Consider the following 72,089-nt stretch of genomic DNA (forward strand, 5'->3'; position numbering starts at 1 on the left):
GTCATTGCCATACTCTTGAATGTGGTAGAAGAACTAGCAAATCGGGTGATGGCCATTGAACAAAATTCTCGCCAAGAGATTAATGAAGAACTCAATGCTTCTGAGCCCCAGGAAAAACGGACCATTGAAGAATACACACTAATAGAAATGACTTACAATGAAGCTTTTGAATGTCTTCACGATCAAGGTCAAGACCCTCCACCTGAAAAACGTTTTCCCAATTCGGATCCAAATTCCTATTGTCGATACCATGGAGGTCGCGGTCACAATACTGAAAAGTGTCTCGCCCTCAAGGATCGCGTTCAAGACTTCATTGATTCAAATCTCCTTCATGTTCCTCTGCGCGACAAGAAGGCCAAGATTAGTAACAATAGTAACAGTGGCTGTAAAGGGAAGAAGAACGACTATCCTTCTTCTTCCGGAAAATCCTACTCTAGTAATAATGTTGGTACTTTCGACCTTAGTGAGATCCTAGCCATGGGTAATCGAAAGCAATCGAAAAGGGAATTTACCTCTATTGGAATTAGCTACGATGATGCTTTCGATCGACTCCATGCCAAGGGAATAACTACTCCCATTGGACCTATTCATGATCCCCCACTTAAGAAAAGATTGCCTAGTTGGAATCCAAACAAACATTACAAGTACCATCAAGGTAGGGGTCATGCTACTTAGAGCTGTTGGAAGCTAAAGGAGGATATCCAACATTTGATTGATAATAAAAAGCTTCCCATACCTCCAGTTTACAAGAAGGGCGAGTGATGATAAAGCAAACAAGACAAGAGACGAGATTCAATGACAAGATTTCGTGACCTCTTGTTCTATTTCTTTTTTATTTACCCTCTCCCCAATAAGTCTAGCATCGGCACCTTTTATTCTCCTTAGATTTATTTTGTAGAATCATTATTTATTTTCTTTTAATAAAATGAGTATTTATTCTCTTACATATGATCATTTCATTGCACTGCAAAAAAAAAATATAAAAAAAAATAAAAAAAACAAAAAAAAAACCATGTCAAAATAGGCACAAGGTATACCAATGATTTGAGGAACCCCTTGTAGCCACATCATATCTCCTTTCACCTTTCAAATTTACAATCCTTTCTTAAGAAACCACTTTGAGCCTCGTCTAACGATAGACCTTTCTTTTTTCAACCTACATCAACCTAACCTTGGGATGAGATGTTGTGTAACTTATGCAATTGTAAAAAAGAACAAAAGCTTGAGTGATTCAAAAGACTAAAATAGGAAAGATAAGCAAAAGCAAACAAATAAATAAGAGTGTACAAAAGGGAAAGTGTTCCAATGTCTTTGATATGAAAATATCTTTGATAAGTACACGTCTTAGATTGCGTCTCTTATCGAGTGCTCGGTACCGTGCCTGAAAAACATGAATGCCAAGTGAGTGATAGACTGCATGATCGGGATTTCCCACACTTATTAAAAATAAAATAAATAAAGAAAAAAAAATAGAGCTAAAAAAAAGAGTAGAAACCTCAAGCTTGAAAATATAAAGATTCAAAAGCGAGGTTGCACACCTTGGGGGCTTATCTAGGGTCTTGAGCCTTTATCCCCTTCTTCTTCAAACCTTTAGCCTTACCACATTACAACCCTTAAAAAGACCTTTTTGAGGTATACACACACTTGTGCGAGGTTCGGCTAGAGCTACGTTTGGCCTGATTCCTAATGGATACGTAGGCAACCTCACATCGAGGTGCGGCCGTAATAAACATGCATTCATATTCAAAATCTCAGACTTACACCATGATCATATCAAGGGATATCCTATGCTCATCCCTATTCATGTAGAGCTAGACTTGGGGGCTTGATCCCTACATCATTAGCTTACCTAGCCTAAGAGTTACCATCATCTCACTCTTCTAAAAATAATATCTTTCCACATACTTAGCTCTTGCGGCCTAGCTTTAGTGTCTCACTTTCACACACCTTACAGATACATGACTAAATATACTTTCCCTTTAGGAACCCTTTGTCATGAAATCTAAACACGACGCTGAAGCATGCCTTGTCATATCAACATCACTCATCACTCATATTTGTCATTGCACATTGAAGTATGAAGTGCTTAGCCTCCGTGCCTAATTTACCTAAATGCTTTCATCATTGAGTCAACAGTTGAGATATCCTAGGATGGATTAATCCTTGCACCTTGAGAGATAGTATAAAAAAATATTTGACTAAGCTCATTCAACATGCACCTTCAAAACTTTCGATTCTTTTTTTCGCGTCCTTCTTTTTCGGGAGAAAGTCGGTACCCTCCACAAAAATGACGGAAAATTTTTGCTTTTTTTCATTTTTCGAGTCGCACGATCACACATGAGTCATGTACACATTGAGTCATGTCATCATATCACTTTGATTTGACTCTAACACGAGTCATTTCACTTCGAGTCTAGTCAACCTCGAGTCAGTCAATCACAGCGAGTCAAGATTATGCCTTGAGTCGTGTCAAGACGTTGAGTCAAGCAACATTAAACGTTAGGTCAACACTAAGATGATTAAAGAAGTTGGCAAAGTTCTATAGTCGAAAATAAATACATGTGCAACAGAGTAGGGAAGACCCTATCACAGCTTTCGGCGACAGAGTCAATTCTTGGCGCTAGAGATATTTCAGCAGCGACAGAGCTCGAAGCTTCTCAGAAAGGTGATTTCGTCCTCATACAGCAATTTCGGGTTCCTTGATACGCAAGTTAGCCCCTACAAGCAATTTGACATGATTAAGTAGTCAGTTTGATTACAATCACAATAAGTGGTCGACCTGATGAAAGATCGTCTCACTTAGCTTAAAGCGCCTATGAATTGGCTCATCACGGAAACACCGACATATTGGTTTTAGCGGAAGAAAAGTTCAGGCGATCTTTAGAGATCGACAAACGTTGGACTTCGGAAGTTTTTCTTCGGAATTTTATCGCAACAAACGTTCAAGTACCGAAGCTCTATTGTTCAGAGACGCGTGAACATTTCCATCAAGCTTCTTTGTTCAGAGACGCGTGGACATATCATCAAAGCTCTTTGCTCCAGAGACGCGTGGACATATCATCAAAGCTCTTTGCTCCAGAGACGCGTGGGAATATTATTTAAAGGTCTTTTGTTCAAAGACGCGTGGACATTTCCTACAAGATCTTTCGCTCAGAGACGCGTGGGCATACTATTATCAAGATCTTCGTTCAGAGACGCGTGGACACATCATTCAGAAGATCATATCAAAAAGAAGCTCTTTGTTCAGAGACGCGTTAACATATCAAAAAGAAGCTATTTGTTAAGAGACGAGTGAACATCAAAACAACAAGGTGGCATTCCATAGATTGTGGAGAGTTGTCACAAACAACTGAGGATTGTATCAAGAGAAGCAATCTTCGATAGTATTCCCTTGGACGTGAAATATTATCATAGCGAAGGAGGATCGTTTCAGGCGAAGCAACCTTCTAATTTGGAAGCAGTTACAAGCGTAGCGGTTTTCAAGCGGGATGACATTCTGTAGCTTGCAAGAGGTCATCAAATCAAGGATACAGTACCAAATCGGTTACTTTCAGAGACGTGTTTGCAGGTATCGGTTACATTCTGTAGCTTGCAAGAGGTCATCAAATCAAAGATAGTGCAAGATACACGTTTCTTAACTCTTTTATCTATTTAACTAACGCTAGTTTGCAGGTATCGGCATTACAAGAGTGATTTAGGGTCCAATAGTAGTGTAGTTGGATAGGGCTTGACAAGAGCTTTCCAACGATATATTATAAGCCCATTTCCGATGAATATTGAGGAAGTTATGGCTAATTCACCAAACTGGGCCCGGTTTGAGCCTTATATGCGGCCCAATGATATAGGGGAGGGCCTAATATAGATTTATCATTCCTAATGCAATTAGGAATGGTTTTAGTCTTCTAGATTCTTCGAGAAGGTTCTTTTCATTTCTAATTCAATTAGCATTGATAAATTGACTTTTGTTGACTTTTCAGAGTTTTAATTAAAATCAAAGAACATTTTTGAGGAAAAGATATGATTTTATCCTCCTGTACAGCAAAATTTGTCAGATATTAGAAAACGCATCAAAAACAGGGTTAGCGCCTAACGCCAGGCATTGGCGCCTGGCGCTAAGCTTGGCGCCTGGCGCCAGCTTTGTTTCAGCTACGCCAATGCTCTGTTTTGTTAATTTTATCTTTTTGGCTGATTTTCTCTATAAATAACTTATTAAAAACTCCATTTTCATTCACCAATTCTCATTAACAACCAGTTTTCAATTATATTAACCCACAACCAGTTTTCTTCGCAATCATCAATTCTCGCATTCTCTCTTTCTCTCTCCTTTTTTCTAAACTTGCTTTTCACATACAAAATTCCGCATTCATTAGATCTAGAAACACCTAGCCATATTCGAAGTTGCCTTCGTCCTAGACATGAAAGGTTTAATTTCTGAGGGTTTGGTCCCAAATCTCTCTTTCAATTATTTAATTTAATTGTTGTTTATTAAATTCCTTGAAGTTACTAACGTGTGTATTTTGTTATTAGAAAGAGGTACGAGGCATCAAAGTAAGTGCTTTAATGGTTTTATTGATGTTATGATCATGCTTAGATTGTTATTTTCATTCCTAGTATCATGTCTAGGGTAATTTTAATATCAATTATGATTGTTATGATGCCTTTTATGTTATTTTTTATATTTATTCATGTTAGTATCATGTTAGGGTTAAAGATTTGATTTTTATTGCTTAGTGACATGCTAGGATTTGTTATTAATCTTATTAGTATCATGCCTAGGATCTTGCTATTTTTATTGTGCTTTAACATGAACATGATTATGATTATAATGATTATAATTTAGGATGATTATAAATATTATGAATATTATTATTTTGATGGTGATTATTTTATTTACGATAATTATTTTAATTATTATTAATATGATGATTATTTTATTTATGATTATTACTATGATGATTATAATTATTATTTGTTTTTATGATGATTATTATTATGTTGCTTGATATTTATTGTTATTGCTTGATCACACCTTTTATGCATGTTTAAAGGGAATTGGTACTTGTAATCACGCTTAATAAGATAATTAATAATCTTGTTTAGGGTTAATTTGATTAAAATTGTAGTGATCGCCAATAATAGATTTATTTGTGCATTAATATTCAACCAACATAGATAAACATGTTTAGGGTAAACCTATTGATTGCATGATAGTCAGAAAGCGCACATGAATACGATCTGAATAAAGTTGAGGCCTATTATTAGGGCAGGTTCAATCTCTTTTAGGTTGGATTTGTACCTTCATCCCCGATCCCTTATTTGGTTCAATACCTTATGGAGTTGACGATCTCTTGGATCGTTAAAGGGTGTAACATTAACCCTGTGAACGGTTTACAAGTTCCTAAAACTTGTTGGCGACTCTTTTGCTCTATCTTCTTCCCTTTTGGACACCACCGTACTTTAGTGTATGATCATAGTGGGGTTCAAGCTAGGGGTTAACGCTTGAAATTTATTCCCCACAGTATGCATATACGTTTCCACATTTGTTAGTTTTCTACTTAAAAACTTATTTGCAATCGATGGGTCTTTCACCCTTCATGAAAATTAATCAAGTATCAAACATGATTTTCAAACATGGGGTCTATTTCGGATTTTCATGGCCTCTAACCATTATTCAAAATTTGGATTTTTCGTAGCTATCTTATAATACAATATTCCTTTACATTCTAATAGTTAATTGTATGCTTGTAAGTCTTAGGTTTATTTAACTTAATAGAAATTTATAGGATTCAATCCAAGCCTTTGGTGAATTCTATACCTATACGGGAAATTGCATTAACCACTGAGATTCAAGGCGCTTCCAAAGCCCTTTTGATATGTTGATCTTACTCCAACATTTCTGATGTTTTGTGAGTAATGAGTTATCTTTTAAGGCACTTGTAAAGTCCTTTTGAGTATTCTTGATCAAGCATTCTCACGAAGTCCTTTTAAGGTCTTACTCCCATGGTCTCAATTCTAGTTTGTTGCTAAGCTCGATGGTCACCGAGTTCATTTTCCTCCCACTTGTTGTTTTGGAAACATGCTAATTTCCAAAAAGACACCACTTAGAGCAACAAACACTATGTTCTCAATTAGGTTGTGGAGGTAATGCCTATGGTCTCACTTGAATGCTAACAAAGAGACATGTATATTGTCTTTGGGTAAAAGTTCGTTGTAAAGCAAACAGTTAGCTCCCATTTGAGCTATGTTAGCGTTTAATGAGCTAATAAGCTCCTACTAAACAACCTTGCTCTTGCTAAGCCAGTGAGCTTCCACTGAGTCACTTAGCTCCCACTGAGCCAATGAACTTAGACTGTGACTAAGAGTTTTAGACATATACTTGAAAAGACATTTAGAAGATAATTCTACCCATAACTGAATATGTCGTCCTTTCTTAGCTTTTTTTTTTAGTGTAACATTAGTCCTTCGTGCAAATCTTAATAACTTTTATAGGAAGGGATGTGATCCATCATTGTTGGAGTCATTTTTAAGTGGCATCGAGGTCTCCATGAAGTTACACTATGTTCGTGGTGGAGTTATTTATGAAAATTTCAATTTCATAACTTTGTGATGGTCACGCTTAGCTCAAGCAAACATCTCTCGAACTAATCTAGACATTTAGATATCTTGCCAAGTCGATTCTGTACTTCACTGAACTCTTGAACTATTTAAGGTCAACTTTGTTAAAGTTTGATGAATATAGCCATATTCATGCAAATTCTTTGTGAAACGTTGAAGTAAATGTTTCCTCTTTAGCTTTCGGAGTCAATTATCTATACCAAGAAAAATAGCTCCGTACTTTATCGGTTTCAACCAGTAAGACATGCTTGTCTTAGAATGATTCCGAATAGATCAACTATTAAGAGCCTATCTAGTAGAGCCTTGAGTACGTTCTTGTCAATGTGACATTGCTAATGATGTTCGGAACGCAAATCATGCCCATGAATTTGAGATTTTTCTTGTTTATCATATTAAGAAAATGTTTGTTTATAATCAAGTATTCTTGACTTATCATTTAGACAGCCATGCCATTCAAATAAATTTGCAACTATTGCTCATTGCTTTGAATGTGAGTCTTTCTGTGTGTAAACGGATCAATCGCTGATAATGGAAAACAATAACCAGTTATTTGTTCCAGCCTTAGCTTAAAGGTCTTTAAACAAAGCATATGACCTTACAACTGATGTAGCACCACTTGCTTCACTTTCAAATTGGAACACTCAAGCCCGATACTTGTGAAGATAATGAATTGCTAAGTTAACTACAATAACATGAACTCATGGGTTGAAATGGAACTTATTCCTTTTCTTCGTTCCTCATTTCCTATATTTCTTATCATACTTCATCTAATAATCTTTTAAGAACCATTTCTTTAATAGTCTTTGACTTTTATACTTTGTTAGGCATAATTAAGCATCTAATGCGCCGTAAAACAAAGTTCCATCTTTTCCTTTAATTCACGCCTGAATTACTACATCAATGAGTCCTACTCATCTATGTATTAAGAGAAAAGATATGTTGGTTGTTAATATTTACAATTTGAGTTTGCAACTGAATACTTCATGTTTTATAAAAACTACCTAGTGTTTTGAATACACAATGTCCAACCGTCCTTAAACGTCATTTATGAGAATTGTATTTTAGAAATGCTTTACTTTTCTTTGAGAACCATTCTCAATGATTTCCTTTACCAATCATGGAAACAATATTATTTGATTAAGAATACTATAAATATTAGTGAAAAGTATAATTTTTTATCAAGTAAATACATAATAAGTTTGAAAATTAAAAGGTATTCACGAAAATCTTCAATCTTATTAAATGTCTTATCCACGCATTAAAATTTTCCCCATTTAGCGAGAATAAGTCGGTTCCTAGATCCAAAGAAACAAAGAGTGGTTAAGCATGCTTTGGCTTGTCTCAACACTCAATCTATTAAGGTAAGCAACTCTTTGCTGATGGATCCAACCCACTCTTGGTTAAATAAATCATCGCATCTAATGCTCTCTTAACAATTTATTCACTTTTCCACGACATGTTAGGACTCCATCACTAATATTGTTGAGTACAACCAAAACCAACTTGCATATCCGCTATGCCTTACGTTCCTTGGAGAAGTAGTGATGCCTCGCTTTGGCGTAGCCTACCACTACCCTCGTTCGGTTGGTAAGTGTTGTTTTGGAATGGTAAGTTTATTCAATATTTAGGGACCTAGGGGTTTCTGTGTTGGTTGATTTAAGTGAACTTTATTAATCATCACAACATTCGAAATCCTAAACATGCATCTAACATATAATTCATATACATGAACATATATATATATATATATATATATATATATATATATATCGAAAAACGTAAATAGAGATGCATTTGGCAACTAGCATGACCCCTTGAGATCTTCAAATCTTCAAAAGGTCTTCATTTGCAACTTCATTGCTTCATCTTCCAAGACTTGACCAAAATAAATGCAACTACTAGTATCTACGATTAGGACTAATCTAAATATTAAGGTACAAAAATACTCAACGGTACATAGACCGTATTTAGATTTACAAAAATACATCACGGATCGCAGTCCATATTTTCTATCCTAATCGGGCCCCACTAGTTGCCATTTCATAAAACCTGTGAGAGAATATACATTCCATTCATCCATTCACTATTGTGGATAGCCCATGCATTTTACAACGATAAACAAGTAACAATGCATAAAACAAATGCCCGCACTAGTAACTCATCTAGGTGAATAATCCGATTAACATGCCTAATTAAAACTAGTCAAAGTTGTTTTAACCGATTAGGTAAAAAAGCGCAATTAATAATTAAAGCTCCCACTAAATTCTGCATCAAACTCAATTAATCCAATTAATTAAGACGGTAAAACAAAATTATTTGCCAAATTTTTTTTTTTTTTTTTTAAATGCCGCTCATAAAAATCGAGGCCTAGCCTCCATCAATTTATTAAAATAATTAAAACCAAATTAGATTAATAAAATAATTAAAACGGAAAATAAGCAAAACTTTACGTAATCCAAAATATCCAAGTGCCTAGCACTAAGATTTGGTGTGCTCACAACTCGCACACAACTCGCATGATCTCATTGCACCACATTGCTTCACAAGCAATGTCTACACATATTCCCCTTAATGATGTACCAAGCTATGCACAAAAAACAATCCTCAAGTAAGCTCAAATGCAATCACCCTAGGCGGCTTACCTACAACAAGCCACAAGGCTGCCATGGTGCGCCAAGGGTTGCACGAGCAACATCCACCACGCTCATGTGCACCATTTTGCGGCGCCTAGTAGCCTCGGCAGCCCCATGTGGGTTGCGTTTGCAACCCGGCTGGCCCACAGCATGCTTGGGGCTCTTAAGCCTCGATTTGGTGCTCATGCTTCAGAAAAAATCCCGACTTCGTGTGAAATATTTAATCAATTGCTAAATTAATTTTAGTACAGTTAATTTTGAGGAAAAATGAAAATTATAACAAGTCCAACTTAAATAAATTTATCCAAGTGCATAGAACAAAATTTATTCCAAGAACCATTCATTAATAAAATTGGTTTAACTTGGTGCAACAAAAATAAGAAGGAAATTACTCACTATCAATTTTATTAATTTTAATTAATCTTGAATTTTTGACAGAATAAAAGGGAGTTGGAAAAATGAACATAAGTTCAATTAAGATTCCAACTTTAATACTTGTGAAACCTTAGAAAAAATAAAATTTTATGTTACAATATGAAGATAAACAAATTTCTATCACAAGTTTCAAACTTTATGATTCCAATCAACTAAAAAATGATTAAATCAACAAAGTTTAACAAAAATTCATGGAATTTAGTAACTCAAAGTTTCAATCACTTAACATAATTAAAGATTGAATCTTTAGTACTTAGAAGCCTCAAAGAACAACAATTTCACACTCAATGCAATTAATTTGCAATTATGTAAAAAATAAAACCAAGCTTTTAACCATAAATTACAACCAACTAATTATGCCTAAATATGCAATTAATTGCATATAAAATATGTATTGAACCAATTACATAACCACCATAAATATGCAATTAATTTTCAAGGTTAGAAAGACTTAAAAGTTTTCGTAAAACCGAAAAACCCCTCGAAAAATGCATTTATGGTCGTTTTTTGGCTAAAAACCGAGTCCTGAAAGGGTAAAATCATTTCCAGAATGCCATTTCCACCCAAAATTTACTTTTTCTGGGTCGAAATCTGGGTTTGGGAGCTAAAGTCAGCTATGACACGAGGTTAAAATGGATAAAACGATCTACTAATCTAAATAGCAACTTATAACCAGAAAAATTAAGCCATAAAAATACCTTGAAAAATATTATGATTTTAAAAATAAACGAGCGAGGCTCCGATACCGCTGTTGAGGTTTGGTGAGTCCAACTCATCGTGCAAACAAACCCAAAAAACAAGAAAGCACTCGCAATTACTAAAACCATAAACATAATTAGATTAATCACAAGATTAAGATAAAACCATTACCTTTGGAGCGTGCTTCGCCCGATCGGAAGGGGCTCTTACTTCGAAAGCAAGCCTCAAAATTACGGCCTCCAGGGATAGTCCACCCACAGCTCGACCACCGAAAACGGTTCAATGCCTTAGGTTAGCAAGGCCCGACCAAAACCCGAGTAATTAATGAGTTTAAAGGTTTTCACAGTGTTGATGCCTTTTTCAACTCTTACTCATGTGCTTTTTCCAATACCCCAACTTAGGTATTTATAGGGAAATGCATGAGTGTGAAAAGCTCTCCCATCAATATGGGAGAATTCGATTTTCCCATTTATTTTAAATCTAAAATAAAATTAATAATCAACTAGTAATAAATAAACAAGTGGCAAGCATATAAGGAAGAGTAGGTGAGGACCACTTGGAGGAGGGGGACCAAACTTTTCCCCCACTCATGCCCCTATAACCGGCCACCTCCCTTTCTGCCCCTCCATTTGAGTTGCGCCACATGACAACTTACTTGGGCACCCATGGTTGCCTTGTGGGATGCCATGCAGTGGTTGTGAGGCTTCGGCCCAACTCACTTGCGCCCAAAAGCGTGGGCTGTTAGCTGCCACGGCCTAGCAAGCCACACACCAAGTGTGCGGGCTGCTAGCTCCCACATGCTAGCATTTCCACGCACACTTGGTGCGGGTTGCTAGCTTTTTGCCGCGCCCCTACTAGCACTCGGTTTTACCGATGCTAGGGGTATTTCGGTCATTGTTGATTTATTATTTTTTTTCACGTCTCGTCTTTTACTATTTTTGACTCGACTTTCGACGCTCTAAGCTCGAATTTCCGACGTCTAAATATTAATTACTCGGTCGACCTATTAATTCATTCCTAATTAATTCGTCGCTTCGGTTCGTTAGTTGCTTGGGTGTGAACCGAAGGGTTCAGTCCAGATTACGCTGTAATATTAATTATGCCGCATTAAAATTACTGATAGGAAGCGGCCTCCACCCAGGCATTCCGATCACCTGACCTTACTGAATATATTAGCTTTCTAATAATTCTTAACCCACTAACGGAATAGTACACTTGTTCGTAGGACACCATTCCTTTCAGGATCCCTTAATGGCCTTTTGAGGCATGAACCATACATCGAATTGGGCTAGGTTATTTATCCATCTTGATATTCACCCATTAAGTGTAGATTTCTTGAATAGATACTTAAGTTGATCCATTCAAGATACTACAAAGACTGTATGAACAAGCATGTAATGTCTTAACTTGGTTGTTGCCTACACCAATGCGAGACACAATTTCTCAACTGGTGTATAGCGTATTTTATAACCGAGCATATTCTTAGTTAGGTAGTAGATGGAATTTTCCTTTCCTTCTACTTCTTGTGCGAGCATAGCCCCCATTGTCTCCTTAGTGACTGTTAAATACAACCTAAGAGGGATTCCTAGGAGCGCTGGTGGTAATACAGGAGGGTTAGTGAGATAGGCTTTGATCTTCTCAAGGAGTTTTGACAATCATCGTCCCATTTTACCGGCAAATTCTTTTTTTACTTCTTGAATATTGGTTCACATATTATTGTCAACTTTGATATGAACATACTTATGCATTGCAACCGGCCAATGAATCCCCGAATATGCTTCTCGGTTTTAGGCGGTGGAATTGACATGATTGCTTTGGTCTTGGTTGGGTCTATCTCTATACCTCTAGAACTAATAACTTATGCCAAGATTTTTCCTAAGGTAACCGCAAAAGCACACTTGGATGGGTTCAACCTCATTTTATATTTTCTTAATATTTCAAGGAATTTTTTTAGGACTACCAAATGTCCGGGTCGATCCTTTGATTTCACAATCATGTCATCTACATAAACATTGAATTCCTCGTTCATCATGTCATAGACATTGGTAAGTGGCACCAGCGTTTTTCAATCCAAATGGTATCACCGTGTAGCAGTAAGTGCCCCAAGGTGCTGTGAAAGTTGTCTTCTCCATGTCTTATTTTTCCATGATGATCTAATTGTACCCTGCTTGAGAGAAGTGCGTGATTCACTGTATTATCTACTAATTTATCGATGTGTGGTAAAGGGAAGTCGTCCTTTGGACTTGGCTTATTTAGATCTCGATAGTCGACACACATTCGTACCCTTCCATCCTTCTTCGGAATTGGGACTACGTTCGCAACCCATTCGGGGTATTTGGATACCCTGATAAAACATGTTGTTATTTATTTTTGTACTTCTTCTTTTACCTTAAGAGCTACGTCGGGTTTCATAAATGAATCTTTTAATAGATTAAAAAAATCGGTTCTCTCATCTTTATTAAGTGTAAGTCCGATTTTAACTTCTCATTTAATGGTTGGATCTTTTGAGATGTCAACCGTTTCAGTATCCTCAATTATTGGTGTTTTATTTTAAAGTGTTTCAATTTCTTTAAATATTTCTTTGTCTCTTTCATTGTTGGTTAAGCAATGTTCATCATCTTGAGTTAGATAATGGCACGAGGAGTAAGCAGAAGAGGACATATTATTGAATTTTGAAATCATTACATCAAATAAAGATACGTCCGTTAAGACTTGATTATTGACTAACCTAAGGGAAGACACTAAACAAAAAGAGTTGGGGGATGGTGCTACAACTAAGGACTTAGAAGAGTCGAAAGGGGAAGACTCTAACTTAGACTCCAAGTCAGACGATTTATCAAACATTGACCCTTGTCAGGTTATTATAGAGATCTTTCTTCCGCTTGAGTGGTCACTTTCACAGTCTTTTTCCATCCTTGAACTAGACCCTCTGCTGGAGTGATAAGTTAGGAGGGATCAAAGTTATCACATCTGTAATACTGTTTGAATGAGCAAGGAGTTGTTTTCGATACGTGTTGGGTCATTCTTTTCTTACCCAAAGAGAAGTCCCATGACATTAAAGTCAAAGCATTGGGGTGCCTTTTCCTTTTGAATGGGAGTTGGGAAATCACCTATGAAGTTGCAATCCTGATATATTTCGAACCCGGGTTGTCTTATCCCATTTTTTACAAATGGTTTAGGGAATTCATAGCATGGATAATTCTCTCCCTCTTTTATGAATTGTCCATTTAGAGTAAGAGGGTAACAATCCATTAGGATTGCTTTCTTTTGAGTACGAGTGTTCCTATGTGCGTTTGGTTTTTCCTAGGCTCGCTTAAGATCTTCATGAGTCGCTTCAAAACAAAGTCCACAAGTGTCAAATTTAGGGAGGCCAGGTAGTCCCATTTTTTTGCTATTCCTTTCTTCCTTCCGAGGGTCATTCCAGGGAAGTTCCTTGTTTCTTAAGGATAGTGCTTACTTTCATGTTTGAGTGGAAGTCATAGTGATGAGGGGTCCTTTCATCTTCCTTGATCAAGGAGATCTCTTCATTAAACCCCCACAAGTCCTCATCATCTACATCGTGCTCCACGTTAATTGTGGGATTCTCAATGGCTATCATCGTCATTGGTGAAGCATCAATTGTGATAGGGATTCCTCCACCTATAGCTTTCACTTGCTGATGAAGGGGTGAACAGACGACCTTTCGGTCGTGAAGCCAAGGGCGTCCCAACAATAGGTTGAAAGAGGCTTTAATGTGTACCACTTGAAACGTAGTGGCATGTTCTATGACTCCTGCCGTCACATTAATAGTGACGGTCCCAAGAGCTTGGTAGCGAGTGTTGTCATAGGATCTTATTCCCTGTGTATACTGGAACAAGTCTTGACCTTTTATCCTTAACATTCTCGCGCTTCGGAGTGGACATACATTAATCGCTGACCCATTATTTACAAGAGTCATTGGGACATTCGTTCTTTTGAAGATTACCGTGAGATTTAATGCTTTATTATGTTTATCACCCTTTGGAGGTAAATCTTTGTTAGAAAAGGTGATTAAATCTATAGGACTAGGGAGATAGCTCATGAGAAAGTTAGCTAAACCCTTAGGAGTGGTTTTAGAATCTATTCATATCTTGTCCAAATCATTCATTAATGCCAACCTATGTTGATGGGATTTAGATAGAGTTTCCATATATTCATATAACCTTTAGTCTTCTTTAATTTCCTAACAACATTGTTGTCTTCTATGATAGGTATGGGAACTTGCTGAGTTGTAGGGATAGGTTGTTGCGCAGTAATGGGAGGTTGCATTCTCCCGGACCTTGTGAGGACATCTATAGGTGAATCCTCTTCATCCAAAATGCTGTCTACCGGATATATTGTGGAGAGTGGGGTCTCTTCCAAATCTTTGACGTAGACATCCTCATCATTACTGTGCCAAACTCCATTAATGGTAGCATCTTTTTCTTGTGGAATTTGGACTATCTTTTTGTTATCAATCAATTTCTAAATTAAATCTTTAAATTTAAATGAATGTTCTATTGTATGCCCTCCTGATTGGTGATAAGGACAGTAGAACCTATCCGTCCACTTCAACGATTTAAATGGTCTTAGTTCGAGAGGTTTAACCTTGCCACCCTCGGAGAGCATTTTGAGGTATTTCAACTACTTGAACAGAGAATGGTTTCTTCGTAGTTGGTACTACCTCTTTGTTGACATGTTTATTTTGTTCTTTTTCAGTGCGCTCAAGAATCTTTCTACACATGCCTACGAATTTTTATACTAAATATATAAGGAGCAATATATCTTCCTTAGTGGGAGGTTGTTGCATTGGGGACGGTTCACTCATGGCTTTGAAGAATACTTCTTCTTCTTCTTCAAGGGCATGACTTTCTTAAAGTGGTTTAATTAAAGATGAGGGATCAACAGAGCTTTCCTCATTAGAGATGGCCAAGGAATTAGATAATGGTGCACTGTTGATACTTGGCTTCTTACTAGCAGGATGCACTGGGATTTTATTGTTGTCTATTAAGTCCTAGATAGCTTCCTTTAGCTTCTAGTAATTCTCAATAAGATGGACCCTGCCTTGATGGTGTTTGTAGTGTGCATTGGGGTTCCAATTAGGTGATCTCTTTTCGACTAGTGGATCCCCAAATGGTCTAATGGGAGTTATATGACCCTTTGCATGAAGACGGTCAAATGTAGTGTCATAACACATACAAATAGGAGTAAAGTTCCTCCTAAATGGTATATTTTGTCCCTGATTGTTAATACCAAGGACTTCATTCAAATTAAAGGTGCTAACATTATTTGAGTGGGTAGTTTTTAAATAAGAAGGATTGTCGTTCTTCTTTCCTTTCCAACCACTGTTGGAGTAAGTATTAGCAGCTTTTTTTTTTTTTTTGCAAGGTCGTCTTCAATATTAATTCCAATGTCGTAGACAACTTTAAAGGTGTTCAAGTTGGTTTGGTATTTGAGATGCTTGGAGTATTTTTCCTGGAGATTCTTGACGAACATTCTCACATAATCTTTTGTAGGAGGGACCTCAATTATCTAAGTAGAGGTTTCCCTCCACTTATTAAAGAAAGAAGTAAACTCTTTATTTCTTTTTGTTTGAGTATCTCAAGTTCCCTATGATCAATTTCAATTTGAATATTTCACTTGTATATATCAACAAAAGTATTTATAATGGTATCCCAAGTTCAGGTTTTCTCTTTGTCAAGGGAAAAGAATCATTGCTGATAGAGAGTTTCTAGTGATAAAGAAAACAATGTATGAAAAATTTTCTTATCTATTCCTTTAATATTCAGTATTGTTTCAAATGCACTTAAATGGAAGTAGGGATTGTCTGTTGCCTTGAACTTAGGGATGTTAGTGACACTGAACTTCTGCGGAAGAAGTTCCTTGTCCACTAAGACCCCTTGTGAGCTGATGCCTTGGAGCCTATAATCATTGGATATCTTGCTCAAACTTTCTTGCATGAGCTCCATTTGCTACTGCCTTACAGGATCATTAACTTGAACTGCTATGTTCTTCATCAAGTCAGTTAGGCTGACTACATCCTTCTTGAGTTCATTAACTTCTTCTTGAGTGGCCATGATTTTCTTAGCTTTCCTTTTCTGTGTAATGGGTTTGTCAAAAACGAGTATCTGAGCGAAAGTGTTGTCTTTGATTGGCACCCTTATTTTCTTGACCAAGAGCTGTAAATTAAAGCCTTTATTTATTTTAATTACTTGACTCGAATTTGGCTTTGACTTTATTAATTTTTGAAAAAAAAACAAAAAAAGAAAAAATTGGGATGTATTTTTTATGACCAAGTAAGGTTTAAAAAAATATGGTTTTAATGGAGGATTAATATCCTATTTACCCCCTAAAAGAATGATGGAAAAACGCGCATAGAAGACTCTCTAGACATGGTCAAAATGTGACATGTTATGTGTGTGCTTTAAAGGTGAATGTGAGTGACATACTTTGACACTTTTGTGAGACCATGGGACTATGTGCCTAGACTTGATTAAGGATTGAATATAATTACTGTCTTTAATAAACTGATTAATTTATATTAGCAAATTGATTAAACTTACACATCGTGAAGACTCGAGCAAAATTACAGGTTGTGGTTAGACGACAGTACCGTTGCCACACACTGGCAGCCAACTCCTGACGACGAGATTGTCGCCTGGCGTCGGATACTAACGTGTGGCGCCACAGTCCAAGTCTTTGTGCCATTATGGAACATCAACCTAGGACTATTTCCAGTATTCTTCTCTAAAGGGATTAGCCTAAAAGTCGTACAAAGTCTAGTTTGATCAATTTATTATAATTTAATTATTATTAATGAATTAATCAATTAATTTAGAAAAGTAATTTTAGTCATTATTTTTATTTATGTAACTCATACACATGTCAAACAAATGGTTAGGAAAAGCACATACAGTATGCACAGCAAATAATGCACAAGTAGTCAAGTAGTCACGATATGATAGAATAAGTTTGCAACTGAACCATGGCTCTAGTTCTCTAAATTTCAGGATATGGGTTAGTAAAAGAAAGGGTCCATGGTTATGAGTCCGGATGCACCCCGCGGAAGCCTTACCTTTGGAAGGGTTAGCGCATGTGGATGGGAACCTGCGAGTTAAACTCGCTTCCATAGTTTGGTGAATTCAACACCCTTCATTGCTAGGAGCGTTCGATTGGATTGATGGAGCATGAATTCCCAGAGGGTTATGTCCATATGTAGAACACATATGGGTTTCAAAAAAAAGGAAAAACTCAAAATCAAGAAGTAAAATCGAGCAAACGTTACTAGAAAACTAGTCAAAACAAGAAGGTAGATTTCTTGCTCGTAGTTGAAGAATTTGGTGCAAGAAAAAAGCGTCGTCGCCAGACTGGCACCGCCGCTAGGCGCTGACGCTATTTTCTAAATGCTAATTCCTACATGCCTCAGCATCTTTCTGTTCTTAAATTTTCTAGTTTTTTTTTTGTACCATTATTTCGCCTTTAGTTGTGAAAGATATATCCCTAGATTCCTACGTGTAAAAATCCTATGTTTTTTACTCATTACGGATGATCTTTCCGATGAGAACCTTTTTATGCTTATGCCATTAATGTCAATCAAAATTACGCACATGAAATACTAGAATTTTTCAAGTCTCATCCAATCATTCTAAATCATTGCTTAAATAAATTTTAGGAATTAAAATAGAAATCCTCCCTAGTGGAGTCGCTAAAAAACTGTAGGGAAAATTTCAAGCTATCCCACACTTGAGCCCCATTGTGATCATACAGTTAAGCATGGTGGCGTCCAAAGGGAAGGAAGTTAGAGTAAAAGAGTCACCAACAAGTTTTATGAACTTGTAAACAGTTCACTAGGTGAAGGTTACACCCCTTAACGATCCAGATGATCATTAACACCAATAGGTCTGGAACCATGACTGGAAGATCGGTGATGAAGGTACAAATCCAACATAAAAGAGACTGAATCTACGCTAATAATAGGCCTCTACTTTATTCTTCTCGTATTCATGTGCTATTTCTTACTAACATGCAATAAATAGGATTACCCCTTAAACCTATTTATCTATGTTGGTTGAATATTAATGCAAAAATAAAACTATTTATTGGCGATCACTTGAATTATAATCAAATTATCCTAAACTAGATATATTTTTAACTATCTTATTAAGCGTGATTACAAGTACAAATTCCCTTTAAACATGCATAAAAGGTGTGATCAAGCAATAACAGTAATAATATATCAAGCAACATAATAACGATCATTATAAATCATAATCATGTTAAAACATAATATTATTAGCAAGATCCTAGGCATGATACTAACAAGATTAATAACAAACCCTAGTATGTCACTAAACAATAAAAATCAAAAGTTTAGCCCTAACATGATACTAACATGATATTAGAAAAAAAAGAAGCATCATTATAATCATAATTGATATTAGAAATATTAATTATTACCCTAAACATGATACTACGAAGGAATCAAATATCCTAACATGATACTAGAAATCAATAAAATAATCTAAGCATGATTTCTATATCGAAATAATAAATGAGTTATTAAATTACTTACTTCGATGCCTCGTACCTCTTTCTAATAACAAAATACACGCGTTAGTAACTTCGAGGAAAATAATAAACAAACGATTAAATTAAATAATTAAAATAGAGATTTAGGACCAAACCCTCAGAAATATCAAACTTTTCACGTCTAGGGCGAAGGCAACTTCGAACTTGGCTAGGTGTTTCTAAACCTAGCGAATGAGGAATTTTGAGAGAAGGAAGTTTAGAAAAAGAAGTGAGAGAAGGAAAGCTTCTAGCTTTTAGAGAGAGAGATAAGATGTAGATTGTGGATGTAGATGATTTTAAAATAGGGAGAAAAGACCCCTATTTAAAAGAAAAATAGCACGGGATCGACGAAATATTTAGTTTCAAACTTGGACATATTTGGGATTTAGCACCTAAAATACTCTCTTTCCTAGTTGTTAGAGGTTTTATGGCACTCATTTGGTTCTTTTTAAGGTGAATATCATGCTATTCTATAGCTCTTTTACTTAGCTTTTCCTTAATTTTACTCTTTATTTCTTTTAGTTTGCATTTTCTTAGTTGAATTTCTTTCTTTATGATTTTCTTTGTTTATTTTGTTATTTTCTCTTTTATTTGCTTGATTTTCCTTTATTTTTCAGGTTAAGGTCGTTATCAAAGTTTCACGAGGCCTCTTCCCAAGTTTTGCATTGATTAGGATGTCTAATGTTATCCATTTGAAGCTCAAGCATGAAGAAGTGCAAGTTCCTAAAGTCCTTAGGTTGTGCATTCAAGCCGTGGGGGCATGATTTCTCCTGTTGAACCCACAAACATAGAGTTTAGAAACTGCATTCAGTGGAACGCACGAGGAGCATCGACATGATAGTGAAGAGGGTTGCCCTGTTCCCAGAAGCAGGCGCGCCTTTTTGGGTCTCTGTTCCGTACCCAGATTTGTGCGGCCGCGCTCTCCCTTGTAGTTGGCCGCGCCTGTACGGGTTTATTTGGGGACGATCTAACTAATTTCTTCTAGTTAGTTTGACGATATATAGATTTACATTCTATTTTTAGAGCGTGGAATTTTTCTGAAATTAGAGTAGAATTAGAATTAGAATTTTAGAGAGGGAAACTCTAGATTGTAGAGAGAGAAGTTCTTGATTGATGATTGAAGATTGGTAATTCTAGCATATTCTCCATTGAATTGAAGCAAGTTTGTAAGGATTTCTTTTACTTTAATGCAATATTTAGCTTATCATTTCAATTGTTTTGTAGATTGTTCAAGTTTGAATTGAATTTGTGACTGAATTAGTTTTATTGATATGATAATGAAATTGTTGATTAGCTTAGTTTTGATCTTGTTTTCAATGGATTGTGAGTAGTTCTATTGCTAGGGGAATGGTGAAGCATATATGAGTAATGGATTGATTCTAATTGAGGGAAATTGATGGCGTTGATGTTGTGATTAAATTGGTTGATTGATTAAGTGCATGTGTGTGATTAATTGAAGAGTAGCTAACTTTGATTGTTACACTAGAATTCATTGTAAGCTCGCATTGATACGGTAAATTGATTTGTGGATTGCTTTTGTCAATTCAGTAGGTTTGCAAGGTTCCTTGTTAGAGTCTCTCATAGTTGATGCTAGCTTGACCTCTAGGAGAATTAGCCTACCTTACTCTCTTGATTTCTTAATTGATTTTCCCTCGCAACTCTACTTAGTCAACTCCAATCCCGATTAGCTATATCCATTCCGAGTACATGCGGATCCTAAACCTAGTGCTTGATAAATTTTATTTTATTTTAATTGTTTAGAATATACACACCTCACTTCATTGCTTCAAAATAGCTTAGCTTAAACATTAGCATTCACCTCCCATTCCTAGTGGTTCGACCCTCGACTTACTCTACGCATGGTATAAGGTTGTGTTGAGAGATTACAACTTTTGTTTTGACCGGGGGTAGATTAGTTTTCAATGACCTAGTCTCTGCCATAGATAAAAAATGGCGTCGTTGCCGGGGAATGGCGTAGTTGTTTGCTATTGTTGTTTAGTCTATTTCACTTAATATCAAAAATACAAAAAGATTTTTCTCAGGCTACATTTGTAGCCGTGCTATTGATATTTTCTTTGAGTTTTTTTGTATGCGTAGGATTAAAGGAAGGACTTTAGTGCCATTTAATCCAGAAATCAAGAGAATAATAACGAGGATAAGGGTTGCTAATCGTTGTTTGAGTCCAAGCTCTCTAAGAGAGGAAATTCACCTAGAAAGAGAAGAGAAGGATCAAGTAAGCATGGGAGATAATCCAAGAGTTACTTTGAAGGAGTCGGGAACTCCCAATGCTTATAGGTTTGAGAGTGGCATAGTTCCACAAACAACTCCCACCAATTACTTTGAGATAAGGCCGGCAATGATAACAATGATTGAACGAAGGCAACTTAGTAGAGCGAAGCATGAAAGCCCACTAAACCATCTTAAAGAGTTCGAGAAGTATTGTAATACCATCAAGGTAAATGAGGTTTCTAAAGAGTTCATAAGGCTCAAGCTATTTTTGTTTCCTTTAATCGAAAGGGATTTGGATAGGTTGGACAAGGAAGTGAAACCTAATTCCTTGGGAACATGAGATGAGGTTACTAAGGAGTTTCTTTATTGCTTCTATCCTCAAAAGAAGACCGCCGAGGCAAGAACTCTAATCCAAAGTTTCAAGCAAAAGCCTTGAGAGTTTGTATAAGGCTTGGGAAAGATACAAGGAGTATCAACAAGAATGTCCTCATTATGGGATTCCAACCTATCAAATAATCCAAATTTTCTATGAAGGATTGAGCCCCCAAGGGAAGTAGTGTCTTGATTCTGGAGCCGGAGGCCCAATTATGAACAAGATCAAGAAGAGGTTGTAGATATAATTGAGGATGTAGTTCGTCACTACATGGATTGGCTAGAGGGAGAGAGAGAGTCCATAAGAAAGAGTGGCTCAACGGTTTATTTGGTTGATCATCTTAATGGAATTAATAACTTGTATTCCCAAATCTCAAACTTGGGAAAGGAGATGACATTGATTAAAGCCATGCTAGAGAGTGCCTCTTCGTTTGCACCAAGTATTCCCCCCAACATAAAAGGGAGAGGTACACCTTCTAACTCTACTCCTCCTTCTAATTCGAGTAATATGCCAAGTGGTTGTGTCTTTTGTGATGTTTGTGGGTCTTATGACCATGATTCTTCAAATTGTCCAAATGCTTTTGAGAATTATGATGATGTTGAAAACAATGATTGTGAGCAAGTGAATTTTGTTTCTAATAATAAAAATGGACAAAGATTTGATGGTCCAAGGAATTTTGGTAATAGGAATTCTCACCAACAAGGTAATTTAGATAACTATAACAATGGTGGTTATAGGAACAAAGGAAATCAAGGTTTTCGAGGTTACTATAATAACCAAGGTTATAGTAATAAAAAACAAAGCCAATGGTATGGAAATTAAGGCCAATCTCATGGCTTTGGTGGCCAATACCAAAATTTTGGTAACAATATGGGCCGAGGTAATTAGAACAATTAAAGTAGGGGAAATTTTAAAAACAACAACCAAAGGGTACCCCCACCCGGATTTTCTCCAGGACCATAAGGAAATGGTGATAATTCTTATGCTAGACCCCCATCTTCCAAGACTACCTTAGAGGATATCATTGAGAACTAAACCAAGATTTTGAACACCTACACGTCGGTGAGTGATAAGAAGTTCAATGAGATGATGTCACATAACAAGATTCTTGAAACCCAAATCACTCAACTAGCCAACACTTTAAAATATTGTGCTAGCCCTTCTTCACTACCCTCTCAAGGAGTTGTTCCTAACAAACCCGTTTATTCTATCACCACAAGGAGTGGAAAAGTTCTTGAAGAGAGAGTTTCTAAGATTAGTGAGGAGGATGAGAGGAAGAGTGATTGTGACTCAAGTGAAGAAAAAGAGAAAGATGTGTCAAATAGTGTGAGCAAGGAGGAAGTCCTTGAGAAAAAGAAGAGTGCAAGAGGAAGTGAGAAAACCCAACCTTCCATATCCCCAAAAGTTTATAAGGAACAAGTTAGATAAACAATTTGGGAGATTTCTTGACATGTTGAAGGAGGTCCATCTTTCTATCCCTCTCACCGAAGCTATGACCCAAATGCCTAGATATTCCAACTTATTTAAGGATATTTTGAGTGGCAAGAGAGAGTACAATGAGGTAGATTCGGTACAGCTTGGTAAGTGTTGTAGTGCTTTGATTCACAATGACTCACCAAAGAAGATGAAAGATCTGGGCAATTTCTCTATTCCTTGCAAGATTAAGAGTAAGTTGTTTAAAAATGTTTTGTGTGACTTAGGTGCTAGTGTTAGCATTATGCCTTACTCAGTGTTCAAGATGCTTAATCTAGGAGAACTTTTTCCTACGAACGTGACCGTACAATTGGCCGATAGATCTATTAAGTTCCTAAAAGGAAGAGTTGAAGATGTTCCCCTTAGGATTTGTGGTTTCACATTTCCAGTAGATTCTATTGTGCTAGAAATTAGGAAGGATGACCACATTCCTATTATTCTAGGGAGACCATTTTTAGCTACTTCGGGTGCTTTAATAGATGTTAAGGGCGGTTGTATCACTTTGAGAGTTGGTAATGAAAAAGAGAGTTTTAAGCTAAAACTAATGAATCAATCCTTGTCTTTTGTGAATGGAGTCATACATGATAATTCCCTTCGTTCATTGGATAATGTGTGTGTGATTAATACTTCAAATAACCATGTTCATGAGATTTTGATGATGTGCTTATGAAGTTTTATAGAGTGAAAGTTAGTGAAGACGAAAAGCTTTCAAAGACCAAGGACGAAGAGGTAATAGATATTCCACATTGGTTTGAGCTTGGTCCTCAAGAGGAGGAGGATGGTTCCAAGGAAGTGGATGGTTTAACCCATCTACAAGAAGGAACAAGGATAAGAAAAAGGCAAGGGCTTCTAGGAAGAAGCGGATGAGATTGAAGTTGAAGAATGAAAAAGTTGTTTTTGAAGTTCAAGCAAACAAGGTTTCATCAAGCAACAACGAGGAGTTGCTAAAAATTGAAGAGAAGTTTTTACCTTCCGCCACTTTGAATAAGGTGGTGTCCTTTGACCCTCCATGATTTGGGCGAAGGGTCGAGCTTAGGACCTTAAGCAAGCGCTTCCCGGGAGGCAACCCGAAGATTTCTAGCCTTTCATTTTGTTTTCTATTTTAATTATTTTATTTCTTTTATTTTCTTTTCTTTCACTTGTTTTTCTTTAAGAATTATAGGGTAATTCATGGAGATGGATTAATTCTAATGAGCACGAGCATTGGATAGGAGTTTTTGCGGTTTTTGTTGTGATGTATGTTTGATTTTATCGAATTTTTGAGGCAACGAGGGTAAGAAATATTAGTGAGGCAAGATAGGGAAATTATGCTAAAGTTTGAAGGAAATTTGAAATTGGTGAGTTCATTGTGGTGATACCATTAATTTAGGGATGGTGAACCCACATTCTTCATGTTTAGAAATTGGTCATTACGATGGGTTCAAAAATCTCGGGATGATATGGAACGATAAGCCCACAGATGAACACACCAAAGAAGCTAAAGGCCGGGCTAGCTGATTGGCGCATGCGCTTTAGGGGAGGGCGCGGCCGCGCGCGACATGGGCGCGGGCAGGCAGCCTGGCCGCGCGGGCGCATACCCCTGCAGGTCGAGCCTTATTTTTCTTCTTTTCCTCATTTCTTCTTCTTCCCTATCTCATTTAAATGCACACTCTTGTCATATTACTCTTGAAATCGCTTAAACCTTAACCCCATTCATCAAATTTCATAAAAAATCAGCAAATCTTCAATCAAAAATTGTTAAATCTTTCCACATTTTCATCCTTTTCAACAAAAACTACACTATTTTCATCTATTTCAAGCTTCAATTTCTCTTATCCATTGTTGAAGAAATTTAGGCTTTTTTGTTAGTGAGGGAATTGGTGGCCAAAGCTTGTTCAATCTTGCATCTTTTATGGTATAAACATCCTTTTTTACTCTTAAATGCATAATTATATCATATATTTTCAAGTATTGGATTATTAATAGTTGTGAATAGTAGTAGTATGAATTTTTGTAATTTTGATGATTGATGTTGAATTTGGTTGATTATATGTGTTGTTGTTGATTGTTATTGCCTCGCATTGTGTTGTTTGATGTGTGGGTAGCTAAATTGATCGTAATTGTTGAGAATTGTTGAGGTCGGATTATTGGTAATGCTACATAGATATTGTTGAGCATTGGTTCTTGGCTCATTTGTGATTTGTGTATGATTGAAATGCATTTGTTGCCTTGAATTGGTGGTCATTGTATAATCTGGGATTGTTTGATTTTGGTAGTGAGTTGTTGCTTGACGATATTAGTAAAGGATTTTGATTGAGGCATTATAAATTGTTGTTTGGAGTTTCTTGTGGTGATTGTGGTGTATTGTTATTGGATTGTTGAGTTACTATCTTCGAGAATTCACCATGTATAAACACATCAAAAACCTCCTCAAGAAACAAAAAAACAATGTAACCATTAAAGAACCCGCTCCTTCCCCCTCTACCTCACAACCTCGTCAACCTACCCCTATCCCCAAACTACGCATTACCGACCCCATTCAAAAGGCTAGATACAAAAAACTCAAAGAAAATCGTTCCTTTAAACCTTCCAAATACTACTTCCAACCGGACATGATTAAGTTAAGAATTAATGAAGATTTAAGGGAATTGCTCAACAACTTTCGTATGGGATCATTTGTGAGCCGGAGCTTCCGTACCTATGTTCAACCCACTTTGGAGTTCTTGGCCACGGTTGATCTTGTGGTGGCCGAGGGAGGTTACTACCGTGTTCGATTTCAGCTCTTCAACATTCAATTTGATCAATCTCTTGAAGAGTTCAATGCGGCTCTAGGCTTCGATCTAAAATCGGATATTTTGGATCCCGAGCTCTTTTTCAATGATAATATGATCAAAATTCATGGTGGGAAGACTAATCTAGGTGTGGTGACTTTGTGACCCGGTATGCCAATATTAGTAAGGTTTACCAGCCATGTCTCAGGGTTTTTCATCGACTTTTTAGGTTTTCGGTGTTTCCGAAGCAAGAGTTGGGAAAAATGAGTCAGTTGGAGCTTCGGATTGTTTGGGTGGCTACTTGTGGGAATTACCGAGGTCGCCTAAATTTGGGGTACACTTTTGTCAAGTATTGCCAAGGATTGCAAGATAAGGATCCTAGCGAGATCCCTTGTGGGAGCATGGTCACAAGGCTAGTGACCAACCTTGAGCTCGGGCACTATTTGCCGTCTTGCACTCCAGTGGGGGATGTTTATTCTCTCTACCTGGACGTCCGGCAATTGAAGCAAATCTAGTTCTTAGCGAAGAATGAGGACGACGTGGTGTTTGATTGGCTAAGGGATAACGCGCATTAGTGCTATCTCCCTAACCCCTCCTTGACATCTCTCCACCGAAAGAATGTGGCAAACATTTGGCATATCTCCAAAAACCACCGCCCTCCGTACTATAATGATGATGAGGAGATGGGTGAAGAAGTGGAAGATGAGCCGCAACAACAACAATAACAACAACAACAACAACAACAACAACAAGAGCAACATCACCAATTTGCTAACTCCGAGTTGGATGCCCTTAGTGCTCAAATGAAGGGCATACAAATCCGGTTTGAGGGCATATATGATCAAGACATTGAGGCCCTCTATTCTAATATGAGAGGGATTTCGGAGATGCAACAAGGTATGTTTCTCCAACAACAACATTTATATGATGCGGGTGTTAACCGGGGAGACATCACTCCCCCGGTTAACTACCCTTACTTTCCACCCCAATATGGTCCTATACCATCTTTTGGAGGTGATGGGGTACCTACGTACCCCATATTGGCAAGGACCCTTGGGGTCCAACACCGAGACTCGCTCATTCCTCGATGAGCATGGTAACTATGATTACTGTGTTCCCTGCGGGAGCGACTTTAGAGGTGATCCTAACTACCCCTATGTACACCCGAAGCACCCACTACCACTCGCCTTACTCGAGCAATTTACTCCCCTTGCCCCTTGGCAACAAGATAACTTTAGGGGGCATCATGGTTGGCCACTCGGTTACACCGGGGGATGGGATGCTTATGGTCCCCCATCCGGGTTTTCCTATGATGGGGATAACAATGATGGCCCTGGGCCGAGTGTTAGTGGTAGCTAGTTCCCTCATTTTTGTGTCATTTGCCTCCATCCCTTATCTTTTTTGTGCTTGCTTTGTATTAATGGGATGTTGAGATTTATCTATGATTAGCTTGGGGGAACTTTTCCTTTTCTTAGGGGTTTGTCTCTGTGGCCAATTTCTTGTTGAAGATCACCTTGTTTCTTTTGCCTCTTTGTATGATGGTCTCTTTCTTGATTTCTCTTTGATGGTGTTTTCTCATTCTTAAACTTGTTATTGTTGTGGTGATGATGCATGAGTTGCTCCCTAGAATCCAAACCCCTAATATCCAAATCCCATGAATCCAAACCCTTAATTCCAAATTTTTTAGCTTAGTACTTTTTTGATTAGTTAGATGTTTAGTCGGTCAGTTAGTTCTTATTTTCTTATTTTTGCTTTCTTGATAGTTTAGTTTTGCTTCTTTTTACTTTTTAGTTTCTTTCCTTTTCCTTTTCTTTGGTTTTGAAGTTACTAACCGCTTTCTTTGTCTATAGTTCTCTTTTCCATTTTTGTTCTCATATGGCTTTGATGATGATTCTTTGTTTCTTAGAGCTTCATGAGGTGGTGGATTCTTCACCTTACTATTTTAGCATTGCTCGGAAGCCGGTGAGATCTCTCTTATTTTTCTTTTTCTATTTTATTTTCTTGGATACATAGTTTAGGATTAGTTTTAGGAAAAGTTGAATGGTTCGAGGATGGATGCTTTTAACACCTAGAGTGTTTGGGATCATTGGAAATGTTGTCATTTGATCACTTGTTTGTTGATTAGGAATTACATGTTAGACTTGCATATCCGTTCCATTCTTTATTTTACTACTTTTCCATTATCTATGTTTTTATTTTTCTCCTTTCTTATCATTTATTTTTCTTTCTTCTTGTTTTTGGTATGTTTAGAGGCTTTATTTGTCACTTTTTTTTTTCCTTTAAATTGGACCATATAGAACCGATTTTTGCTTTTGAATGAACATCTTCCTAAATGTTATGGGTATGCACAGTTTGAGATTATGCTTGGTTGTGTCTAGGATAGGTGTATTCTAAGGTAGCATGTTTTAGAACAAGGAGGATCATGAAACCGGATTCTACTTGTTTGTGGCATGTTAGTAGTTGCTTCCTATGGTAGATTTGACACGTATAGTGAGTTTTTTCCACATCCATGTGAGGTTCATCATTTTTCAAGCCTTCTACATATTTTGCATGAGCGGCATGGATCCTTGACTATTGCAGACCTTTTCTTGAATCTAGACTAATAATTCTCAAACACGAGACCAAACAATCTAGGGATGACAAAGGCATCTTTTTCGGGTGGTTATTATTCATTTCTAGGTTAACTTTCTTTCTTTTTAGTTCATTAGGTTTACTTTTTCCTTCTTGTTAACCATTTAAGCCTTTTCCCCTTCTTTTCAAGCCACATTATTAGAACTTTGAGCCTTTTGTTTCTTTTTGTTCCATTTTTGGTTTTTGTGAAGCAAATGGCCATGTTTTTGGAGTTTGTGGTATATAAGTATGGATTCTGGTTCCTTTTGTAATCAAGCACGTGTTTTGTATATTTCGTGAATAATGGCAAATGATTGATGGAAAAAGTCGTCCTAAGTATAAAAATGGCAAGAATTAATAAATGCAAAATTCTAAAAGTCGTCCGAAGTTAAAGAGGCATGGACAATTGATTTGAAAGAAATGAAAAAAAAAATTGAAAATAAGAAAAATCAAAAATATTTTGATGTGATTCTTTTTCCCTTTTCAAGCATTGAGGACAATGCTTCCTTTATGCTTGGGGGAGAAGCGTTTATGCTTTTTGTATATATGATTGTGGTTATAGCTTTGAATAAGCTTGGGGGAGTTGGTTTGTTTTTGTTTGGCGATTGCTTTGTTATGAGGAGAAGGTTTGATCACCCTTTGCTTCACTAATTAGGAATACCACTAAATTTTAAAATTTTAAGCTTACCCTCACCCTTTTTGCCCTTGTGTTACAACCAATGGGAAAGACCTTTCAACCTAGAGGTTGAGTCAAATTTCGAGGGAGGGCATTATGAGTTATAGCCTAAAGAGAGGAGATGCATAGTCAAGACGTCGTGTAGTCCAAAAATGTGTTCTTTTCCGGCCCCTTCAAGGAGCTATTGAGATGCTCATTAGAGGAAGATTTGAGATTATAGAGAGAACGCGGTAAGATCGAACGGGATGAAGGTTAATTGTGATTACTAGTTCTCTATGCTTAGCATACTCTATGTTTCAATAAACCTCGGATATCTTGAAACGTGCATACCCCTATTTGCTTAAGAAAGATGTTTATTCATTTGAAATGTGATCATTTTGTAAAGTCCAATTCGTGAAGGTTTCAATTTTGTTTTTCTTTCTTTTACTTTCCTTTTTGTGTTTTGCCACATGTATGTTGGTGGAGAGTTATAGGTTAAGCTCTTAGGAAACCTTTACGAGACCTCCCTCGTCCTCATAGGCGAGTTTGGAGTTTAAAGGGCTTGTTCTAGCTAAAAACAAATGTGATTGCCACGTTAGTGAGTCTTAGTGTATATTCTCGTCTTATGTCTTTCTTTTTCTTTTCGAATAAATCCTTATTCTTTCTTGCTCTGTTTTGCTCGAGGACGAGCAAAAGTTTAGCTTGGGGGAATTTGAAGAGTGTCATTTATGGCACACATTTGGTTCTTCTTAGGGTGAATTTCATGCTATTCTAAGGCTCTTTTACTTAGCTTTTCCTTAATTTTACTTCTTGTTTGTTTTAGTTTTCATTTTCTTAGTTGGATTTCTCTCTTTATGAATTTCTTGGTTTATTTTGTTATTTTCTCTTTTATTTGCTTATTTTCCTTTATTTTTCAGGTTAAGTTCGTTATCCAAGTTTCCCGAGGCCTCTTCCAAAGTTTGGCATTGATTAGGATGTCTAATGTTCTCCATTTGAAGCTCAAGCATGGAGAAGTGCAAGTTCCTAAACTACTTAGGTTGTGCATTCAAGCCGTGGGGGCATGATTTCTCATATTGAACCCCCCAACCATGGTATTTAGAAATTGCAAGGTCCCGTGTTTATCAAGAGTATTAAGTAGAACGCACGAGGAGCATTGACATGATAGTGAAGAAGGCTGCCCTGTTCCCAGGCGCGGGCGCGCACTGCTATGGCGCGGCCGCGCCTCTTTTGGGCGCGGGTGCACTTGTCTGGGTCTCTGTTTTGTACTAGATTTGCACGGCCGCACTCTCCCTTATAGTTGGTCGCGCATGTACGTGTTTATTTAGGGACGATATAACTAATGTCCCTTAGTTAGTTTTACTATATATAGATTTTCATTCTATTTTTAGAGAGTTGAATTTTTCAGATATTAGAGAAGAATTAGAATTAGAATTTTAGAGAGAGAAATTCTAGATTGTAGAGAGAGAAGTTCTTGATAGATGATTGAAGATTTTTAATTCTAGCATTTTCTCCATTGAATTGAAGCAAGTTTGTAATGATTTCTTTTACTATAATTCAATCTTTAGCTTATCGTTTCAATTGTTTTGTATATTGTTCATGTTTGAATTAAATTTGTGATTTAAATAGTTTTATTGATACGATGATGATGAAATTGTTGATTAGCTTAGTTTTGATCTTGTTTTCAATGGATTGTGAGTAGTTCCTTTTCAAGGGGAATGGTGAAGCATATATGAGTAATGGATTGATGCTAATTGGGGGAAATTGATGGAGTTGATATTGTGATTAAATTGGTTGATTGATTAAGTGCATGTATGTGATTATTTAAAGAGTAGCTAACTTTGATTGTTACACTAGAATGTATTGTAAGCTCACATTGATACGGAAAATTGATTTGTGGCTTGCTTTTGTCGATTGAGTAGGTTTACATGGTTCCTAGTTAGAATATCTCGTAGTTGACGCTAGCTTGACCTCCAAGAGATTAGCCTACCTTACTCTCTTGATTGTGTAATTGATTTTCCCTCGCAACACACGACTTAGTCATCTCCAATCCCGATTAGCTATATCCATTCCGAGTATATGCGGATCCTAACCCTAGTGCTTGATAAATTTGATTTCATTTTGATTGTTTAGAATATACACACCTCACTTCATTGCTTCGAAATAGCTTAGCTTTAACATTAGCATTCACCTCCCATTCTTAGTGGTTCGACCCTCAACTTACTACATGCTTGGTATAAGGGTGTGTTGAGAGATTACAAATTTTGTTTTGACCGAAGGTAGATTAGTTTTCAACGACCTAGTCTCCTCCCTAGATCACTCACTTATTTTGTGGTAAGATGATTGTCGCTCTCTAGCTAGTTGAAGCTTTAAAGGTGATTTTTGCTATTCCACTACCGTCTTTCTTGTGAGGATGTATCTATATTGTTCTAGCCTTCTATATTTCTTGCATGTGTGGCGTTTGGATCCTTGGCATTGCTAGCTTATACCGAGAATTTTGCTTGATTCTACCAGAGATCGAGACCGAACCAACATAGGGGAAGACGAAGGTAATTAGGATTTTTTGTTTTGTTTTATTATTTTCTATTTTTTTATTTTTCTTTTGCATTTTCTCATTTAGTACCCCAATTTGAGCTCTTTTCCCCTCTTTGGCATAACCACAATACAAACCAATGGACTTTTGTCAAGCATTCTTGGGACTTGATTTGTATATTTGGTTAATGAAAGTGAGAAGAATGAAAAACAAGTTAAAAACTCAAATTTTGGTACTTGTGATTATCTTTGTTATGTAGAATGGTTTGAGCAAGTGAGAAGAAATGAAAGGAAAAGAAAGTAGAAAATATTGAGAAAATACCAAAATATTTGTTGTTTGGTTAAAAAAAAAGCATAAGCTTGGGGGAGTAGTAACTTTATGATCTATTGTTAGAATTTTTGATTTGAAAGTTGGTATTTTATTAAGTTTGAATTGAGCAATAATTAACCTTGCTTCACTTCTAAGTTCACCACCAATTTCCAAATTTATTTCCACACCCTTTACCCCAGCCTAAACGTTTCAACTCTTTTTAAGACCTTTTGACCTTAGTGAGGTTTAGTTACTACTGATGGAGTGTAATCAAGCCAAGCCTATTGAGCGAGCTATCGATGCTAAGTTGTCGGGTAGCCTAAATGTTTTTCATTGTTTATTTTTTTCAGTTCCTTCGATGAATCTCGAGATATCACCTTATGTGGATGCAAAACTAGTGAGGATGTGGAAGTTTTTTTGGAGATAAGGAGGACTGTAAGTCCCTCTAAGTTCTCTATCCTTTGCATGTTTTATGTGTGTACCAACCTTAGTTATTCTTTTGCTTGGCTACCTTTAAATTCTAGAAAGGATTGTATTATTGTGCACTTAGCCCGTCGTTGTGTTTGGTTTGAAATATCAAAACTTGATTTTTCTTACTTTCACCTTTGCCTTGAATGTTGTGTGTTGCTAGAGTTACGGGTCAAACTCTTTGGAAACCCTTACGAGACCTCACTTGTCTTCATAGGCGACTTTGGGGTTTTAAGGGCTTGTTATAGCTAAAAATAATCGTGATTCCTACGACAGTGAGTTAGTGTACATTCTTTCTCTTTGTTTCTAATTTGTTTTCAATAATTTCATCTTGTTCTCTTTTGCTCTAGCTTTGCTCGAGGACGAGCAAAGGTTTAGTTTGGGAGAATTTGATTAGTGACATTTATGTCAATCTTAGGGGTAGATTTTAGTTTTCTTTTGTGGTTATTTTTATCTTATTTTCCCTTTCTTTCTCTTGTTTTCTCTTTAATAACGTTTCTTGTTTATTTGGTAATTTTGTCGTGTTTTAGTTCTTTTTGTAGTTTTTATTAGAATTAGTTTATCTTCGTAATTTATTTGCTTTTGGATTTGTTTTATTTCGTCCTTTATTTTCCTTGAAAGTATTCTATTTTACTTTTATTTATTTTAATTAGTTTTGAGTCTTTTTCGTATTTTATTTGTTTGTGTTTTATTTAATTTTGTTAGTTTTAGTTTTATTTCTCTCATTTTCTATTTTAGTTTTATTTAGTTCTATTTTATTATTTATTTTATTTTATTTGTCTCGGTTTCACCCTCCGGTTTGTTTGTGTGTAGGCTCGAGTTCAACGCCCAAGCCCCATTTAATAAGCATGCTGCCAGCTTCACTGCCACAACACACTGACGCTATTGCCCATAGCTTATCTTTCACCACACTCCCCTCTCTATTTCTTTCAAAACCTCCACCAAACCAAAACACCAACCTTTCCCCTGCTCCCTCTTCACGCAACAACAACATCTACAATCAAAATCACATTCCACCTGAACCACCATCACCCACCAATTCACCTTTCCCAACAATTCACACACACCTGCAGCAACTCCCCTGCTCCCATATCCCACCAACTGCAGCTCCTCCACTTTGCCACTTGCCGAATCTAAACAACCAACCAGCCACCGCACAGCAACACCGCAAGCAACCCTTCCACAACTACCAATTACAACGCCCGCAATAACAACAACACCTGCACCACCGTAGCTACCTCCAACCACTTACACCACCGTAGCCACCTCAAACCACCAATTACAATCAAGCAACGGCCAAAATCAAAGTAAATCGCAAATTCTCAATGTTCGGGCAAACTATTAAGAGTTCGATCGAAGTGCCAAAAAGTGTTAAAATGGACAGGAATGTACGAAGTTTTCTTATTTGAGTAGGTGCGGTCAAACACACCCATGGTTCGATCGAACCAACCCATAGTTCAGCCACACCAACATTCGGGTAGATCGTACCATTTCACGAGCTCTGCGCGTGATTCTTAAAGAAGATCGAACGGTTTTGATTTGATTCTTGATGATAGACGATGAGGATGAACGGTGACGATTTGAAGATGATGTTTGACGACGGTGTTTAATGGGATGCAAAGCATGGGATTTTTTCAAATTTTAAGAGCAGCGAAAATCAAAGAGAATAAAAATGGGGTCTACTGGTTTTGTGGGTTTTGGGTTTTATTTTTATTTTTCTTTTCCTTTTATTTTTAATTACTCTTTTTCCTTTTTACTTTTTATTTTACTTTTTTACTTTCTTTCTTTATTTTTCCTCTTTTTACTTATTTATCTTGATTTCTTTATTTTCTTTTTTAAGCTTAGTATAAATACCCATTTTTGGGTAATTAGGAATTAATCACCAATTATTCTATTTAGGGAAATTCTCTTTGGTTAACTCGAACTATCTATTTTTCAATGTGGTAAACATTCTTAAATTTTATTGTCAATGGTAAACCTCAATTTTTGATTACCATTGATAAGTGTGATTTTACTAAAAATCCTTAACTATAGTTAGTTTTTTTTTTATTTTGTAAAAATTAAATTATTATAAAAATATTTTTATTTAAAAAAAACAAAATACCTCCCCCACCCAACTTACCAACTGCTGAACAGCCCCTCTTGCCGGTGCCCACCAGCCACTTCTTCCCCACCAACGCTAGCGCCCGCTCCACCTTCGCTGCTGCGCCAGCCTTCGATCCACCACCTCCGTTACCTCTGTTTCTCTCAATATCAAACCCCACCACATCCCATTTCCCTCACCGCCCAACTACCGACCACGACCCACCACAAACCACCCCGTAAACCAGCTAAACTCCCCGTCGACCCTCCTCCCTAGTTTGTCGACCCTTAAGACCACCCTAAAACACCAAGAAATACCCAAACCCGTTTAGGGTTTCGAAACCAAACTCAAACAGGTTACAATTTTCTGGTGGTTTTGGGTGGGTTTTAGGGTTTACGTGGCCGGCTCAAAGAGGAGGGAGTTCGTCAAGGACTGACGCTAATTTTTGTAGTGGTTTAGGGTTGATGCGAGGCGAGCAGCGGTTGAGGAAATGGGAAAGAGAGGAGGTGTAGGGCGGTGGGGGAAATGCGAAAGAGAAGAGGTGCAGGGCATAGCCTGCCTTAGGTAATGGAGGCTAGGTATCACCGGCCGGAGGTGAGGAGGTCAAGCGTCGCAGCTGGGGGTTAGCTGCTAGCAGTGGTGTTGGTGGCTGGGTGAAGGGTTTGGTTTTTTTTTAATATTTCTAAAATAAATGTAAAAAAAATAAAATTCTAACTAACTATGGCTAAATATCTAGTTAAATTAATCATTAATACCGATATTCGAGCATGTTTAGTTAATTATCAATTTGTTTCTATGCTATTGCATGTTCAAGTGAAGCCTACATCTACCCATTCCCCTTGGTGTTTTCTTTATATTGTCTTTAATTCAATTTGCTCGTAGTTTAATCTCTTAGATAATCCCACTCTTTATTCAAAGATAGCTTAATTGATTAGTAGTGTTTACAGTGTTTAACTTCTCCCTGCGGTTCTACCCTTTGCTTACCTTATACTTGTATTAGGTTTGTTTAAGTTTTCCAAATAGTTTTTGATTTAGCGATAGACAATTTGACGACTTGTTTATTTCCTTTGTCACCTATGTCCACGGCACAAACCCCTTGAGTTGTACAAATCGACCCTGATCCCATGCCAACTCTCAGCCCATCAACTGCAGCTTTAATAAAATTTTGAGCTTGGTATGTAGTCACCACATTTCCTCCAATAATATCCTATCCTGGGTATGTCTTCTCTATATACTTAATCATATACATCTGATATATAGAATTCCCTTGAAAGCTATCCAACACCACTTCATCAACCCCACCCTTAACCCAATACTCCAACCTCTCTTAATCGGGTTCTCTAGTCCCTATTGTAGCTCCCAATGAGAAATCCCCATTAAGTGTTAGCGATGGCAAACCTCTCTTCAAAGACTCTTGAAACCTTTTTATATCGTTCAATGTCATCACATTAACAACTTTCCCATCACCCGCTCTCACAGCTGGCACCAATTTAACCCCTTTATCTCCCATAAACCCAACAACTTGATCTAAATGAAGCTGCTTCGCGCTGAATAATAAAATTTTGACATAAAATCAGAAACCCTAGTATCCTTATTCTTCAAATTCACCCAATCAGACTTCAACACATACCCCAAAATCCTCGATTTCCTGCTCCCTGTCTCAGTAACAAAAATCACAGCTCCATACCAAAAATTACTCAATTTAATCACATCAAACGGGGATTTAATCTTAAAATCCTAAACAAAAGGGACTCGCTGCGACTTGGAAGACTCAAGTAGAGAAAACTGCTCAGAAGGTGTGTTATTGGAAGTTAAAATACCAAACCCACCAAGATAAGCCATAGCTACTACCATATAAGACTCAGTTGCCAGTATCCATAGGAGATGAAACACAAGGAATAGATAAAGAAATGTTCTTGATAAACTTGGTACTAAGCTAAACTGAATCAGTTGCAAAATCAATATAATGGGGGAGAAAGATAACATCATCATAAGTATACTCTGGGAAACTAACTTCAAGAATTAGGTTTTGTGGTGTTCCTGCCATTGTTGCTTCAAGAATTCTCAGATAAATGAGTTGCTAGTTTTGTCTATGGTAGATATGAGTAATGCTCTAGTTGTTGAACTTGCTGAGAACGGAAGCACTAATGATGAAATGCTCATTAGGGCCACCCTCCGATATGATTTGATACTCCCTGGGAGAGAGGAATAAGGTTTTTTGAGTTGGAAACTAATCACCTTCTTTCCAACATCATTAGAGATGTTGCTGAGCAGTTTCAAAGAAATTGGCAGGTTATAATGCTTCATATAAAGAGGACGACAAACGAAATTTCCCATGGATTGGCTGACATAGGTAGAATCTTAAAACAGAGGATGATTTGGTTTTCCACTTCTTCTCTCCACCTATATCGACTACAACCTACACCAAGGAACTTGCTCACTATCTCTCCATGATTAATGGCGAAAAATATGATGTTTGTAGCTTCTTATGAGCCATGGCTGGGCTCCCCTACTACTATCTACCTTTATGCATAATGCTTTTAGTTTAAAGGAAAAATTATAAAAAATAATTCCAACTTTCATCAATTTTGGTAAAATAATCCCAACTTTGGATTATTCTGGAATAATCTGAACTTAAGAGGGTGTGGGGAATAGTTTCAAGCCTTTAAAATCCCACTAACTTGAACCCCACTATGATCATACACTAAAGTACGGTGGCGTCCAAAAGGGAAGAAGATAGAGCAAAAGAGTCACCAAAAAGTTTTTAAGGAACTTGTAAACCGTTCATAGGATGAAGGTTACACCCCTTAACGATCCAAGTGATCGTCAACTCCATAAGGTCATGAACCAAATAAGGGTCCTGTGATGATGGTACAAATCCAACCTAAAGGAGATTGAACCTGCCCTAATAATACGCCTCTACTTTATTTTTCTTGTATTCATGTGCGCTTTCTGACTAACATGCAATCAATAGGATTAACCCTAAACCTGTTAATCTATGTTGGTTGAATTTAATGCACAAATAAACTATTATTGGCGATCACTTAAATTATAATCACAATTAATCCTAACAAGATTGTTAAATATCTTATTAAGCGTGATTGCAAATACAAATTCCCTTTAACATACAATAAAAAGGTGATCAAACAATAACAATAAATAATCAAGCAACATAATAAATAATCAACATCATTAATAATAATAAATATTAGGGAGAATAAAAGGCATCATAGCAATCATATTTGATATTAAAAATACCCTAGACATGATACTAGGAATCATAATAACAATCTAAGCATGATATCTACATCATAATATCAATTAATCAATTAAAGCACTTACTTGGATGCCTTGTACCTCTTTCTAATTACAAAATACACGCGATAGTAACTTCAAGGAAAATAATAATCAAAACAATTAAATTAAATAATTGAAAGAGAGATTTGGGACCAAACCCTCAGAAATTAAAACCTTTCACGTCTATGGAGAAAGCAACATCGAATATGGCTAGGTGTTTTTAGACCTTGCGAATGCGGAATTTTGTGTGAAAAAGTAAGGAAGAAAAGAATGCATGAATTAATGCTAAGAAAATTGATGAATGAATGATGTAGATGATGAAAAGAATTGATGAACGGTAATTGATGAATAATTCTGTGAATGAAGAGAGTTGACTATTGGTAATTGATAAAGTGATTGTTGATGAATAAAACCGGAGTTTTTGATACGATATTTAGAGAGAAAATCATCCAAATAAGATAATTTATCAAAACAGAGTCTGAAGATCACAAAACCACTTTGGCGCCAGCACTGACTCATTGGCGCCAGGACTAGTGGCTAGCGCCAGGCGCCAATGGCTGGCATCTGGCGCCAAGGCCTGGGGTTGGACGCCAAATCGGCTTTCAACGCGTTTTCGAAAATCTGATAAATTTCCCGTACTGGAAGATAAAATAATATAATTTCAGTCGAAAACGCTATTTGATCTTGATTAAAACTCTAAAGAGTCCTAATTGAATTAAGAATGATAAGACCTTCTAGAATTTTCTAGAAGACCAAAGCCATTCCTAATTGCATTAGGAATGACAAATCATATTAGGCCCTCCCCTAGATCATTGGGCCGTACTTAAAACTCAAATCAGGCCCAGTTTAGTAAATTGGCCATAACTTCCTCAATATTCATCGGAATTGGGCTTATAATATATCATTGGAAAGGTCTTTGCAAGCCCCATCCAACTACACCGCTATTGGACCCATATCATGGACCAACCAAACTGGATTGGCTGTTTTCTTAAAATAAAGTTTTCAAAAACAGAGAGAAGAGAAAAGAAAATAAATAAAAACTTTCTGGAACACTAGACCTTTCCACACTTTCGTTTCATTCGATTATGATTCGACGTGAAAGGTACTCATCACCGGGTTTGGTTTTGGGGAGACACAAATGGGTGTCTACAGAAGCCCCCACTTTGATTGAGTTTGGAGAAACGCAAGTTTTGAAAACAAAAGTCAAAGTATCGATAGGGACGGAGAATGATTCAGAACGTTCTGCGATCCTAAACCAATCTTATAACGCCGATACTTGCAAACTAGCATTACTTGCAAACGCGTATCTTACACCGTCGAGCACACGTCTCTAAAAGTAACCAATTGCTGTTGTTGCTGTTGTTTTGACGACCTCCTGCAAGGTAGAGAATGTCATCCCGCTTGAAAACTGCTACGCCTTGTAACTGCTTCCAATTAGAAGATTGCTTCGCCTGAAACTATCCTCTCCGCTGTGATAATATTCCACGTCCAAGGGAATATCATCGAAAATTATTTATCTTGATATAATTCTCATCCGCATTACGATCATCTTCCATGCCTCAAGAATTATGATCGAAGACAATTTCGCCCTGAAATTACCTTCAGTTGTTTGTAACAACTTTCCGCAAGCTAGGGAATGATGTCGCAGACATCTTCTCTTGAAGTCATCCTCATTTGATGCGATAATCTCCCAAAGGAAAATACCGAAGATCCACGCCTGTCGATCTTTAAAAGTTCGCCTGAACTTGCCTTTGCTATACCTAAATGTCAGCGCTCTTTTACTTTGAACCTGTACGTCAGTGCCCTTTCCTCTTGAACCTATATGTCGGTGCCCTATGCTAATGAGCCAATGCTTAGGCGCTTTAAGCTAAGTGAGACGATCTTTTCATCAGGTCGATCACTTTACGTAATCAAGCCAATTACCTAATCATGTCAAATTGCTTAGAGGGGCTAACTGGCGTACCAAGGAACCCAAAATATATTGCAGAAGGCTAGCACAACCTCAACAAGTGGCTGGCTACTTTGGCGTCGCTGAAAATCAATCAGCGCCAAACTTATAGCATTAGCGCCAGGCGCTGGCATTGGCGTCTGGCGCCAAGCACATAATGTGACGCCAATGCCTAGGGACTGGCACCAGCACATATTCTTCTTTAAAATCAGTTTTCCGTTTTATTTCTTGCTCTGTTCGTCGCGAAACAGCCCGAGAGAAGTCTGAAAACTTCAATTGATCGTTGCTCACTCATTTCTCAACCGAATTCGCTCAAATTTGTTGCAAATCAAAGCTCTTCTCATCCATATTCCCGATCTATGTAAGTTTTCCTCAAACTCACACCGGTTTTTTATGAATTTTTGACATGTTCATTCACGAATTTCATGAAAATTCGAAACTTATGATGCTCAATTTGCTTTGTTTATCAAGTTTTATGCCATGAAATTTCTTGTTTATGTTAGTAAATTGCCTTGGGAGTAATTTGAGACTTGTTTGACTCAATTTGGTGAAGAAATGAGCAATCTGCCATTGTTGGACCTCCTAAGGTCGTGAAGAACAATGTGACCCGTTCTTGATGTTTTTGCTAGCAATTCTTGTTCAATTTGTCACAATAATCACTATAGTGTTGCAAGAAATTGTTTGATTGCTTGAAAATATGTTGTCATGCTCAATTTGAATTGATGCTCTGTTTTAGTACTACGTACTCTGTTTTTGCGAACATTGTATCATGCGGCTAGGCAAACCTTTAGATACTATAGAACCTTAATTTATGATGATTTTGCACAATGTATCATGGCTAGACAACGAGGCTCAGGTTCACGGTCCCGAAACACTAGACGGGAGCATGAGCCCGTGGAAGACGACACTACACCGTCCACTTCGCTTGGTCAGTTCCCAGAGTGGGATGAGCAGACCTTGTTCTTTGCCCCTGTTCACCACATTTCTGAGAGGGTGAGACGGGGAACCGAGCCTGGAAGGACACGACATCACGGTTCTGGCTGCGATGGTCTAGGCGATTTGTATAGGATGCATATCGCCAGAGATCGAGAGACGAGACTCCTATGGGAGTCTTGCGAACTGGTTGCCCTGTTCGAAACCTCCGAGGCTATGGTCACCTCCAGCGGGGGTCACCACGTAGTACGTGCTTTGGTGGAGTTCTTCTAGGAAACCACCAACACCTTTCATTTTCCCTGGGGTGAGATGATGGTCACTCCTACAGACTTCAGTCTCATCACAGGACTGGAGTTCTCTTCTGTGCCGCTGCCATTCGACGGCGGTATCGATGTCTTTTCTCCAGAGGTCGAGGAACTGTTGGGGCCGATTGTTGTTCGGGCCCGAGCTGAGGTCGAGACAACTCAGTTCAGTGCTAGAGGGATTCACCGCTCAACGCTGGCAGCGGCTCTTGATGACGATGCGACCACCCGAGAGCAGAGGGTGCACATCTTTGTGCTGATGTTGTTGTCAGGGACATTCTCCCCTGACAGGGGTAGTAGGGCGTTGCTTTACTACCTCCCTGCTGTTCGCGATCTCCGGCGGATCGGGACTTATGACTAGGCCAGCTTGGCCTATACTGACTTCGTTCGCGCGCTGAAGGACTCGTGTCGCCACCGGTCCTTTAGGACGAACGTTGCTTTGTCTGCTTTCTGGAAAGTCGTAGAGGTAAACATTATTCCCTATAAAGTTTAGCCCTACATGTTAGGCAGCATTTACTCATGCTTTAGCTTTTTTGTAGATCTGGTTCTATGAGTATTTTCCTTCCATTGCGCCGGCGAGACCATCGTCGAGGGGGTATCCGGTGAGCGCCTCTTGGGGCGGCCACCATGCGGACTTGTCTACTGCACGCGTCCGGAGTCGGATCATCTCGGTACGACTTTTAGTGTTTATCTTGCTCTTCTGCGATGTTTTAGACATGTTCTTACCCGATTGGTATTCTTATAGGGACCTAAGGTAGTATACCAACCGTGGGGCGGTTGGACAGTCCCTGGATTAGCTGCACAGTACTCTGCTGAGCGTCGCTAATTTCTGGGGACTTATGGAGCGGTTGTATACTTAGGAGAGAGAGTTGCTAGACAACACTCTTCCGATGCTTTTGTCGTTCCTGCTCCTCCACCACGTCATATGTTCGACGAGAGAGAGTTGTCGAGTATGGATGAGGAGTCTGGTTCCCTTTGGTGGTCTCATGTGATCCTTGGGCGGAGTTATGCTGAGGAGCTACTTCCTTTGTTGGCTCCAGCCCCTGTACCGGCCGAGGATGTGAGGGTAAGATTCTTAACTTTTTATTTTTCGTTAAGTAGCCCCAAAGTAATACCTTGCTGAATTTTTTTTTTGTTTCATCAGGATGGTCCCACAAAGTTTGTGCCACCCCGTATGTCCATCCACTACCAGGGGATGTACGGGCCGATCGAGGAGATGATTTCTCCGGCTCCTGAGGGCGAGCGCTTCGTGGAGCGGTCGATTCCTCGTCACCAGACTAGGGTAAGTCTAGCTCTAATTCAGAATCTTGTATTCAGTTATCATGCATTTTACTGACTTAACTTTCCTTGACAGTTAGAGGTGGCCGTTCCGAGGCTGCTCGAGCCGACGCTGCTGAGGGCTTAGGGTCTTCTTCTGAGGGTGCTCCTGCTGCACCGGTAGGAGAGGCTACCTCGGCTTTCAGAGGTGGTGGGATGTACGAGATTGGCTCGTCATTGCAGCAACCTCCGCGGTCTCAGCCTCAGGTTGACTTTGGCTGGAGCGGTCCTGTTTTGAGTTTCCCTCATCCTACGGAGACTGGAGGTGGTGCTGAGGCCGGAGCTGGTGGAGAGGTGACTCCTCGGACGGCGCAGTTTTATGGCATGATGGGCCTACGTCCTCCGGCGCCGTAGTTCATTTCTGTATATGTATTTTATTTTGACTTTTTTTAGAACTTTGCCTTTGACTTGTTATTTAGACACTGTGTACTTTATGTTATTGTGAATTTATCTATTATTATGTTAGTGTATGTTAGTGTGTGCAAATGTGATAATAATTTTGCGCAAAAATTCCGTCATTTTCATTATTGATGGAGGGTATTATCTGACTCTCTCCCCCAAAAGGAAAAATAAAAAGGAAAAATAAAACGGAGAGAAAGGCTGATTTTTTAATTTTAATATAAAATCCAAAAAAAAAAAGAAATAAAAATTAACTAAAAAGAATTGCTATATTTAATTAATTAAGAAAAAGATATTTAGAAGAAATTAAAACGGGGCCATAAAGTCATTAACCGACTCCAATTTAATATCAAAACGCAAACTGGACACGCGCGGCTGTCCTGCTGACTTGGCGCCAGCCTCTGGCGCGTGACGCCATGCGCTATTTCTAGCGTGTGGCGCCAAGAGCTGTTGTGTGACGCCAATTGACGCTGACTCCGTATTCCAGTCAGATTGAAATTCCTCGCAATTTGTGCATAAATAGCCCCCTGCTCAGCCGATACTTCACATAATTCCAGCGAAAAAATTATTCTTCTCTTTAGAAAAAAATAATAATCATGTCTTTAGCCACTAAAACCTTCACCCAATATTCTCATGAATGGTGTCGATCTCTCAATGCTAGAGAAAGAAAAGAATTGGATTTATTTCACTTGGGGGGAATATATGGTATTAAAGGGGTAGATCTAGACATAGACTTCATACATACCGCTTTAGAATATTGGAACATTGATACACATTGTTTTAGAATAGGGTATGATGAAATTAGCCCTTTGCCATAGGAATTTGGTGCTATTTTAGGCTTCCCTGCAATAGACCTGGTAGTAATCCCTAGAGTAGATGCATATTACTATAAGGATTTTGAGCGCTTTTTTAACTTGAAGGAAAGGGATTTATCAAAAATAGTAGATGGCAACGTAGTGAACTTAAAAGAATTCGCACGCTATTATTTTGATAAACCGCTTTCTTAATCTTTTCACATATATAGAAGAAGGGCGTTCTTATTCTGCATGCTTAACCAATATTGTCTTAGTAATGGTAAAATTAACGAGGGTCAATCAATTATAACCACTGTGCTAGAACAAATTGAATCCGAGAGAAATCCAATGCCTTTAATAGTTGGAGAGACTATGATTAGTCTAGATGAGTTGAAAAGGGACCCAAAAGCACCTCTTCGCGGTTCTCCAATTTTATTACAGGTAGAAAAATAATATTTTTAATTACAGAAATCCAAAAATATATTTTTGTATTGTAATATTAATTTATTTGCATTGGAATTTTTTTACAGATGTGGCTAATGGAGTGACTAGGATTAATTAGCCCTCCGGACGACATTGAAAGTTATACGCCCACTTGCTTTGTGAGAAGAAAGAAGCGCATCCCTAAAATTGGGCGCCATGGGTGGAAGAAAGTCTTTTAATCACGTGATTTCGCTATCGAGTGGGTCATCCCATGGTGGAAAATAATAAGGATGGTTGGTGTTAACAAGAAACCTTTCTGCTGTCTTCCAAGCTTGTCTTGCATGACATATTATTACCCCTGCAGAGTAAAGAGACAATATGGCTTGCTTCAAAATATTCCTTTCGGGGATCTTCGTCCTCCCTATGAGTATCCCATATCTCAAGAAGTAGATAAATTTGACACTTACTGGAGCGCTAGACCTTTATGGGAAGTGATTACCCAAAAGGTTCCCCCTTCTTTACCTAATGATGTAAAGAAGTGGTTGCTGAAGAAGTCTTCAATTGATCAGGGTAGAACCGATGTGAAGAATCGTCTAGGTGACAGGGTGACATTGGCCAAGGAACGCTTAGGTGCAAGAATTGAGTTCAAGACACCTACAATGCCTAAGAAGAAGAATACTACTAAAGACAAGGGGAAAAGGAAAGCTACAGACAAGAAGGCTTGGGTGGAAAAGAAGCATGGGGTGCTAGCTGAAGGAGAAACAATCTATTCTAAAATTGAATGTAGGTCCTCTAAAGGATGCCTACTGGCTAAAGTGATGGATGAAGAAGAGGAGGCGGAAAAGAATTGGAAGAGAGCAAAGAAGGATAAGAAAAACTAGAACATTGCTTAGCTTTAGATTTATTAGATTCTTAATTTATTTAAAGTTAATTTATTTCAGCCTTATTTAAATTCCATTAACAATGCAATTTTATTTCATTAATGAAATTTCAGCTTTCAATTAAAATTTTACTTTAAATTTATTTTATTAAAGCAATGAAAACCCGAAAAAAATTAATTTTCGGAAATCTTTCGAGTACGGAAGTCGAAAATTTCCGAAAAACACCGGAATTCGCCCAGATTTTATGACTGAATTGGCGTCAGTAATCGCAGATTGGCGCCAGCTATTGAGGTCTGGCGCCAGGCGCTAATTCCATCGTCTGGCGCTAATGGCTTTTGTCTGGCGCCAGTCTCTGTTCTGTGACGCCAGTTGCTTTTCCGACTTTTGTTGACTTTTTGTTGATTCTAGAACGTGGAGATGTCGAAAAATAAAGTGGCCGCACCCGTAATGGGTTGCCTACGTATCCTTTCCTAAGGAATCAGGCCGAACGTAGCTCTCTTGAGTATCCTACTCAAGTAATTATGGGTAGTATTTTTTAAGTTGGTCAAGATTGGTCATGTTTGAGAATTCATTACCATCCATATCAGTTTATTTTGCTGCACCACCTAACAGGATTGTTTTGACAATGTAGGGGCCAAACCAATTAGGTCTAAACTTTCCCCTTGGATCTAAAACATTTTTCCTTAGCGCTTTTAATACCAAATCTCCTACTTTGATATTTCTTGTCTTGACCTTCTTATTAAAATTTCTAGCCATACGAGTTTGATAGCACTGAGTGTGATGTAGAGCTTCTAGTCGTTTTTCGTCGAGTAGGATCAATTCCTCATATCGTGCCCTAGTCCATTCGACTTCATCGAGTTTACTCTCTAGCGCAATACGTAGAGATGGTATTTCTAGTTCGATAGGTTATACGACATTCATTCCATATACCAAAGAAAATGGTGTATTTCCTGCTGACGTACGGATTGACGTGCGATAACTCCACAATGCAAAGTGAAGTTTGTCAGGCCAATCCTTATAATTTTCTGTCATTTTCTCGATGATAGTCTTTGAGTTCATATTAGCTGCCTCGACTGCTCCGTTTGCTTGAGGTCTATAAGGGGACGAATGATGATGTTGGATACCATATTTATGTAGCAATTCTTCACATTCGGCTTGAAAGTGAGTTCCATTGTCACTTATCATTTCATGTGGGACTCCATATCGACAAATGATATTTCTCTCGATAAAGAGTGCTACATGTTTTGCGGTGAGTTTAGCATATGATTGTGCTTCAACCCACTTCGTAAAGTAATCAATTGCTACTAGAATAAATTCATGGCCTCCTGTCCCTAGAGGAGCGATCTTGCCAAATATGTCAATTCCCCATGTAGAGAATGGCCAAGGTGACGTGTAGGTGTAGAGAAAAGATGGAGGAACGTGTTGTAAATTGGCATAAATTTGACACTTAGGACATCTTTTCACATATTGATAACAGTCCCTATTCATGGTAGTCCAATAATACACTTCACGCATTATTTTCTAGACTAACATTTTGCCATTTATATGAGTTCCACAGATTACTTCATGGACCATTCTCATTATTCATTGTGCATCCACCTTCCTACACATAGGAGAGCTCGACCTTTAGGTACCCTTTTATGTAGCTCGTTGTCTATGAGTACATATTGAGAAGCCAAAAGTCTCAAGGCTCGTTTTGCTCTTTTGTCAGCATGAGGAGGGTATTCTCCATTGGTGACGTAGTTGAGAATGTCTGTGTACCATGGTTCTTCTTCTTGTTCCTCATCTTCGTCTTGGACTGGGTCGTCGTCTTCTATAGCCTGTATATATGCCGGTTTGTGCCTTTTTTCGATAGTTAGAGGCATTTGCTCGATATTCGTGGGAATCCTAACCATTGAGGCTAATCTTTCCAAGGCATCAGTAAATTGATTTTCTTCTCTAGATAGATATGTGTATTCTACCTTCTCTAACTGATCGGTAAGAGTTTCCAGATAAGTTTGGTAAGGGGCTAGGCTTTCGCTCCTTACTTTCCACCTTGTAGATATTTGATTGATGATTAGAGAGGAATCTTCGAATATCCTTAACTTCTTTACTCCTAATGCCAGAGCTGTTTCAAGGCCTACCACACATGCTTCATATTCAGCAGCATTGTTGGTAACGTCAAAATCGAGTTTTATTGAGATTGGGACATGTTCTTCCTTAGGTGATACTAGTAGCACTCCGACACCACATCCCCTTTGGTTTGAGGCTCCGTCAAAATACAAGGTCCAAGTATCATCTTCAGTGACCATCAAATCTTCATCTGGAAATTCGTTGTCCTGTATTGGTGTCGAGTCTTCTATTGGAAAATCTGCCAGAAAGTCTGACACCACAGATCCTTTAATATCTTTTTGTGGCATAAACCGCACATCGAACTAGGCTAAGTTGACTATCCATCTTGAAATACGTCCATTGAGCGTTGATTTATCGAACAAGTATTTGAGTGGATCTAATCGAGATACCACGAAAATGGTATGCACCAACATGTAATGTCTTAACTTAGTTGTGGCCCACACCAAAGCGAGGCACAATTTCTCGAGTGGTGTATAGCGTGTTTCGTATTCGAGCATCTTCTTACTTAAGTAATAGATTGCATTCTCTTTGTTTTCTACCTCTTGTGCTAGCATGGCTCCCATTGTCTCTTTGGTAACCGTCAAATATAACCTAAGAGGTATTCCGGGGAGTGCTGGCGCTAATACGGGAGGATTTGCAAGATAGGCTTTGATCCGGTCAAAGGCTTTTTGACACTCGTCATCCCATATTACTGGTACATTCTTCTTGAGCTTTTTGAAGATTGGTTCACATATCGTTGTTAGTTTTGATATGAACCTACTTATGTATTGCAACCGGCCAATGAATCCTCGAATCTGTTTCTTAGTCTTGGGCGGTGGCATTGACATGATTGCTTTAATCTTGGTTGGATCTATCTCTATTCCTCTAGAGCTTATGACGTACCCCAAGAGCTTGCCTAAGGTGACTCTAAAAGCACATTTTGATGGATTCAACCTCATATTGTATTTTCTTAACCTTTCGAAAAATTTCCTTAAGGCTACTTGATGGCCTGGACGGTCCTTCGATTTCACAATCATGTCGTTGACATATATTTCAACTTCTTTGTGCATCATGTCATGAAGCAAGGCAGTTGCTGCACGTTGGTAAGTAGCACCTGCGTTTTTCAACCCAAATGGCATTACCGTGTAACAGTAAGTGCCCCATGGTGTGATGAAAGTTGTCTTCTCCATGTCTTCTTCCGCCATGAGAATCTGATTGTACCTTGCGTATTCATCCATGAATGAGAGAAGCGCGTGATTTGCTGTGTTGTCTACCAGAATATCGATGTGTGGCAAAGGGAAGTCGTCCTTTGGACTTGCCTTATTTAGATCTCGATAGTCGACACACATCCTTACCCTTTCGTCTTTCTTTGGAACTGGGACGACGTTGGCGACCCATTCGGGGTATTTGGATACCTTGATGAAACCTGCAGTTATTTGTTTTTGAACTTTTTCTTTTATTTTAAGTGCTACGGTCGGGTTTCATTCGACGCAACTTTTGTTTTACAGGTTTCATTCCTGGAATTAATGGTATAGTGTGTTGAGCTATTTCTATGTTAATGCCTGGCATATCTTCATATGACCAAGCAAATACATCGATCAATTCTTTAAGAAAATCAATTAAATCGGTTCTTTCTTGTTTATTCAATGTTAGTCCGATTTTAACTTCTCTTTTATGAGTTGAATCATTTGAGATGTCAACTGTTTCAGTCTCTTCAATTACTGGCGTTTTCTTTTCAAGTGTTTTCCATTGCTTTAGTAATTTCTTTATCTTTTTCATCGTTAGCTAAGCAATGTTCGTCATCTTGGGTTAGGGAAGAACACGAGAAGTAAGGAAAATGAGCGATATTATTATACTCTGAGATCATTACATCAAAGAGCGATATGTCCTCAGGGACTGGATCACTAACTATCCTAGGAGAAGAAATAGGAAGGGGAGGTGTTATAGCTAAAGACCCAGAAGATTCTACAGGGAAAGACTCAAACTCAGACTCAGACTCTGAAGATTCTTCAAACATTGGCCCTTGTCCTGTCGTGATTGATATCTTCCTCCCACTCGGAGTGGTCACCTTGATAGTCTTACGCCACCCTTGCAGTGATCCTTCAACTGGAGTAATTAGCTTTGAGGGTTCGAAGTTTTTCCTTTGTAGGACCGTTTGAATGAGTGAGGAGTTATCTTCCTCATAAACTGGCTCATTCTTTTCTCGCCCAAACAGTAATCCCATGACGTTAAAGTCAAAGCATGGGGGTGCTTTCTCCTTATGGACAGGAGTTGGGATTTTGTCAGTGAAATAGCAATCCAAGAAAATCTCGAATCCTGGTTGTCGTATGCCATTTACAACAAATGGTTCGGGAAATTCATGGTATGGATAGTCCTCTCCTTCTTTTATAAACTGACCATCAAGCGTAAGGGGGTACTGATCCATTGGAATTGCTTTCTTTTGAATGCGAGCGTCCCTACGTGCTTTCAATTTGTCTTGGGCTCGCTTGAGATCTTTCCGAGTCGGTTTGAAACAAAGTCCGAAAGTATCTAGCTTAGGGAGGCCAGATGACTCTATCGATTTTGCTATCCCCTTCTTATTTCCTAAGGTCATCCCAGGGAAGTGTCCTTGTTTCTTTAGCATAGTGGTTATAATTATGTTGGAATGGGGGTCGTGGCAAAGAGATGTCCTTTCATCCTCTTGGATTAAGGAGACTTCTTCGTTAAAGCCCCATAGGTCTTCATCATCTTCGTCATGCTCCACGTTGATGATTGGACTCTCTATTGATTTGATCCTCATTGGCGAAGCATCAATGGTGATGGGGATTCCTCCAACTATGGCTTTCACTTGTTGGTGGAGAGATGAAGGGACGGACTTTAGATCATGGAGCCAAGGGCGTCCTAACAACAGATTGAATGAGGCTTTGATGTCTACCACTTGAAAAGTAGTAGCATGTTCTATTCTCCTGCCGTCACTTTTAGGGTTATTTTGCCAAGAGCTTGACGTCGAGTATTATCGTAAGCTCCTATTCCTTGTGTGGACGGAGTTAAATCCTCATCCTTTATTCCAAGAATTCTTGCAGTCCTAAGTGGACAGACATTAATAGCTGATCCATTGTTTACAAGAGTCATGGGAACATTCATCCTTTTGCAGACTACTGTAAGGTTTAACGCCTTGTAGTGTTTGTCACCTTCCGGGGGTAAATCTTTATCAGAGAAGGTGATTAGATTAATTGGACTAGGGAGGTCACTCGTGAGGAAGTTAGCTAGTCCCTCAGGAGTGGTGTCAGAATCTATCCCGATTTTATCCAAAGCATTCATCACAGCCAACCTATGTTCTTGAGATGTTGCTAAAAGCTTCCATACATTCATCTCAACTTTTGTCTTCTTGAATTGTTTAACAATGTCATTGTCTTCGATGATAGGTATGGGAACTTGTTGTACAGTAGGCGTAGGTTGTGTTGAAATGGGAGGTTGTATTCTCCCGGATCTTGTGAGGACGTCTATTGATGAATCTTCTTTAGCCCAAATGTCGTCCGTGGTGTACGATACAGAAGGTGAAGGTTCCACTATGTCTTTTAGATAGACATCTTCTTCATCACGGTCCCATACTCCATTAACATTTATGTCCTCTTCTTGTTGAACTTGGACTAATTGCTTTCTATCAATCATTTTCTGCACCAAATCCTTGAACTTGAAGCAGTTTTCTAGGGTGTGTCCTCCTGACTGATGGTGTTGACAGTAATATCTATCTATTCTTTTCAATGATTCAAATGGTCTCGGTTCGAGAGGTTTGACGTTGCCACTCTCGGAGAGCATTTTAAACATTTGTGCATACGGGATCCCAATTGGAGTATAAACTTTATTTCTCTTCTTCGTTCTTTCGGTGACTTGTAAGGGAAAATGTTTTGCCTCATAAGTCGTTTTTACTGGTATGAATTCTCTCTTAGGTTCTTCATCATATTCCTTGTGAAATTCATTCAAAATTTTGAGAATTTCATGTAACAGTTGCGATTTCTCCCTCAGATACAGTGTGAGTATTCGTATCTCTACCTCATTTGCTGGTTCTGGAAGATTATCTTCGACATCGAAAAAGGTCTCTTCTTCTTCCTCTTCGACGTTGGTTGCTTTGACAGGTTTAATGAGGGATGAGGGGTCAACTTCGCTTTCTTCATCGGAGATATCCAATGTGTGAGCTAGAGGTGCATTGTCAATACTCGGTTTCTTACTGGCAGGAGGCAACGACAACTTGTTACTATTAATTAGGTCTTGTATAGCTTCCTTAAGCTTCCAACAGCTTTTAGTAGAATGGCCCCTACCTTGATGATATATGCAATGCGCATTGGGGTTCCAATTAGGCGACCTCTTCTCGACTAGTGGATCTCCAAATGGTCCAATGGGAGTTATAAGACCTTTTGCATTTAGCCGATCAAACGCGGTGTCATAACTCATGCCAATAGGAGTGAAGTTTCTCCTAAACGGTTTTTTTTGTCCTTGGTTGTTCATGGCGAGGACTTCTCCCAGATTAAAGGCGCTAACATTATTTGAGTGGCGGTTTTGGAAGAAGAAGGATTGTCGTTCTTCTTCCCTTTCCAGCCACTGTTGGAGTTATTGTTGGCAGCTTTAGATTTAGCTAAGTCATCTTCAATATTAATCCCAATATCATAAACAGCCTTAAAGGTATGAAGGTTATTTTGATATATAAGATGTTTTGAATATTTTTCTTGGAGATTTTTAATGAACAATCTCACGGACTCTTTTTCACTTGGTACCTCAATCATTTTAGCTGAGGTTTCTCTCCACTTGTTAAAGAAAGATGTGAAGCCTTCATTCTCCTTCTGTTTGAGAATTTCAAGTTCTCTATGGTTAGTTTTGACTTGAACGTTGCACTTGTACCTATCGACGAAAGCGTTTGCTATGGATTCCCAGGTAGAGGTCTTTTCTTTTTCAAGAGAAAAGAACCATTGTTGGCAAACGGTCTCGAGAGATAGCGAGAACAGAGAAGGGAAAACTTTCTTATCGATACCCTTGATACTCATTATTGTTTCAAATGCCCTTAGATGGAAGTAGGGGTTGTCGATTGCCCTAAACTTTGGGATGTCGTTGGCACTGAACTTCTGCGGAAGAAGATCCTTATCCACTGAGACCCCTTGGGATGTGAGTTCTTGAAACTTGTAGTCGCTGGACAACTTGCTTAGGCTTTCTTTCATGAGGTCCATTTGTTATTGCTTCGCGGGATCCTCGATCATAAGTGCGAGAAGTTTCAGTGTCTCAGTTATAGTAGCCAGTTGGTTCTTGAGATCGTTAACTTCTTCCTGAGTTGCCATTATGACTCTTGCTTTCCTCTTGCGAGCTATAGGTTTGTCGAAAAGTTGGACTTGTACGAAGAGGTTATCTTTGATTAATCGTCCTTCCTTTCTTGACCACGCGCTGTAAATTAAGCCATTTTGCGTTTTAATTACTTGACTCGAATTAATTTGACTTTATGGTTTTTATTTTTTAAAAAAAGTATGGGTATGCAAAAAGTATGCATATTTTTAGGGAGCAATAATGTACATGTGTTTAGGGAACTTAAGTATTATTATTGGAGGATTAATATCCGACTTACCCCCCTAAAAAAATGACGAAAAATAACGCGCGCACACAAGACTCCCTTAATCATGGTCAAGACATGTGTATTGGTGTGTGTATTGAGTGTAAGTGACATGCTTGGACTCTTGTGTAAGACCATGGGACTTAGTGCCTAAACTCGACTATTGATTCAATTAAGCATTATTGCCAGCAAAATTAACCGAATTAAACAGGAAAATGATTAATTAGGCATTAGTTGATGACTCGACAAATAATCCAAACTGTCGGCCAAGCGACAGGACTGGCGTCACAATATGGTGGTTGGCGCCAGACGTTTTAGTAAATGTCTGGCGCTACACACCATACACTGGCGCTACAGCCCAGATTTTGGCACCAATAATGGAGTCTCGGTCTGGGACTGTTTTCGATATTATTAGTTAAATGGGGTATGCCTAAAGTCGTACTAGGTCGATTCCGATTAAAAGAAGAAAAAACTTTATTGACTCGAATTAATTAATTAATTAATTAATTAGGAAAAGTTCTTTAAGTCATTAATTTTAATCTCAACACAAATCAGCAAACGGTTAGGAGGAGCATAGGACATATATGCACAACATATAATGCACAATTAGGCAAGCAAGCACAATATGATGCAATGAGTTCGCAACCTAACCATGGCTCTAGTTCTCTAAAGTTCGGGATATGGTTTAGTCAAATAGGGTCCATGGTTAATTGTCCAGATGCACCGCGTAGAAGCCTAACCGTGAAGGGTTAACGCGTGTGGATAGAACACCGCGAGTTTTTTTTAGAAAAAACTCACTTCCATGGTTTGGTGAATTCAACCTCTCAGATGTACCCTTTGTTGCCAGGAGCGTTCAATCAGGTAGATAGAGCATGAATTCTCAGAGGGTTATGTCCATATGTAGAACATATATGGGTTTCAGAAAAGTGAGAAAAAATTCAATCAGGAAGTAGGATTGAGTAAACAATACGAAAAACCGGTCGAAATTAGAACGCATATTTCTGGCTCGGTATTGGGGGAAATTGGCGCCAGAAAACAGAGACTGGCGCCAACTTTTAACAGTAGCGCCTGGCGCCAATATTGGCGTCTGGCGCTACGGCAAAATTTTTGGCGCCAAGTTCTGGCCCCTGACGCTACTTCTCACATGCCTCATCAGCTTTCTGTGCTCAATAAAATCATCCAGTTTCGCGTGGTGTTATTTCAGTCCTAGTTGTGAAAGACATTTCTCAAATTTCCTACGTGTAAAATCCTATGTTTTTGTCTCATTACGGATGGTCTTTCCAATGAGAACCTTTTTATGCATATGACAATAAAGTTAATCAAAATTACGCACATGAAATACTTAGAACTTTTCGAGTCTCATCCACTCATTCTAAATCATTGCCGAAACAAATTCAGGAATTAAAATAGAAATCCTCCCCAGTGGAGTCGCCAAAAACTGTGGGGAATAGTTTCAAGCCTTTAAAATCCCACTAGCGTGAACCCCACTATGATCATACACTAAAGTACGGTGGCGTCCAAAAGGGAAGAAGATAGAGCAAAAGAGTCGCCAATAAGTTTTTAAGGAACTTGTAAACTGTTCATAGGATGAAGGTTACACCCCTTCACGATCCAAGAGATCGTCAACTCCATAAGGTCTTGAACCAAATAAGGGTCCGGGGATGATGGTACAAATCCAACCAAAAAGAGATTGAACCTGCGCTGATAATAGGCCTCTACTTTATTCTGCTTGTATTCATGTGCGCTTTCTGACAAACATGCAATCAATAGGATTAACCCTCAACATGTGTAATCTATGTTGGTTGAATTTAATTCACAAATAAACTATTATTGGCGATCACTTGAATTATAATCACAATTAATCCTAACAAGATTATTAAATATCTTATTAAGCGTGATTGCAAATACAAATTCCCTTTAACATTCAATAAAAAGGTGATCAAGCAATCACAATAAATAATCAAGCAACATGATAAATAATCAACATCATTAATAATAATAAATATTAGGGAGAATAAAAGGCATCATAGCAATCATATTTGATATTAAAAATACCCTAGACATGATACTAGGAATCATAATAACAATCTAAGCATGATATCTACATCATAATATCAATTAATCAATTAAAGCACTTACTTGGATGCCTCATACCTCTTTCTAATTACAAAATACACGCGTTAGTAACTTCAAGAAAAATAATAATCAAAACAATTAAATTAAATAATTTAAAGAGAGATTTGGGACCAAACCCTCAGAAATTAAAACCTTTCACGTCTAGGGCGAAAGCAACTTCGAATATGACTAGGTGTTTCTAGATCTTGCGAATGCGGAATTTTGTGTGAAAAAGTAAGGAAGAAAAGAATGCATGAATTAATGTTAAGAAAATTGATGAATGAATGATGTAGAAGATGAAAAGAATTGATGAACGGTAATTGATGAATAATTCTGTGAATGAAGAGAGTTGACTATTGGTAATTGATAAAGTGATTGTTGATGAATAAAACCGGAGTTTTTGATACGATATTTATAGAGAAAATCAGCCAAAAAAGATAATTTATCAAAACAGAGTCTGAAGATCACAAAACCACTTTGGCGCCAGCCCTAGCTCATTGGCGCCAGGACCAGTGGCTAGCGCCAGGCGCCAATCCTGATTCCAAGCACCAAGGCCTGGGGTTGGACGCCAAATCGGCTTTCAACGCGTTTTCGAAAATCTGATAAATTTCCCGTACTGGAAGATAAAATAATATAATTTCAGTCGAAAATGCTATTTGATCTTGATTAAAACTCTAAAGAGTCCTAATTGAATTAAGAATGATAAGACCTTCTAGAATGTTCTAGAAGACCAAAACCATTCCTAATTGCATTAGGAATGACAAATCATATTAGGCCCTCCCCTAGATCATTGGGCCGTACTTAAAACTCAAACCAGGCCTAGTTTAGTAAATTGGCCATAACTTCCTCAATATTCATCGGAATTGGGCTTATAATATATCGTTGGAAAGGTCTTTGCAAGCCCATCCAACTACACCACTATTGGATCCATATCATGGACCAACCAAACTGGATTGTCTGTTTTCTTAAAATAATGTTTTCAAAAACAAAGGGAAGAGAAAAGAAAAGAAATAAAAATTTTCCGCAACACTAGACCTTTCCACACTTTCGTTTCATTCGATTATGATTCGACGTGAAAGGTACTCATCACCGGGTTTGGTTTTGGGGAGACACAAATGGGTGTCTACAGAGGGGTCTTCTTTTTCTTCATTCCTAATGACCGGTTAATTTTAGAGAAGGTTAATTTTTTTTTTATGTATTTTATAAGCCACGTGTCTGCACTTGACTAGTTCAACATTTAAAAAATATAAAAAAAACTTTGAAAAAAAAAACATAAACCCACCCTCCTCCCCTTTCCCCTTAACCACCAGCCCCCACCAAAACCACCCCCTCTACCAGCCGTCCCCCACCCCTTCCACCAGCCCCCACCGAAAACATCCCCTACCTAGCCGATAAACCGCCCCTATCTCCCCGACCACCACTCCCTACCCACCGAATTTAAACACCTCACCCTTGCTTTCCCCACCAATGAAATCCTCCCCACTCCCTTCCCCCACCCCGTAAAAACTCCCCCTTGCCTTTCCCCACCCTTTAAAACGTCGCAAATTAAGTCTCTTTGCCGTTTTTGGCATTTTCGAGGGTAGGGGTTAGAAGGGAGGAGTTTATACTGGGTGGGGGAAGGGATGAGGGAGAATTTCGTGGGTGTGGGAAGGGAGGGGGAGGTGTTTCGGCGGGTGAGAGAGGTGGTGGGGGGATGGGGGTTTTCTGGCTGGGCGGGGGGTGTTTTCGGGTTAGGGCTGGTGGAAGGAGTGGGGGGGGGGGGCTGGTGGAGGGGGTGGTTTGGGTGGGAGGCTGGTGGTTTTGAGGAATAAAAGTTTTTTTTTTCGTTTTGATTTTTAATTTATTTTATACATTTTTTTTATTGAATTTAATTTTGGTCCTCTTTTACATTTTAATTTACTTTTGTTGACCGGTTTGTGATTGAAGAAAAAAAAGACCACCCAAAGTTCGGATCATTCCAAAATAATCAAAAGTTAAGATTATTGTACAAAAATTGATGAAAGTTGGGATTATTTTTTCTAATTTTTCTTAGTTTAAATTATTGTTGTTGTTTTATTTTTATTGCTTTCGGTAGTAGTCGCTTCCATGTTTTGCAATTTTCAATTTTTTAGCAATCATGGAGGCCCCATTTGATCACAAACATTGATTTTCCAAGATGCTATAATAATCTAGTAGTACTATAGTTTCCTTTCCTTGATACAAAAAAAAATAAAAAAAATTTATAGCTGTAGGGAATATTTCAAGCCACTACCCCAAACTTGAACCCCACAGTTTTTACACACTTAAGCATGGTGGTGTCCAAAGGGAAGGAAGCTAGAGCAAAAGAGTCACCAACATGTTTTAGGAACTTGTAAACCGTTCACAGGGGGAAGGTTACACCCCTTAACGATCCAGGAGATCGTTAACTCCAATAGGTCTGGAACCAAGATTGGAAGTTCGAGGATGAAGGTAAAAATCCAATCTAAAAGAAAAGGAAATTGCCCTAGTAATAAGCCTCTACTTTATTCTACTCGTATACATATGCGCTTCCTGACTAACATGCAATCAATAGGTTAACACTAAACCTGTTTATCTATGTTGGTTGAATATTAATGCAGAACAAGACTATTATTGGCAATCAATTGAATTATAATCAAATTAATCCTAAATGATTATTAATTATCTTATTAAGAGCGATTACAAATACAAATTCCCTTTAAACATGCATAAAAGGCGTGATCAAGCAATAACAATAATAATAATCAAGCAACATAATATTAATCATCATAATTATAATCACAAATCATAACAATAATCACAATCATAACCATAATTATCATAATCATGATAATAAAGCATAATATTAGCAAGATCCTATGCATGATACTAACAAGATTAATAACAAACCCTAGCATGTCACTAAACAATAAAAACCAAATCTTTTTCCCTAACATTATAATAAGAAAGAAAATAGGAAGCATTCTTTTAATCATAATTGATATTAGAAACATTAAATATTACCCTAAACATGATACTAGGACAAACATCCTACCATGATACTAGGGATAAAAATAATAATCTAAACATGATTTCTATCAAAAGATCAATAAAGTAATTAAATTACTTACTTGGATGCCTCGTATCTCTTTCTAATAACAAAATACACACATTAGTAACTTCAAGGAAAATAATAAAACAAATAAGGAAATTAAATAATTGAAATAGATATTTGGGACCAAACCCTCATAAATTATCAAACCATTCACGTCTAGGGTGAAGGCAACTTCGAACTTTGCTAGGTGTGTCTAGTGCTAATGTATGAGGAATTGTGTTTTTAAAAATGCTAGGCTAGAAAGAAGGAGAGAGAGAAGAAGCTTTAGCTTAGTGAGAGAGAGAAGAATTAGAGAATTCTGGTTATTGTAAAACGGAGGTCCAGGAACCCTATTTATGTCCATAATCAATAGAAACGAATTAGAGTTTGAAATGGAATAAAACATCACCCTGTTGCTAGCGACAGGGCTCGTCGCCAAGCGCTGCATTGTAGCACCAGGCGACGAATCTTTCATTTGATGATGCTGAAGGTTTTCAACACGCTTTCAACACGGAATCTATTTCTCAATAAAATCGAGTTATAAAATCCGTGTTAGGGGTAAAATCGTATGTTCCTATAAAACACTTCTTTTATTCCAAATAAAACTCATATAACATAATTATTAATCCTAATCCTATTAGGATTAAAAAGATCCTTCTAGACGATTCTAGAAGACTATAATCAATTCTTATAGCATTAGGAATGATAATTTATAATAGGCCCCCCTCTAGATCATTGGGCCGCTTGTAAGAACCAAACCGGGCCTAGTTTAGTATTTTTGCCAAAACTTCCTCATTATTTATCGGAATTGGGATTATAATATATCGTTGGAATGCTCTTTCAAGCCCTATCCAACTACACCATTATTGGACCCTTGTCATGGAGCAAACTGAACTACACTAGCTATTTTCATAAAATAAAAAAAGAGTGAAGAAACACGTATCTTGCACCATCGAGCACGCGTCTCTGGAGGTAATCGATTTGTTGTATTTGCTGTTGTGACAGCCTTCCACAAGCTAGGGAACACCATCTTGCTGTTGTAATGTTCACTCATCTCTGAACAATGGAGCCTTTTTTGATATGTTCACGCGTCTCTAAACAAATTTCTTTGAATGATATCCCCACGCGTCTCTGAGCAAAGAGCTTCGATATGTCCGCGCGTCTCTAAACAAAGAGCTTTTTGTTTGTTTGACGATTTTCCTCAAGCTAGGGGATACCACCTAAAGACTACTACGCTTGAAACTGCATCCAGTTTCCGCTGTGATAGTCTTCTGCAAGCCATAGAACACTATCAATGATTGCTTCGCCTGAAACGACCTTCTACCGCCTTGTGACCATTTTTCGCAAACAAGGGAATATGATCGAAGATTGCTCTACCTTAAACCATCCTCGGTTTTTTGTGACAACCCTCCACAAGCTAGGGAACGCTTTCGAAGATATCTTCGATTGAATTCATCCTTAGTTGTAGCAATAATATTCCGAAGAAAATTACCGAAGACCAACGCTTGTTGATCCTTAAAGCTCGCTTAAACTTTGTTGCCTTGATATTTGCTGATATTTCCGCGGTGCCAATACGTCGGCACACTTTATTGCTCGTGAAACATTACGTCGGTGCTTTCTGATGCTTGTTAACCATTATGTCGGTGCCTTCGATGAGCCAATGCATAGGCTCTTTAAGCGAAGTAAGACGATCATTTATCAAGTCGATCACTTTCTATGATTGTAATTGAGCTAATTACTAAATCATGTCAAATTGTTGTTAAGGGCTAACTGGTGTAGCAAGGAACCTAAACTACTACATAAGGTCCACATAACAATATTACTGGGCAACACACTCTGTCGCCGCACTAGCGCCTGCAAGAAGACCCTGTCGTCCCACATTTTGCTTGTCGCCAGGCGACGATTTCGTCGTCTAGCCCTGCAACCGGGATTTTAAAATAAACTCGTCTTCTTATCCTGCTGCTGTTCATTACCCAGTTTCACTTCGAACCTTTAACTCGGTTATTTCCTTTCAACAATATCTGCTTAAATCTTTTGTAAATTAAAGCTCCTCATCTCTTATTTTTAAGTTTTGCTTAACCTCCTCTTATCTGTTGAAGAATCTCATGCGCTTTTTATTCGCGGTTCTTTTTTTTCGAAAAAATCCGAGAATATTTTTGCTCGTTTGATCTTTAGAAAGTGCCTGCATTTATATTTTGGACTATCGGACTTTTCTCATCTTTTCCACTATCTTATGGTTGTCCTAAGGCTCATTTAAGACTTAATGTATTTTTAGCACATATGACTTGTCATGACTCGACCCAAAGTGTTTTGACACACCTGACTTAAGATGTAAACTTGCATAAATTATGACTCACTACGTGTGACTCGTGTGTGCAAAGTGTTGACTCAGGACTCAATGTGTACATGACTTGTAAAACAAAAATTTCCGTCATTTTTGTGAATGGTACTGAAATTCTCCCAAAAAAGAGAGACATAAAAAGGAATTAATGTAAATGTTTGAGAGTGCATGTTGAATGAGCTTAGCCAAGTATATGTGTTTGATGTTGTCTCTCAAGGTGCAAGGGTTAATTCATCCTAAGCTATCCTACTTGACTCAATAATGAAGTATGTAGGTAACTTAGGCACGGAGGCTTAGCACTTCGTACTTCGTGATGCGATAACGATTACAAGTGATGAGTTATTTTGATATGACAAGGCATGCTTCAACGTTATGTTAAAAATTTCATGACAAAGGGTTCCTAAGGGAATGACTATTTGCTCATGTATATGTGCAGTGTGTGAAAGTGACACTAAGGCTAGGCCGCAAGGGCTAAGTGTGTGGAAAAATACATTGAAAGGAGTCAAATGCTGGTGACTCTTAGGCTGGGTAGGCTAATAATGTAAGTATTAAGCCACCAAGTCTAGCTCTACATAGATAAGGATGAGAATTTGAGATCCTTTTATATGATCAATTATGAACGTAATTGTGAATGCATTTTTATTATGGCCGCACCTCACTGTGAGGTTGCCTACGTAGCTGTTGAGCATTGTGAGGTAGCCTACGTAACCATTGAACGTTAATATGAGCATTGGAGATCCTTTGATATGATCAATAGCTCTGGCCAAACATCGCACAAGTATGTGTATACCCCAAAGAGGTCTTTTATGGATTGTAACGTGGTTAGGCTAAAGGTTGAAGAAGAAAGGAATAAAGGCTCAAGAACCTGGATAAGCCCCAAAGGTGTGCAACCTTGCTTTTGAATCTTTGTATTATTATGCTTGAGGTTTCTCACTTTTGAGCTCTTTCTTTTTTTTTCTTTTTTTTTTGCTTTCTTTTTTTTGCTTTTGCACTTTTTATTTTGACCCTTTTTTTGATAAGTGTGGGCAATCCCAATCATGCAGTCTATCACTCACTTGGCATTCATGTTTCTCAGGCACGGTACCAAGCACTCGATAAGAGACGCAATCTGAGACGTGTTCATATCAATGATATTGGAACACTTGCACTTTGGTACACTTTTGTTGTTTTTGCTATTTTAATCTTTTGATTCACTCAAGATTTGGTTCTTTGAAGATTGCATAAGTTACACACCATCCCATCCCAAGGTTAGGTAGATGTGGGTTCAAGAAAGAAAGGTTTATCGTTAGACGAGGCTCAAAGTTGTTTATCAAGAAAAGATTGTATATTTGGAGGGTGAAGATGATACGATATGGCTACATGGGGCGCCTCAAATCACTAGTATACCTTGTGCTTAGTTCGACATGATTTTATATTTTATTTTTTTAAAAAAAGCGATGTAACACGATGATCGTATGCAAGGAAATAAATGCTCATTTTATTAAAAGGGAAAAAGAAAAAAACCTACAAAGTACATTTAAGGAAAAATAGAAGGTGCCTATGCTAGAATTATTGGGGAAAGAAATAATGAAAAAGAAATAGAAAAAAGAGGTCATGAAATCTTATCGTTGAAGATCACTTCTTGTCTTGTGTTTTATCATCACTCGGTCTTCTTTCCAATTGGAGGTATAGGAAGCTTGTTATTGTCAATCAAGTATTGGATGACTTCCTTTAGCTTCCAACAGCTCTCAATAGTATGACCCCTACTTTGATAGTACTTGCAATGTGCGGGATCTTGAATAGGTCCAATGGGAGTAATAAGTCCCTTAGTATGTTGTTGATCGAAGGCAGCATCATAGCTCATCCCAATAGGGGGTTAAGTCTTTCCGTAGTTGCTTCTTAGATACTTGGTTATCCATGGCTAAGACTTCACTGAGATCAAAGGTACTAACATAGTTACTAGAGTGGGCGTTTTCGGAAGAAGAAGGATTATCGTTCTTTCTTTTCTAGCCATTGTGGTAACTATTGTTAGTAGCTTTTTGCTTTGCGACGTCATCTTTGATCTCGATGCCTATGTCATAGACGGGCTTGAAAGTATTTAAGTTGTGTTGATATTTTAAGTGATTTGTATACTTTTCTATCATATTGGCAGAAGTTTCCTTCCACTTGTTAAAGAAAGAAGTAAAGCCTTCATTCTCTTTTTGTCTTAAGATCTCAAATTGTCTATAGTTAGTTTCGATTTGAATATTACACTTATATCTATCAATGAAAGCGTTTACAATGGCATCCCATGTAGAGGTTTTCTCTTTGTCAAGGGAAAAGAACCATTGTTGACAAACAGTTTCAAGAGATAAAGAAAACAAGGAATGAAAGACTTTCCTATTGCCCTTAAGTGGAATTAAGGATTATCTTTTGCCTTGAACATAGGGATGTCAGTGGCATTGAAAATCTGCAGAAGAAGTTCCTTGTCCACTAAGACCCCTTGTGAGCTAATGCCCTGAAATCTATAGTCATTGGATATTTTGCTCAAGCTTTCTTACATGAGGTCCATTTGATGTTGCTTCACAAGATCATTGATTTGAAGGGTTTAAGCCTTCAACAACTCAGTCATGTTAGCCATTTCCTTCTTAATCTCATTGACTTCTTCTTGACTTGCCAATATCTTCTTAGCTTTTCTTTTTCTACCGACTAGTTTACCAAAAAGTTGAACTTGAACGAAGGTGTTGACCTTGATTAATCGCCCTTTTCTCCTTGACCAAGTAATGTGGAAAGGGAAATTAGGGATAAGTTTTCATTATTTATTTTGACTCCAGCTCTAGTCCACATGGAAGAGAATGTGGAAGATATTGGGAATAGATTTGACCCGCCAGTGGAATGACGGAAAACGACTCATGCATGAACCTAAGATATGATCATGGTGTACATTCTTATTAGGGTGTGCTAAACTAGTGTGTGTAGGTGACATGTTAAGACTTGTGTCATGACCATGTGACTAGACTATGTAACTAGACTCGAACAAAGACTAAGTTAAGACCTCATGTATGTGCATTAAACTTGAAAGGTTGTAGTATTTTAGTCATAACTTTTTTCTGTTACTCCGATTGGGACGAAACCATCGCCAAATTGAAGATAAAACTCGGGGCTACAGATCCATAGGTCATACGACTCGTAACTCTTTTTATAACTCCGTATATGACCAAAATAGGTTGACATTTGTGCAGTATACAGGAATAAAAATCCGAGTGGAGTCAAAGGACCTATGACTCGATTTTAGACATATTTATTTGCTCAAATTAATTAATTAATTAATTAAGCAAATTCCTTTAGTCCTTGGTTAGTTTATTTAATTATATTCATAATTACAAGTCAAACCAAACAATTAGTTTAATCACATGTGAGTATGCACAAGAAAATAATGCACAAGTAGTCAAGTAGTCATAAGATGATGCAATGAATTTGCAACCTAACCATGGCTCTAGTTCTATAAAGTTCAGGGATATAGGTTAGTCAAAGAGGGTCCATGGTTATGAGTCCGGATGCTCCGCGCAGATGCCTTACCTTTGGAAGGGTTAGCGCGTGTGGATGGGACCCCACGAGTTAAACTTGCTTCCATAGTTTGGTGAATTCAACAATCTCGGATGTACCCTTCGTTGCCAAGAGCGTTCGATTGAGTAGATGGAGCATGAATTCCCAGAGGGTTATGTCCATGTGTAGAACACATATGGGTTTTAGAAAAGAGAGAAAAACTCAATTAGGAAGTAGAATCGAGCCAACAGTGCTAGAACAAGTCAAAACAAGAAGGTAGAGTTCTGGCTCGGTATTGGAAGAACACGGAGTCTATCGCCCGAAAATAACTCCGTCGCTAGAAAATAAGGTTGTCCCTAGGCCACGAGGCTATTTCTTAGGCGACAAAATCTTTTTTCGCAGCGCTAGTTCCTACATGCCTCAACAGCTTTCTGTGTTCTTAGAATTTTCCAGTTTTCGCAGTATTATTTCGATTCTAGCTGTAAAAGGTAATTCTCAAAATTTCTACGTGTAAAAATCCTATGTTATTTTACTCATTACGGATGGTCTTTCCAATGAGAACTTTTTTATGCTTATGCCAATAATGTCAATCAAAATTACGCACATGAAATACTTAGTAATTTTCGAGTCTCATCCACTCATTCTAAATCATCGCCAAAATAAATTTCAGGAATTAAAATAAAAATCCTCCCAGTGGAGTTGCCAAAAATTGTAGGGAATATTTAAAGCCATTACCCCAAACTTGAACCCCATTGTGATCATACACTTAAGCATGGTGGCGTCTAAAGGTAAGGAAGGTAGAGCAAAATAGTCGACAACAAGTTTTAGGAACTGGTAAGCCGTTCACAGGGTGAAGGTTACACCCCTTAATGATGCAAAAAATTGTTAACTCCAATAGGTTTGGAACCAAGACTGGAAGTTGGGAGATGAAGGTAAAATCCAATCTAAAAGAGAAAGAACTTGCTTTAGTAATATGCCTCCACTTTATTCTACTCGTATTCAAGTGCACTTTCTGACTAACATACAATCAATAGGTTAACTCTAAACCTGTTTATCTATGTTGGTAGAATATTAATGCACAACAAGGATATTATTTACGATCACTTTCATTACAATCAAATTAACCCTAAACAAGATTATTAATTATCTTATTAAGCGCGATTACAAATAAAAATTCCCTTTAAACATGCATAAAATGCATGATAAGCAATAACAATAATAATAATCAAGCAACATAATATTAATCATCATAATTATAATAAAAAATCATAACAATAATCACAATCATAATCATAATTATCATAATCATGTTAATAAAGCATAATATTTGCAAGATCCTAGGCATGATACTAACAAGATTAATAACAAACCCAAGCATGTCACTAGAGAATAAAAATCAAAGCTTTTGCCCTAACATGATACTAACATGATAATAGGAAGAAAATAGGAAGCATTCTTTTAATCATATTTGATATTAGAAACATTAATTATTACCCTAAACATGATACTATGAAAAACATCCTAACAAGATAATAGGAATAAAAATAATAATCTAAACATGATTTCTATATCAAAATATCAATAAAGTAATTAAATTACTTACTTGGATGCATCGAACATCTTTCTAATAAGAAAATACAATGTAGACACCTAAAAATGTCTCCCCAAAACCAAACCCGTTGATGAACAACTTTCACTTCCATTATTGGTGCAGTTAAGTATTTAATCTTTGGAGTGCTTAAATCCATGTTCTATCCAACATATTTCATGAACCAATCCGATTTCTAGCTCATTTCCCTAAACCATAACCTATTTTCCACTTTTCGTGTCCACGTCGCAAAACTGAGAGAAACTGATTTTATGTCTATACAATTTTGATCTAATTATTATTTTGTTGGATAGGAATCTAAATAAGCTTTCCAACCATATGTCATAAGCCCAATTCCGAGCTATAACGAAAAAGATATGAGCAATACACTAAACTCGGCCTAAAACCGACACCCTTCCACTAAAATGACCATATCTTAAAATCTAAATATCATTTTGACTTGATTCTAATTGAGTTGGAAATTAGACTTGATAAGATTTCCAATTATATATTATATGCCTTATTCCGAGTTACGAATCAAAAGTTATGATTATTTTAAAAACGGGTAAAAAACTGAAATTACCGCGCAGCAGCAAAAATGCCACGACGCGGCAAAGCTACCGTTTTTGTAATTTTTCTCAATTTTCTCCCGTGTCACGAGATATTTCACCGTGTCACGGTGAAATTTCTCGTGTCACGGTGCCCATTCCGTGACACGGTAATATTCCGTGTAATTTCCGCGTACTTTTTACACCGTGACACGGCATACTGCACTGTGCCACGGTGGATAATTCCGTGTCACGGCATTTCTTCCCGTGTCATGGTGCACATCCCGTGCCACGGGATTGCTCCGTGTTTTCTCCGCGTAATCCCTAAACGCGTTTTCAGTTCCCGTAACCTAAATATTTCCCGTGTCACGCAAATTTGTACCGTGTCACGGGAAAGTTTCCCGTCTGACGGTGGGATTTCCCGTGTCACGGAACACTTTGCCGTGTCGCGGGATACTTTTTTAGGGTTTTTATCATTTTAGGGTTCCGCGTGCTCCCTCAGCACATTTTCCCTATAAATAGGACCCCCCTTTCTGCAGTTCGGGGCACCAATAATCATTCTCTCTCACCTTACACCAAAAATATTCTCTTTTCCCTCTTTAACCTAATTTATAGCCTCCTTATTCTTCCATAATAATTCCCCTAAGCACTCCAAGGAGTCTATACTTAACCCGAGGTTCCGTCCTTAAACCAAGGCGTGAAAGGTACAAATAACTGAGGGTTTGGACCAAATCAACTCTACTTTTAATTTAATTTAATATCCATTTACTTTATATTTTTATTGAAGTTACTAACAGTTTATTCATGATGTAGCAATTTAAAGGAACGCGCGGAATGTGAGTAATTAATTAATTTAATTACTCTTATTTTATTTTCTTATTGCTAGTATCATGATTAGGTTATTTTGTATTTAATTTGACTAACGCTATTATTGTTGAATTGCTTCCAATTATAATGTTTATTCTATTATTATTTTTATGATCACCATATTGCATCTTTAAAGGGAATATGTAATTGAAAATCACGCCTAATAAGATAATTTGAACAACCGGTTTAGGTTCCTTTTTAATCTTATTGTTTAATCAAGTGGTCACAATATTTTAGAATTATGTGGTGCATTAATATTTAACCAATTTAGCTTAATAATAGTTTGGAACGAATTGAATATTTTGTTTGTATGCCTTTGAGATCGCAGGAATCACTTTTCACTATAAGAATCGAGTAGAGGCCAATACGGGCGAATGTGACTCCATGACTCACTTCGTACCATCATCCCCGATCCTCCTTTCGTGGTTCCGAACCATATGAAGTTAGTAATCTCATGGATTATGAATGGGGTGTAACCTTCACGGGTCAATTGTTGTTGCCTATCGTTGTCCCTTATTGTGGTTGCCTATTTATGATCCGTGAACGGTTTACAAGTTCCACAAAAACTTGTTGGCGGCTCCCTACTTTATTTGTCCCTAATCGTTGTCCCTAATCATAATGTCAATTCCCACTTCCTATGAGTGCCAAGCATATTCACAACATGCTTTAACGTAGGCGCACTTCGAACGACGCCTACAATTTGGCGACTCCACTGGGGAGGGTTCTTGATTATTTATCGATTTGAGTGATCAGTATTTAATTAAGATGAGTGGATGAGACTTGAAAGATTCTTGAAGAAATATTCCTGTGATTAATTTGGCATTTTTGCATCTGCATAGACGTTTTAACGTCGCATTTAGGTCTGTCCCGTAGGAAAAATTGGATAACTTGGTTGCGCACGAAGGAAAACAGGGCACCAGTAAAATCTTCTGACTGTCGTGCCACAGCAAAGTCTGCCGTGTCACGGTACAGTGCACCGTCGGACGGTGCACAGTACCGTGGCACGGGAATTTCTGCCGTGTCACGGCAGTCCTAAAATCAATCCGGTGGCTTATTTTCTCTTCGCACAGTTAACTTCCTTCGATTTTTCGGAAAAAACGTATGTGTTCTACATGCGTCTTAGCCCCGGGGAATTTAAGCTCTATCGACCCAAAAACGCTCATGGCAATAAGGGTTCATCCGATTTATTAAATTCACCCAAACCATGGAGTCGAGTTCGATTTCATCACGAACTCGCGGAGCCGCCTGTTGGCATACACCCTTAAGGGAGGCTGCCTTGCTAACGCGTCCAAACTCTTAACCATGGTACCCTTTTGACACCCAAACCTTGACCAATAGTTGAACATAGATCTTGACTCTAGGCTGCGAACTTTTTTTACATCATCGTGCCTAAATGCTATGTGGTTGTTTGCTGCTAACCTTCATGTGTTTACTCTTTTGTTTAACCCATGACCGAGGGTTTTTATTTCTCACATAGTAATTAGTACGGACCTAAAATCGGTTAAATTCTGGAAAAAAACCACAAAACTGACCTGGAACTGCGCACCGTGTCACGACATTTTTTGTCGCGCCACGGTGAACAGTGCCGTGACACGGGGCTCACTACCGTCTGACGGTAGACTGCACCGTGTCACGACAGTCTGCACCGTGACACGGTGCCCAGGAAAAGTGTTCTGTCAGTCTTTTTTTGATACTTGTGCGTACGTATGTGGATGCTGTGTCCGGTTTGGTGTCATGTCTAGCTGTACGGTCAAAACAAGCGTCCATAACCTCACCTAATCACTCATATATCATATTCACACACTTTTTTCTTTAGTCGTGCACTACTTTTTGACCGTATTTTAGGGTAGTCTTGTTTTTTGTGTCGTTTTTTTCAGAGTATGTCGGATGGTATCCTCCCTTTAAAAATAAACAAGTAGAATTTCAAAATTATAGATTTTTATTTTTAAAAAAAAAAAATTAAAAAAATTTCCCGTGCCACGTCAGCATCCACCGTGGCACGCTGAAGTTTCCCGTAGCGCAGTAAACAGTCCCGTGCCACGGCACAGTCCACCGTGGTGCGGTGGACCTGTAGCAAAAAAAAAATCCCCGTGCCACGTCAGCATCAACCATGGCACGGTGGAGTTTCCCGTGGCGCGGTAAACAGTCCCGTGCCACGGCATAGTCCACCGTGGCGCGATGGACCTGCAGCAAAGTAAAAAAAAAAAAAAAAAACACCGCGTCACGGCAGCTCGTCACGTGACACGGTACAGTTCTCGGTGTCACGGTGCCGTTGAAATAAGTCCAGTCAGCTTTTTTTAAGTCTTCCGTGTGAATTTGGTCCTCGCGTCAGTCATTTTGGTTATTGTTCACATGTCTAGCCATACGATCATACCACGAGTCTTATGACATCACTTAGTCACTCACGAGTCAAGTATAGTCCACACACTTTCTTTATGTTCCGACTCGAGTCGTGCACCAAGTCGTTTATGATCGTATATTAGGTTCATGCATCCTTTTTTCGTCATAATAAAAAAATGAGTGGAGTTTTCTCACCTGTTTTCAAATGTCTATTTTTTTCCTTCCTTTCCTATCTTGAGCAATGAGTCAAACAATTAAGTGAATTATTTTATTTCACAGTACCTGGTCAAGGAACAGGGATAGATTAATACTGTTCGAGTCATTACCGCGACAATCTCTCATATCTAATATGCGTTTAAAGAGAACTTTGCCATCTCCATTACCCATTACCTTTCAATGGCCACTAAAGAAGATATTGAGAACATCAACAAATCCATCGAGGCACTGTCTGCCATGATGTACTAGGGTAACTACCATGGAACAAAACAAGGTCCCTGTTTCCACCCTTAACAAACTGAAGGAACAAATGAGTAAGATTTATGAGGATTTCACTTATGTGGAACGACCTCCCACTCTTTTGGATGTGAAGGACAGACTCCCTGAAAAGTTCTCCACTTCTGATATTCCAAAGTTCAAGCCTACTGATAATCCAATATTCCATTTGAAGGCGTTCTCTGCAACCATGGCTCTTAAGGGATTGGACGTAACACTCTTCCCTACGGTGTTCCCTCTCTCCTTAGAACATGCTTGCCAACAATGGTTTTATTCCTTAGATGCGAAGCATACTGCGACTTGGCAAGATGTCACCGACAGTTTCATGAATTGTTACAAGTGTAACATTCAAACTAAAACTTCTGAACGTGAACTTTCCATTCTCAAACAGAAAGAGAATGAAGGCTTCACTGCTTACCTGAACAGGTGGAGGGAAACAGCTTCACTCTTGGTAGATCCTCCTAAAGAAAGAGAGATGGTTTGCCTCTTTATTCAAAATCTGACTCATAAATATAGGGAACATCTCAAATTTCTTTTACTGAACACTTTCGAAGCTGTATACGACATCGGCATCAATATCGAGGATGAACTAATAAAGACTGCTGGTAGTAACAATAATAACACTTGGAAAAACAAGAAGAACGACCATCCTTCTTCTTCGTCTTCTAAGCACGAAAATACTACCAACAATATAAGCCAAGTTGACATCAATGAAGTGTTAGCTCTTGATACTCCATTTCCCAAGAAGAAAAGAACTTACCGTCATTTAGGAATGACTTATGATGCGGCCTTTGATCGCCTTTACGGTCAAGGCTTGATCACACCTATTGGACCATTTCCAGAGCCAAAACCTGAAGAAAGGAGCGCCAAATGGAATCCCAATGCCTATTGCAAGTACCATCAAGGAAGGGGCCACACTACAGAGCAATGTTGGAATTTGAAGGACGTCATTCAAGACTTGATGGATGCAAACAAACTTCATGTCCCTCCAGGCGGCAAGAAGTAATGAATACAAGGCACACAGATCCTTCGTGCAAGATTTCATGATTTCTTTCTTTATCATTCTTCTCCATTCCCCCATTCATGCTTAGCATAGGTTTTCCACTTTGAATTTTTTTATATGTTTCATGTGTTTCGTTCATTCCTTTACATCTCGATCATAGAATTTTTCATTCATTCATTCATTCTCAATAAAAAAAATCAATTAAAGAACTAAACCCAAGGTACACCAATGACTTGAGGCACCTTTGCAACCATGTCATTCCCTGTTAACCGTTCAATCACATTCCATTTCTTCATCAACCATTTTGAGCCTCGTCTAACGTTTGGCCTTCATTTCTTCAACCCACATTCACTTAACCCTGGGATTGGAAGATGTGTAATTGTATAACATTCAAAAATCAAGTAAAAAAAAAGAGCAGCAAAACAACAATAAAACAATGTCTAAAGGCAAGTGTTCCAATGTCTTTGATATGAACACGTCTCAAATTGCGTCTCTCATCGAGTGCTTGGTACTGTGCCTGAGAAACATTAATGCTAAGTGAGTGATGGACCGCATGATCTAAGATTGTCTACATTGATTCAAAAGAATAAAAAATAAAAAAAAAGAGAAAAAAAGAAATTCAAAACCAAAAAAAAAAAAGTTGAAAATAAACTTGCAAAATTCAAAATTTTAAAATTCAAAATTACACATCTTGGGGATTCTCTCGGGTCTTGAGCCTTTTACCCCTTTCTTCCTTAAACCATAAACTTCACCACATTACAACCCTTGAAAGACCTCTATGAGGTGTACATACACTTGTGCAAAGTTCGGTTAGAGCTACGTTCGGCCTGATTCCTCACGGATACGTAGGCAACCTCACATCGTAGTGCGGCCACATTCATATTCATATCCATGCATGATCGAGTCAAAGAATATCCAATGCTTATCTCTATGTCCCTACCCATTTAGAGCTAGACTTGGGGGCTTGAACCCAAATCAAAAGCTTACCCAGCCTGAAGAGTCATCATCTTTAACACTTCTCACATCTCTTTCCATCGCCATAACCCTTGCAGCCAGCCTAAGTATCACATTCACACACTTCACTCACACATCCATATCCATATCAATCATCCTTACCTTTAAGAGCCCTTTATCATGAAATCTTGTTTCAACACTGTGCATGTTTCATCATATTTAAAGACAACATTCATTAGAAGAAACATTGTATACTTGCTTAGCTTCCTGACCTGAGCAATGTTCATTGTTTCATGCATCGCATAATGTGCTAAGAAACATTTATATATCAATGATTCTGAATCATACAAAGCATATCGTGCTTAGCTCCTTGACCTAAGCGACGTTCATTATGCAATAATCACTATATGTGCTGACAAGGGAATAAGCGCGTCGTCAATTGTCTATCCCTAGATCAAATACAATTTATAAAACCTAAACAAACCTAATACGAGTATAAGGCAAGCATAGGGGTCAAACAACAGAGAACGGTAAACACCACCAAATGTTATCGACAATTAAGCTAGTCCGGAATAGGGGATAAATAAACTAAAGTCTAAAAATGCTAAAACAAGAAATAAAACATTAAGGCACCAAGGGAAATGGGTAGGTGAAGATGTCACTTGATCATGCAATAACACGGAAGCAAAGCAATGGTAAACTAAGCATGCATGAATATCGAAGTAAAGGGTCCAATCTAGCCGCCTTCCGGGGTCAATTGGCTTCTCCTAACATAGCCTCTATATTTCCACATTAGAACCATGTACTAGGAGGTACTATTAAATAACAATCGATAGTAATGAATATCAACTAAGTCAACTTCCGTTACTTGTTAGTAAAGACT

At 38.1% G+C, this 72,089-nt stretch overlaps 1 pseudogene; it reads right to left on the reverse strand.

Annotated features, from left to right (window-relative positions):
• Positions 1-35,433: 35,433 nt before the first annotated feature.
• LOC110731942 lies at positions 35,434-36,474 on the reverse strand (annotated as a pseudogene).
• Positions 36,475-72,089: the final 35,615 nt, after the last annotated feature.

Source organism: Chenopodium quinoa, unplaced genomic scaffold (genome assembly GCF_001683475.1).
Source record: "Chenopodium quinoa cultivar QQ74 unplaced genomic scaffold, ASM168347v1, whole genome shotgun sequence".
NCBI lineage: Eukaryota > Viridiplantae > Streptophyta > Magnoliopsida > Caryophyllales > Amaranthaceae > Chenopodium > Chenopodium quinoa.